The 57,322-nt window shown below is 31.4% G+C and overlaps 10 protein-coding genes across 17 annotated transcripts; 3 read left to right on the forward strand and 7 right to left on the reverse strand.

The window, feature by feature from the left end:
* Positions 1-624: 624 nt before the first annotated feature.
* On the reverse strand, positions 625-1,602 carry LOC133038085 (inositol-tetrakisphosphate 1-kinase 2-like). The gene has a single exon (XM_061116132.1). The coding sequence runs from the start codon at positions 1,600-1,602 to the stop codon at positions 625-627; it is 978 nt and encodes a 325-aa protein (XP_060972115.1).
* Positions 1,603-4,184: 2,582 nt separating this feature from the next.
* On the reverse strand, positions 4,185-7,895 carry LOC133037771 (protein FAR1-RELATED SEQUENCE 4-like). Of its 2 annotated transcripts, XM_061115265.1 has the most exons (5): positions 7,619-7,875; positions 6,671-7,143; positions 4,914-6,163; positions 4,645-4,704; positions 4,185-4,565 (listed from the first exon to the last, which is right to left on the reverse strand). In XM_061115265.1, the coding sequence occupies exons 2-5, from the start codon at positions 7,068-7,070 to the stop codon at positions 4,356-4,358; spliced, it is 1,920 nt and encodes a 639-aa protein (XP_060971248.1). In that variant the 5' UTR covers positions 7,071-7,143; positions 7,619-7,875; the 3' UTR covers positions 4,185-4,355. The 2 variants fall into 2 exon arrangements, with proteins under 2 accessions (XP_060971248.1, XP_060971247.1); XM_061115264.1 differs by having other exon boundaries at positions 4,914-7,143; positions 7,619-7,895.
* A 3,890-nt stretch (positions 7,896-11,785) lies between these two features.
* LOC115716875 (uncharacterized) lies at positions 11,786-17,562 on the forward strand. The gene is made up of 11 exons (XM_061115266.1): positions 11,786-11,805; positions 12,067-12,125; positions 12,222-12,353; positions 12,430-12,524; positions 13,786-13,991; positions 14,075-14,266; positions 14,357-14,557; positions 15,075-15,228; positions 15,341-15,404; positions 16,598-16,669; positions 17,052-17,562. Exons 2-11 carry the CDS (start codon positions 12,068-12,070, stop codon positions 17,132-17,134), a joined length of 1,257 nt encoding a protein of 418 aa, XP_060971249.1. The 5' UTR covers positions 11,786-11,805; position 12,067; the 3' UTR covers positions 17,135-17,562.
* Positions 17,563-19,837: 2,275 nt separating this feature from the next.
* Positions 19,838-22,280, forward strand: LOC115715897 (cinnamoyl-CoA reductase-like SNL6). Its single transcript, XM_030644574.2, has 4 exons — positions 19,838-20,124; positions 20,228-20,379; positions 20,536-20,724; positions 21,556-22,280. The coding sequence occupies exons 1-4, from the start codon at positions 20,010-20,012 to the stop codon at positions 21,979-21,981; spliced, it is 882 nt and encodes a 293-aa protein (XP_030500434.1). The 5' UTR covers positions 19,838-20,009; the 3' UTR covers positions 21,982-22,280.
* A 2,013-nt stretch (positions 22,281-24,293) lies between these two features.
* LOC115714704 (heterogeneous nuclear ribonucleoprotein Q) lies at positions 24,294-28,632 on the reverse strand. Of its 4 annotated transcripts, none has more exons than XM_061115258.1 (9): positions 28,424-28,632; positions 26,471-26,905; positions 26,270-26,386; positions 26,012-26,152; positions 25,665-25,838; positions 25,356-25,563; positions 25,082-25,263; positions 24,910-24,995; positions 24,294-24,746 (listed from the first exon to the last, which is right to left on the reverse strand). In XM_061115258.1, the coding sequence occupies exons 2-9, from the start codon at positions 26,894-26,896 to the stop codon at positions 24,494-24,496; spliced, it is 1,587 nt and encodes a 528-aa protein (XP_060971241.1). In that variant the 5' UTR covers positions 26,897-26,905; positions 28,424-28,632; the 3' UTR covers positions 24,294-24,493. The 4 variants fall into 4 exon arrangements, with proteins under 4 accessions (XP_060971241.1, XP_060971239.1, XP_060971238.1 ...); XM_061115256.1 differs by having other exon boundaries at positions 26,471-26,930; positions 28,424-28,581; XM_061115255.1 differs by having other exon boundaries at positions 26,471-27,274; positions 28,424-28,566.
* Positions 28,633-31,682: 3,050 nt separating this feature from the next.
* On the forward strand, positions 31,683-33,211 carry LOC115717511 (small ribosomal subunit protein eS21y). The gene is made up of 3 exons (XM_061115267.1): positions 31,683-31,832; positions 31,923-32,055; positions 32,981-33,211. Exons 1-3 carry the CDS (start codon positions 31,783-31,785, stop codon positions 33,044-33,046), a joined length of 249 nt encoding a protein of 82 aa, XP_060971250.1. The 5' UTR covers positions 31,683-31,782; the 3' UTR covers positions 33,047-33,211.
* Positions 33,212-34,856: 1,645 nt separating this feature from the next.
* On the reverse strand, positions 34,857-39,323 carry LOC133037767 (uncharacterized). Of its 2 annotated transcripts, none has more exons than XM_061115259.1 (7): positions 38,989-39,323; positions 38,761-38,862; positions 37,952-38,060; positions 37,591-37,706; positions 36,456-36,644; positions 35,329-35,468; positions 34,857-35,233 (listed from the first exon to the last, which is right to left on the reverse strand). In XM_061115259.1, the coding sequence occupies exons 1-7, from the start codon at positions 39,108-39,110 to the stop codon at positions 35,052-35,054; spliced, it is 960 nt and encodes a 319-aa protein (XP_060971242.1). In that variant the 5' UTR covers positions 39,111-39,323; the 3' UTR covers positions 34,857-35,051. The 2 variants fall into 2 exon arrangements, with proteins under 2 accessions (XP_060971242.1, XP_060971243.1); XM_061115260.1 differs by having other exon boundaries at positions 35,344-35,468; positions 38,989-39,312.
* A 2,208-nt stretch (positions 39,324-41,531) lies between these two features.
* Positions 41,532-45,444, reverse strand: LOC133037768 (WEB family protein At3g02930, chloroplastic-like). Of its 2 annotated transcripts, none has more exons than XM_061115262.1 (3): positions 44,962-45,444; positions 44,444-44,642; positions 41,532-44,316 (listed from the first exon to the last, which is right to left on the reverse strand). In XM_061115262.1, exons 1-3 carry the CDS (start codon positions 44,976-44,978, stop codon positions 41,905-41,907), a joined length of 2,628 nt encoding a protein of 875 aa, XP_060971245.1. In that variant the 5' UTR covers positions 44,979-45,444; the 3' UTR covers positions 41,532-41,904. The 2 variants fall into 2 exon arrangements, with proteins under 2 accessions (XP_060971245.1, XP_060971244.1); XM_061115261.1 differs by having other exon boundaries at positions 44,432-44,642; positions 44,962-45,366.
* A 3,172-nt stretch (positions 45,445-48,616) lies between these two features.
* LOC133037769 (uncharacterized) lies at positions 48,617-50,519 on the reverse strand. Its single transcript, XM_061115263.1, has 3 exons — positions 50,329-50,519; positions 49,251-49,418; positions 48,617-49,127 (listed from the first exon to the last, which is right to left on the reverse strand). The coding sequence occupies exons 1-2, from the start codon at positions 50,490-50,492 to the stop codon at positions 49,298-49,300; spliced, it is 285 nt and encodes a 94-aa protein (XP_060971246.1). The 5' UTR covers positions 50,493-50,519; the 3' UTR covers positions 48,617-49,127; positions 49,251-49,297.
* Positions 50,520-51,834: 1,315 nt separating this feature from the next.
* On the reverse strand, positions 51,835-56,099 carry LOC115716212 (V-type proton ATPase subunit H). Of its 2 annotated transcripts, none has more exons than XM_030644954.2 (12): positions 55,965-56,099; positions 55,790-55,850; positions 55,539-55,664; positions 55,356-55,458; positions 55,195-55,267; positions 55,033-55,098; positions 54,807-54,924; positions 54,320-54,481; positions 53,103-53,228; positions 52,820-52,945; positions 52,530-52,709; positions 51,835-52,430 (listed from the first exon to the last, which is right to left on the reverse strand). In XM_030644954.2, the coding sequence occupies exons 2-12, from the start codon at positions 55,823-55,825 to the stop codon at positions 52,182-52,184; spliced, it is 1,365 nt and encodes a 454-aa protein (XP_030500814.2). In that variant the 5' UTR covers positions 55,826-55,850; positions 55,965-56,099; the 3' UTR covers positions 51,835-52,181. The 2 variants fall into 2 exon arrangements, with proteins under 2 accessions (XP_030500814.2, XP_060971251.1); XM_061115268.1 differs by having other exon boundaries at positions 55,790-55,844; positions 55,965-56,047.
* Between the last annotated feature and the right edge of the window lie 1,223 nt (positions 56,100-57,322).

Genomic DNA, 57,322 nt, shown 5'->3' on the forward strand with positions numbered 1-57,322 from the left:
CTACTATTTATGTATGTAATTTATCGAGTAATGTCATTAGAATATTGTTATAAGACATCAATAATACTTTATGATTAATTGACAATATTTTTAAAAATTTATTAAATAAAATTATATAAAACTTAATACTTAGACGAGTAAAAATATGAAATTATGATATTAGTGATATTTTATAATAATAATAATAATAATAATAATAATAATAATAATATGATACCTTAAAAATTTAAATGATAGGCACCACTTTCAAAATTTCTCACTTTAATATGTATTATGTATGATATTGAATAGTACCTTAATACTTAAAAACTATCTAGTTGCATTGTTAGAATAATAATACCTTCATTCCTCATTCCAAGGTGGGACAATAATAATATAGAGAATTCAAATAAAAAGATACAAATATATTTATATATAAATTATTAAACTCATTTTCTTAGAAACACATGACACATTACATTATTACCATGCAAATAAGAAAATTACACAAAATATCCCAACAAATTACAATTTCATTATTATTACAATAAAAACTCCCTTCATTCATAACTCATAACAAGAATGAAAATACTTATTATACATAATCATACTTATATATTATTATTAATTGCAAATGATTTGCAATTAATCAATTGTGGCATTTTTGCAAATACCAAGAATAAAATCTGTAAAGATTTGTTCAAAATGTGGTAATTTTGCAAATCCAGGAAAATAATTGATATCAATCACAGCATAACTATTCTCTTCTCCACTCACTCTGATCACATCAAAATTAAACAATCGAAGCCCTAATTCCCTTCTCAGCTCATTTCCGATCTCCCTCACCAGCTCCGGCGCCGGCATTACAGCTTCATCAACCTTCTCACTCTCATGTTCCACCGTAGCCGAATTCGATATCTGAGAAAACGGCAGAATCGAAACCCCATTCCACTCTCCACCACCATCGCCGCCGTCCTCCTCCGCCGTCACGTGAATATCCGCCAACGACCGGCGTTTCACGCACTCCACGTGTTCTCCGACGACGTAGATTTTGAAAACAACCTCGTTGTGATTCACGTATTCTTGAACCAGTAACGGCGTTTGATCCTTCACGCGCTCAAACCCTTTGCTGTTTAGAACGACCCACATCTCGTGAGACGACGCGCCGCCGTTGGCTAACAAGGGTTTGGCTATCACCGGATATTTTAAACCGATTTCTTCTAAAGTTTCGTCTTTTTCGATTACTTTTTGATTTGGGATTCGGATTTTGATTTCGGGTTGTTGGGTTATTCGGATTCGGGTTACGGATTCGAGCATTGTGACGCGGTTGTGTAAAGGTTGGATTTTTTCAGGTGGGTCGACGATTACTGTGTTTGGGTATTTGGATTTGAAATCTGTGAGTTGTTGTTTCCAATCTTGGCCGTAGATTTTGTGGATTATGCAGTGAAATGGGGCTTGGTCGAGTAAGGGTTTTGTGGGTTCGATTTGTACGAGGTCGATTCCATTTAGGTTTGCTAAGTTGATGAAGGATGGTATGATAAAGGTGTTAACTTTTTTGGGTTCGAATGCGTAGCCGACTCTGTAACGAGGGTGGTGGGTTTGTTCTTCATCTGGTTTTGTCATTACTTTCTCTCTCTACTTTCTCTCTCTAAACTGAAAATATCAATAAAGGAAGGATCTTTTTGAGTTACTTTCTTTCTTGTTGTTTTAGATTTGGGGTTTAGAGGGCTTTTATATGTGTTTTTGGGGAATACTGGCCAAGCCCATTCCCATTGTTTTACAAATTTGGTATCTTTTTTAGTCGGCATATGCTTTTTGGAAAATTGTAGAATGTATCCTTTAAAGGAAAGTGTACCCATGTATTTTTATCAGGTTTTGATATGAAAACTTTTTGTGATGACTTGTGATTTGTAAGAAGAAATATTAAGTAGGTGAGATGCAGTGATTCATTTTTTGGAAATACTAAGAGAAAATACTGAGTAGGTTGTGCAATTATATATCGGAGAAATTGATGATTTTGAGACTGTATAGGTATGAGATTGTACAGTTAAAAAAAATTTTAGGGTGCGTTTAGAATGCCACAAAGTAATTGAATTTGTGTGTAATTGGAAGTAATTACACAATTTGGCATGTTTGTCTGACCATGTAATTACACTCTAATTGTGTAATTAGAAGTAATTGAGGGGTTCCAATTACACTCTCCAATTCTCATGGCCCCATGAGAATTGGATATAATTAGACTGTGTAATTACTAAAAACTTTCCATATTAAACATTAGCTACTAAAAATATTATTTTTCAATGTGTATTTTCCCAAACAAGATATTATGAATTCATATGTAATTATCACCTTATATCCAAACAGACCTTGCATTTTAAAATATAGTGTAATTACTAAACTATGTAATACAATTACTTCCAAACACACCCTTAATGGTGTGCGTCTTGGTAGTCCATTATTTAAGAACTTCAAAGTTATGTTTGCTTTGCACGTTGGAAAATCTCGTGAAGCAGCCATAGTGACCTGTCCGTGTATAAGACTCACAATTTCGTGGAGAAGGCCCAATGAAGACTTGAAGTGGGGTGTTACATTTTTAGTCCAATTTTTTGTATAGTTGTGCATGTTGCAATTATTTAAAATATACAGCAAAATTTTAAATTATTTAGAAAAATTTAACACGCCAAAAATAGTTAAAATAGTATGTTGTATACGTGATTTTTTTTTTTTATTTTATACACGTGTGAAATAGATTGTTTAAACACTTGTTTCTAAATTATAAATTGTTTTAAATTTTTTAAAATTTTGTATGATGTCTTAAATAACTATAACGTGGACGGCTATAAAAAAAATTAGAATAATTTTTTTGGGAAATTTACATAGTATACTAAGTTTTGCTATTTTTTTACAAAAATACTGCCAGGCGGTATTTTTTACTGTGCTTTTTTATAAGTTTCATACTGCAGTATACTGTGTTAAGTTTTCACTGGTGTTCTAATGGTGTTTTACTAGTGTTGTACTGTTGTTTTGAGTTATTCTGCTTTGTGTTTTATAAAAACACAGTATTTTTGAAAAAATTTCCGTGTGACAATATTTTTGTAAAAGTTAACTCAAATTCCAGTATTTTTGTAAGTTTTCCAATTTTTTTTGATGAAAAAATAGATAAAGATAGATCAGTGCAAAGGGTGCATTGTTTTGTGATTGGATTTGGGTATGAAATTTAAGATTTTTGCCAAAAAGAAAAAGTTGATGTAAGTAAAGATGTCAACTTTGAAAAGAATAAAGGTCTTTCGAGATTTAGGTTTGTTGTGTGACAATTCATATGATGGCTAATTGTTATAGAAAGTTGCTTAAAGATGTTAACTTTAAAAAGAATAAAGGTTTATGCGAATTGGGTTTGTGTGATTGGAGGGAGTGAATGAGAGTGTTTATTTTTAATTCATATGACCTAGTGAAAAGAATCCATAATTTGTTGCCTAATTAGAAAATTGCTTAAAGATGCTAACTTTCGTACGAATGAAAATATAAGAATAGAAATGAGAATGAAAATAGGAATAAGAATGGAATAAAATTTACAATGTATAAAAAAAATTAATAAAAAAATCATTAAATTTTTTTTATTGTTACATTGGAATAGCCATTCCACCAAAATAGTGGAAAGAGCATTTCATTGGAATGTCATTCCAATACTTTAAAATGCAACTAAACAAAGAATGGAATAAAAATTGTTTCCTTTCCATTCCATTCCATTTCATTTCATTACCTCCAACCAAACGCCACCTAATTGTTTTTTGCAAAATGGGGTAGTTGGTACGAATCCATGTATGAAATGTACAAAAAGTCGTATAAAGATGTCAAATTTGAAAAGAATAAAGGTTTTTGCAAATTGGGTCAGTCATTCGAATAATTTTAGTTTCATACTACTGTCAATAAAAGAAGGGAATTTTCATTTTTATGATTTTGAGAGTATAAGTTTAGAAAATTTTAGAAAAAAGTAAAAAAAAAAATATAGAAAAATAGCATACGATACCTGATTACCTCTTATTGTAACTGGTTACCCCTCTGGTTACCTGAATGTATCTAGTTACCCTTACTTGATTTTCTCATATTTTTTTCTTCAATTTGAAGAAAGAAAATCATATTTTTATAAAAAAGTATAAAAATTCATAAAATTTATAATTTTTTAATAAAAGATAAAAAGAAACAAATAAATAATAATGAGAATTTTATTACTTTTTCGTTTCATTACCTCAAACCAATGAGAGCCTAAAGGTTTTTGCCAGTTCAGTTAGTGATAAGAGTAAGTGAGTACTCAATCCATGTATGTACCTGTACATATTTCTATAATAAAGTTTCGGTTTTTACAAGAGAATTTCGCATCAACGAGGAAGACTGGGGTTGTTGTGATGGAGATGAGTGGTTGAGGCGGCCGCGGCAGCAGCAGCAGCAGCCATGTTATGGAACTGAGCTACTGAAACAGTTTGAAACATTGCAGTTGGAGGAGGAGGAGGCATCATATTCATGTTATGTAATTGTGTAGGTACTACCACATTTTGTAACTGTTGCATCATGTTTGATCCAGAAAACTCCTGCTTTTCAAACAAAAGGAAAATCAAAACTCACATAATTTCGGTTTTTATTAAATGATTTACGTTCGAATGTTCATACCGTTTGGTGAAAGCTCCCTTGATGAGTGACAACACTTGCAGCTTCTGTTGTCTGATGTAACTGCACACACACACAAACATATTTTAAGAATGTCTTTAGCTCTACTTTCGATAATTTTGTTAGAATATTTATCCAGTCTTGTCGTAACACTTCTAGATCGAGTTATTATTAAGTTTTATTTTAATATTTTAGAAAATTCAATCAATAACTTTTGCAAAAACATAAGTTTCAAAACAGTATTTACTCAAAAGCAAAATCAACTCACTCACCTTTCCTTTTTTACTTGCGGTCTCTTTCCCAGGCTCGGGTCTCTCAGAGACACTATGCGTTGGGGTCACTTTAACGTCGGATACCTCGTAAGTAGAGGCATTGCTGCATTGATTCTCTGCATCGACGGTGCAAACACCACCTACTACGGCTGAGGTATCGGGTCTTGTGTTGTTCTCTAAAGAGTTTGTCAAATTTGCACATTGCTTCAAAGCTTCTTTTATGGCACTTAAAGCTGCATTGTAACTCTGTTCGGACAAAGATCCTTCCTCGCCCAATATTATGGCTCGTCTACATAAATCATTGTAACGACGAACCTTTCGTTGAACATTATCTAGCTTTTCACCAATGGGATGTCTACTCATAGCAGCATTTGTCCATCGCTGCAGCACATACTTAGACGGGATGCTGAACACACCCGACATTTGAAGAACAACAATCGCGTGTCTACAAAGATAACCTTTATACTCAAATGATTGACATAAACAAAAAATATCTGATTTTGATTCGTTCCATTGAACTATGTAATTCTGACTATCCTCGAAATCTTTAACAGCATAAGTTGTGCTTGTCCCGTCTTCATTTTCTTTCTTAAGATGGCAAGCAGCCGCTCCCAAAACTTCAACTTGAAACTTCTTAAAAATTTCGTGAGTATATACAAGAGACATTTGTTTCTCGAACGGTGATGGAGATTTTAACTCGGGTGTTTCATGCCAAGCATCGAAATTCGCTTTAGCTTCTTCTTCATACCTATCTTCAAGAATTTCCCTGTACCGTTCCATGAAATCCCTCAACGATGTTTCCCGTTGAACATATTTGTCAAACAAAGAATTCAAACTTTCTAATCGAGAAGTTGTAGACAAACCTGCAAAAGATATGTCCCTCACGAATGTAGGCACCCAATACATTCGATCTTCATACAAGGACTGAATCCATTCAACTTGTCTAAGATTAAATTTCTCTATCAGTTTCCACCACCTCTTTTCGAATTGTCCTTCTGACCAAGACTTAAAGATACATTTACTAAACTTCTTCATAACACTATCATGCCACATACCCAAAAACTCGAGTTGTCTCGGTACCTTCTCCATTACATGCCACAAACAAAAATAATGTCGGGTGCTCGGGAAAACAGCTGCAACAGCTGTTTTGATGGCATTGTTCTGATCAGTTAGGATAACTCTTGGAGCTTGTTCACCCATTGCTATAAACCATGTTTGCATTAACCAAACAAAAGTATAAAGACTCTCATCTGCAATCAAAGCACATCCAAGTAAAGTAGGCTGAGTATGATGATTCACTCCAATAAAGAGTGCCAAAGGAATTTTATACTTGTTGGAGAAATATGTTGTGTCAAAAGATATAACATCATTAAAGTTAGAATAATCTTCCATTCCTTTAGCATCAACCCAAAAAACATTCCTCAATCGATGCTCTTCGTTCAAATCAACAGCGTAGAAGAATTTCGGGTTATCAACCTGCATTTGCATGAAATGTTCAAGCAACATTTCAGCATCACCTGATTCTAACACCAAGTATCGTCCTTTATCGTGTTGATTCCTTAAATAACTCTCTAAACATTCAACATTTTGATAAGCACTGAATAATTTAGACACATTAGCTAAGTTCTTTCGTCTGCGAATCCTAACATCATTCTTCATTGTATCAGCAGCATTTCTATGGCTTCTAAAAAAATGAGCTTGAGCAGGTAAAAGATCATGATTATGCTCCTTTACAAAACTATAAATATACCACTTACCATCTTGTTTTCTCTTCACATGCATACTTGCTTTACAACCGATTTTCGGGGAAGGTCTTGGATTAATAGCATCATCAGATTGTTGTTTGTTCCCATATCTTATACACGAAAATTTCGCATCAATAAACTCCTTAGAAGCCCTGGATCGACGGCTGCTCAACTTAGCTGTACCGAATCCAACAGACTTAGCATACTCCTTGTAAAATGTATATGCATCCTCATGAGATTCGAATTCGATACCATCATGAGGCTCAACAATGGGGTTTGGTATTATGACATTAGAATTATCCATTGATGATGACATTGTGGGAATATTCAAATCAACTTTGCATCCACCAAGCACTTGATTTTCAACTGAACTAGAAATCAATCTGCACCTTTTCATATGCTCCATAAACATTGTAATGAATCTCTTCCCACAAATAAAGTATAAGCTTTTGTCTAATTGAGCCCATAACGATGGAAACCTTATACTACACAACAAAACCAAACACAAAATTTCTAAGAATCTTTCCAAGAAAACAAACCAATGAAATTATTTCTTTCTTTACTTACCAAAGTTGCAAATACAAAATGGAGAAATTTGCCAAATAAACAATATGAAATACTAAAATTTACTAGTATAAATTTATGGCCATTTAGGGGACCCTACAAGATTATTTTGCTAATAAAAATTTTAAGCTATTTTTACAAAACACTCTACAAAATGTTGATAATTACAAATTACCATTGACTAAAATTTTGCATAATCTCTCATTTGGCTTAAATTAAAAGCCCTAATAATAAAAAAGACAAAGAATTTGATGCATAAAGTGAATTTCTTGATACATATATTTATGTATTAAGTCATATTAACAAAATGGTTAACCAAAAACTAAAGCAAAGATATGAATTTTTACTAATAAGAAAGAATCTTTGGGTTGTCAAGAAATGGAGAAAAGTCTTTACCTTTGAAATAAAAATCAAATTTTGATATGTGGGAGTTGTTGGTGGAAGAGAGTGGAAGACAAAAAGCTAAGCCGATCCGAGAATGTTTCCTTCCTACGGTTTTTTGAGCTTTGTCGGAGATTTTAAGAAATCAGAGAGCTGAGGGAAGAGGCTGAGGCCTGTGAAGTTGGGACTGGTCTGGTTGGGTTTTGGGACTTGGGAGGAGTTTTGATGATGTTGATAAATGATAATCATTAACAATCTTAAAATGTCTTTAAGACCTTTTTTTTTTCTTCTCCTCAAAACTAAGAACTCAGAAAAGGCAGAAACTTTATGGGCTAAAATGAGTACTGGACTGGCCCAATAGATAAAGGCCCATAAACTGTGCTAGAGGTATAAATAGGGGGTAAGTTGAAAAATGCCTCTTTTATTCATCAATTAATCAAATTTACCTCTAATTTTATATTTATTTGAAACATACCTCTTTTTATATGTATTGTACCCAAAATACTCTTACATAAGAGAATCACATGGAGAGTATCTTGAAGTGACAGGGGCAAAATTAGTACAATGTTTAAAAAAATATGTAAAAATGATAGATTTTAAAAAAGAAGGTAAAAATAAAAAAGGACTATATAAAAAGGGTATAAAGTGTAATTTCCTCTATATATAAATAGTCTAGATTGAATCTTTTCTTCTCATGAGTATTGGGTTCTTTGGAAGCTCATTCTTTTGTTCTCTCTCTTTCTCTTCATGTTAAAAATGTCATCTTTTTGTTGTTTGGTGGTCTTTGGTTTTTAATAGGGAAATTTACATAAATACTGCTTTTTGACCAAAAGTTTTCAAATATACTGGGACACGGCTAACATAACTTTTTTACTGTCCAAGCCCGTTTTCTTTTCTTTTATACTGCCCAAGCCCAATAACTTTACTTTTATACTGTAAACAGTAAAAAAACACAAAAAACGGGACCTCCTTCCTGGTTGGAGACGGGCCGGAATCGGAGATAACCAGGAAAAAACCATTAAATCCGGCGAAGAGTAATCCCTACTAAATCTAAGGACAGTCGAAGAACAAACAACAAGATTTACAGATATTTTTTTTTTTTTCAAAAACAGAGGTAAACACAACAAAACCCAAATCAAATTAATTCTTAAAAAACTACAAAAAAAAAAAAAAAAAAAACCAGATTTAGATCTGAAGTTAAAAAAAACGAAAAAAATAATGTGATGTTGTTTAATTTATGATGCAAATTGATAAATCAAGGTTGTTCTAATGTTGATTTGGCGTTTCTAACAGAAAATGATTGCTAACTATACTTGAGAAACTACTACAATTGTTCATTCAAAAAATTAGGGTTGTTCTAATGTTGTTTTGGCGTTACTAATACATAATCATTGCTAATTATATGGATCATAGAAATAATAGATAAAAATACTAATAATAAAAAGTGTACATTATTTTGTATGGTTGTTTTACTGTTGTTTTAATATGAAAAAAAGGCCAAGTAAATGAAATATTGTGAAAAATGACAGGACATGGAATCTATACCAGTTCTCATAAAGAGCAATGGACAATGGGAAAAAGAACATAATTATTTCAAGAAAATGTGGCAATGCTCAAAAACAACACAACAATACTTGAAAACAACACAAAGAACAACAGAATCATACACATTAAAACACCAATCAGAAGAAGGAGGAGAGTCAAAAATAAGAGAATTTGAAAACGACATAGTTGACTATGCTAAGTTGGTTGCTGAAAAAATGGTAGAAAAACTTAAAAACAACAGTAAAAAACAAGATCCATAAATCGACATCAACAATGCGAAGCTAATAACAGACAAACATCACCTAGAAGTAGAACAAATTCAAGCATACAAGGACAATGAAACTCTGAAGAATTTCTTCAGCTACTACGCACAACCAAAGCGGAGGAAAACACCCACTGGAGGAAGGAATATAGCCAATATTACTTCAATCAAAGTTTCTGAACCCATGATATGTATGAAAGTTGTATAATTGTAAACATCTATTTGAGCAATAACAATATAAGAAACTTCAACTATATTTTAAAATAAAATGAGATAGGTGTCCTTTAGATAAGCCTTTCGGTGCCACGTAAGCAGATGATCTTACACGTGTACAACATGATAGTCAACATTCATTTAGATTCTTTATATACATAATATATATTATCAAGGACCACCCTAGAAGTAAAGTAGTCTCTATCTTTATTGCATTTTTGACACGTGTAACCAATTAGGACGTTCCATCAACATTTTATACAACATGACAAACTCTCCAGTGAGAGCCACAATTACATGAAGAAAACACTACTAAAAAAATATTAAAAAAAATAAAAGAAAACACTACTAAAAAAATACTACAATAACACCAAAAAATTTGAACATAGAACTTGAAAATGAAGAGCAGCAAACTCTCCAGTGATATTGGCTATAACCAGAAGTTACTACTCTAGAATGTTAATATTCTGATCGGGTGTACTTAGATTCCAATCTTAAAAAAAATAAAAGAAAACACTACTAAAAAAATACTACAATAACACCAGAAAATTAAAGAATAACAAAAACAAGCATAAAAAAATAGAACAAAAATCAATAAAATCACACACCTCTACACCAGATGCAAAATCAACTATATTTGCAAGTCTATTCGTAGAAAATCATAATAAAAAAACTACTAAAACAACACTGAAACAACACAAAAACAAATGAAGCAAATATAACTACTTAGAAAAATATAAAAGAAACACACACCTCAAAACTCTCTTGTGAGTGAGCTCGTCAAATATATTTATAGGAGAACCAAAAGAAAAAAACCACAAAAATAGCCAAAGAAAACGAAGAAGAAATGTATTTATAGCCTCCATCTTCCACACTCACATACAGAATCATTACAACAACACGAGAACACCCAGAAAATACCTATTAATTCCAGCGAGATGGAGCAAGGGCAGTGAAATCGGCATCAAATAAATAAATCATGAAAAACAACAGTAAAACAATACTAAAACAATACTAAAACAAATAAAACAATAAAAGAAAAAAATGATCAAAAATTAACTATGTTGTGCACATCCTCAATACTAAATGCACTATATTTGCAAGAAAGTTCTAGAAAATTAGAACAAAAAAAAATCACACTAACTCTTATATTTTCAAAAAAAAAAAAACATAACTAAGAACTTCAAAAAATTAAAAAAAAAAATAAAAAGAAAAGAAAAGAAGATGAAGAAGAAGAACTGAACAAATGAATGAAAGGAATGAGTTTTGTAAGTTTTTGAAATAGTGAAGAATGGAGAGAAGAGTTTTATGTAAAGTTCTTGGTTGATGGTCTTTATCTTGACACCAATCTCAAGAATTTTTCTATAAACATCAACCCACAAAAAGAGATAGAGAGAGAAACAAAATACATTTATAAACTTGGGAATGGCAATCACGTGGGTGATGGGTGAGTTGTCTTCAATTTCAAATTTAAGTAATAATAAAGTTGTCAAATCATCCTTTTTTAAAGCACCATTATTTTAAAAAATGAAGAGGTTAAACCTCATAAAGACACCTATAAGCCACATAATATATAAAACCCTATACTAATGTCCATATCTTTGAATCAAGGCAGTATACTGCCAAATTAAAAAAAAAAAAAAAAAACAGTAAAAATGTTATTTTGAGCGTGTCACAGTATAATTGTAAGATTATTGGAAAAGTTAGTAAATGATGTAAATTTCCCTTTTAATATGTTGGATTTATGGGCCAAAACTAAGGACTCAGAAAAAGAAAGGAAGAAATTACACTTTATACTCACTTTTTTATTTTTTATTTTAATTTTTACCTTCATTTTATTATTTTTTTAATTTATATCCAGTTTTATAGGTTATATTCTCATTATGTGCTTTAAAAACTCTAATTTTAATAAGTTATGTGAGGTTATATTTGATACTTTGATTATAAAAGAGGGTATTTAACAATTAAAATTATTTTGGTGTTATATTTGGTTAATGTGTAATAAAAATGGGTAGTTTTCAACTTGTGCCCAGAAAAAGGCAGAAACTTTATGGGCTAATAAGTACTGGACTGGCCCAATATATAAAGGCCCATAAACTGTGCTAGAGGTATAAACAGTCAAAGATTGAGTCTTTTCTTCTCAAGGGTAACTGTGTTATTTGGAAGCTCATTCATTTCTTCAGTCTCTCTCTCTCTCTCCTCTCTCTCTCTCTCTTCATGTTAAAAATGTCATCTTTTTGTTGTTTGGTGGTATTTGGTTATTTATTAATGTTGGGTTTTTGGGGTGCTTGCATAATTGAGATTTTAGTTTAAGGATATTTCTATTGTTGTATAAAATGTAAGTGTAACCACTTCACTTTTTTGTTTCATTACTTTAAGGATCATATGCTTCAAACTAATGGAACTAAACAACACATGATTCATCTTTCTTTGGGTTTTGCAGAATGATGCAGTCCCAGCTGCCTAGGATGAAGCTGAAACAGTTGTCTTTCCCAATCATTGGTAATAATCGTAATAAAAAAAAAAAGCTTACTTACACCTTTTAAAGTTTCTTTCTTTTTGGTGTTTGATTTGCATTTTGGTATTTCCATAGAAAAGGCCGGAGATTGTCTTATGGTATTAACTTGGCATCATTGGCTTCAAAGGGTATAATTCATGTGAAAGACAAAGTCTTTTATAACTTAAACTCTTATGAGCTTCAACAACATGGTGCAAATGCAATCATTACAGGTAAGTAAGTTATAAATTTGAGCTTTAACTTTAAACATTAGTTGTTATTTTCATTAACTAATTTAGTTCTTTTCAGAGTCCTTGTCAGGAGTTCCTCTTGTTATTAGAGGAAATGTCCTTGAAGGGGCTTCAACAATATCAAAGACACAATTTAACAAACTCTTAAAGCAGGCATGTCTTAGCTCTTTGTTTTTGGTTTTAATTTAATGTCTTGTTTTATGCTATAACTTTGGTTGGATTGAATGTATTATAACAGGTTTGTAAGCGGCATAAGTACCCAAAATTTTAGGTTTTTAAGCGGCATAAACCTAATGTTTATTTTTAGCGGCACGAGTCTCAATATTTGTAAAACTGTAATTATCTTTCAGTTTCGTCAGTATAGACTTCATTTTGAATTTATTAAAAAAATATTTGGAAGTAACTGATGTTATATGTTTCTATATAGATCCAATGATCTAGAGTTTAAGCCTTATATGTGCCCTGTTTAAGACAATAATAGAGTCTGTACTAACAAAATTAGAGAAAAATTACACTTTTACAAACATTGGATACTTATGCCGCTAAAAATAAACATTAAATTTATGCCACTTACAAACATAAAAGTTTCAGTACTTATGCTACTATCTACCCAATCATAACAAACTCTTCATTGTACCTTGATATGAGAAGAGAGACTCTATTTTTATTTCTTTAGATAGTTATTTTCTTAAATAGCATTTCTTTGAATAGTTATGCATGATCTGAGTAGAAAACTTAAGAAGGGTAGCTCAAATGATCAAACATGTGGTTGCTCCCACAAGGTCCAAGATTCGAGTCCATTCGTGGTACCAATTGTTATAGTTTCCTGGTCTCCAAATAATGTAGGGTTAAGACAGGAACCCTAGTATTAGAAAATGAAAATACGAAAATGCATGACTTGTGGTAGGTTTTCCCTGTCAAATCAGTGTAATGCAGCATGAATAATGGAATTAGGAGAGTAGAATTCAGGAAAAACCGAGTTGATATTTCTTAACCCGGGAATTCTAGATTAGATGTCTCTTCTCTCCCTCAAAAGTTACAAACCATACCGAAATACTCGACACCCCGCTAGAGACCCTCTACTCAGCTAACTTTCTATTCCCCGGCTGCTGCCTTACCATAACTTCCCTTGTTCTTCCTAACATACACATAGGTCAATGGAGGCCTATCAACTTGTGTATAAGATTTGGAGATGTACTGCCTGTTCAAATATTGGTAGCACATATCACAGTCTAGCAAGGCATTTTTACTCTTCCCTTATATTTAAGTTATTTTTTGGTCTCTGAAAAGCTATCTGAACTGCTTTTGTTGCTGTTGTTATCATCATTTTCTTTGGTAATATTAGCATGTCCAATCTATCCCAACAAAGAGCTTTGCTTACCATTATACTTTCTGTTCTCTGGTTTTTTGCTAGGTCACAACTCACATATCATCCATCTCAAATGTTTTTGTTCATGATGGAACCATTGGTTCATCACCGAAATTTGATGCAAAAGTTCGTGTGATAAGCGAGAGTCCTACTGCTGCGTTATCACTTTCTAATGTTCTTTGGCAGACTTCTTCCCGTGCAGTTTCTCATGACTCTTGTCCTATAACAGTTTATGTTGCTACTTCTATAGGGTATGCTCAATGTTCACTCCCACTCTTTTACTCCAAAGATACCATTTTTAATCATTTCTTTGTTTTCTTTTCGAAACATGCAGTGCAGGTGTTGCAGAAAGTATTGGTCTTGGAACTCAAGGAAGTGAGGATGGATTTATAGTTGGTGATATCGAGCATTCGTTGCTTGTTATGTGCGGTAAAGCTTTCTCGGATAAGGATGGAACTAAAGAAGCATTGGCTGCCTTGTCTGGACCTATCATAAGCGCTCGGGGAGGCCTCCCTTTATCTGCAAGGTAATTCTTTCATGTACTGTTTTTGGATTAGTAATTTGCAATGCATTATCATTCTAGCTGCAATTCATCTGGAAATTTCGATATTTTCAGGCTTCTAAGCCTTGGCAACTCTATGGTTCTCTTGTTTGCACCTGAAAATGTTGTTAAGAGCTGTGCAGATAAGTTAGTGTCTGCAGATGCTGGTGTAGTTCTTTCTTCTCAAGGCATTGCAACGTTGTTTCAAAATGGAAGTTCTTGCGGTTCGAATCTATTTAAACCTCCCGTTGCTAACATTCTTGCATCTTTCGATAGGTAAACAAGAACACACCTAACTAAGATAGTGTCCTTATTCTTTTACTTCTTTGTTTTGAAAGAAAAAGTATCCAATGTATCATTTTAAAACTAAATAAATGACTATAAGATTTACAACGATTTTTTATAGTTCGGGGCAAAACTCTATAACTATAAGATTTATAGTTCGTGGGGACATCCTATTTATTCTTAAAAATTTCGATCTTTTTCAGTCGTCGAGTTATTTTTGTTTGTGTTTTCGTTTTATAAACTATGTCCATATAGTGGCTTTCTGATGATAGTTCTATTTACCACTTGAGGCTAGTTCAATGGCAATAGAGGGTTATTGGGGGGTGCATGTGTAGTGGGGTCCTGGGATCGGATCCCAGCTTGTGTAACTCAAAAATGTATATGTAATACACTTCGATCAAAAAAAAAAAATGATAGTTCTAGCTCGTTGTTTTATCCATTTTACTTCTTATCCAACTTGCCCGAAATGCCTAAACAAATTGCCTTATTCTCTTTTCTGTTGAAGCAGTACCGGTAGTATCCCTTATGTATCGAAGCTTTCTCCTGGCCAGGCGGCATATCACTTCCTGGCTGGTTATCAGAACGGGAAGTTCTTACCAGCATATTGCAAAGGCCCTACATCGCTTGACCCTTTAGACCTCGCCATTGCTCTTCTTTCCAAGGTTTAATTTTAAAACTCTTCGATAATTACAATATGTTAACTTAACGCAGTTTGTTTTAAATCTTTTGTTACTTTTCCTATATTCATTCGAGTTCCTCTTTTTCGTGTTGCAGTTAAAAGAGAACCGAATCCCTTCATATTTAGTTAATGTTGGTATCGAAGAAAAGAGCTTAACTGGTGAGTTTATGTTGAATTACTTGAAAGCTCTCTTTGCAATCCTCAATTACATTTACAATTGTTGGTATCACTATCGATCCAATTCAGTGAATTATGAATTTCCAAACTTTTCGAGACAATTTGGTATCTCCCTAGAGCAATGTTTTTCTCTAAATAATTCACACGAAATTCCATACCCTTATATTAGGCCATGATATTACTGTAGTTTCTTAAATATAATTGATTAGGATTATAGATGCTGAGTTATCAAATTCTTAACGGCGGAGCCAAGATGGAATGTTTTAACTGAGCTATGTTAATAGTCCTAAGGTGTTAGTTAAGAATTCGGTTAGGAATGTGTTAGGCCTTAGGATAAATAAAAAGGGTATATGGGTCATTGTAAGAGGGATATTGAGAGAGTATATATAGGAGAGTATTAGAAGAGTTTTGGGGTGTGAATGATTTTAGTTAAATGAGCTTTTAGCTCTTGGGAGAGAGCTGGGTCTCTCGAATACCCAGCAAACTTGTTCTCTTTGTCACTCTAATATCAATATACTAGCTATTTCCTATTGTTGCTACTGTTTGGTTCTATTTTCTTTTATTTTGCTTCTGTTTGTACCAAAATGATAGGAAATTCCTATCAGAATGTTGAGTAAAATTTACTCGGGGAGATATCCAAGTGTCTCGAAAAGTTTGGAAGAATGGTAATTCTTTCTTTGATATCAATAAGATTCTTATTTACTAATTCTTTCAAATATTGGAATGGAACAATAGTGTATCATCCTCATAAGACTCTCTATCTAAGAATTAGGCACACTTAAACAATCATTTCAGCCACTAAGCACCAAAATCCTAATCAATTATACTATTTGAGATTAATGTCAAGGCTAACAAATTGTTTCAATCTGAGTAATTTACTAAAATCACACATGTTTTAAACAATGGCAGGTTTGTTGAACCTTTCATTTCAAGTACTCATAAGCCACTAGATTAAACTAGACTTTAGTCTTAGTTGTTAACTCTCTTCGTTTTAATTAAAAGATGATGTGTTTAAGTTTTAGGGCACCGAGAGTTGAGAGCCCCAATTCTCTCGAACTCTCCCGAAAGCTTATGATTTGTAATTTTGTCCATCAATTCGATAAAGTTTCTGCAAGAATTTTAACTATCCTATTATCATTAATTTGACACAAAGTTTTGTTTTTTAATATATTTAGGGAAAGATTTCATCAAGTTAGTGGAATCATGTCTATCCAAGAACATCCCAATCCCACCACTACAAACCAAAGGTAAAATGACCTTATTTTTCTAATGACTACTTTCTCTTAGAGCAGGGTCGGTTTTAAGGGTAGGCGGGGTTGGCACACTCCTAAGGCCCCCACCCAACTGAGGCCCCGAAAAAATAAATCATTTAATTTCTTAATATAAAAATTTAATAATACTTGGCCGTTGTTCACCCTGGTTCGAACTATGCTATTTTTTTTAAAAAAATATTCTCTATAAAATTAAAAGAAGTAAACAAGAATCGAACCCCTGAAGGTAAAAAAGTAAATACCTTGCCACTAAGCCAATTTCATGTGATGACATTTTGGGCCTCCATTTTCTTTGAGTTATAATAACAATTTATAATTCAAATCAAGTCATTGTTGAATGTTGGGTACTTCATTTCAGCAAGTGATCTTCTTCAACAAAAGTACAAAAAGTTTCTATCAGACAAATTTCAACAACTACCAGATGAACTATCATCATTCTAAGCACAATGCAGCCTCAAGAAGAAAGAAAGGAAAAATCATTTGTTGTATATTTCTAATAGCTGAAATTGCTTCATATTTTCAGTTCAATGAAAGGACATATTATGATTTTGTTAGTTTGATGTAGAGTTTTGTTTTTACCAATGAAATATGAGAATGGGGACTCGTGCTTAAGGACAAGGTGAAACTCGGGTGGCCGGTAATGTCAGGCCCTAGGATAAATGAGTCTTTGTTCGAGAGGGTAGTTTTGAGTAAGAAAATTATTATATCGAGTAAAACTCTTTGCATCAGAGGAGCCTAAGGGCTCCAATAGCTCGTAATTGGCTTTTCTCGTCTTTAAGTTGACAGTGTCCCATTGGAGTTGCCTTCAAATGCTCCATTACAGCTTTTAAAGAAAAAAGGTTTAAAGGAAGGACCCAACATTGGCATTGTAAGCATTAAGAACAGGTATGAAAATACATAATAATATATGTATGTATTTATATTTATATAGTACTCTAATATAATATTATTTGATAAAGCTGTGATTTTGCTGGCAGAGCCAGGTTGGTTGGACTCTTCTTTAAAATAAAGAATTGCTAAAAGGGTATGCCACCTCGTGCTCGTGGCAGTGTCGGGTATTACTGGTGTCTAATAACAAATAATCCTTTAAAAATTGGAGCAAAGAAAAAGGTTCAATTGATGTCCAAAGGGTCAAGTGAACAAGAAAAATTTGACCTTTCTTTCTAGGACCCCATTAATTATGAACTATGAAGGAGTTGACTTATCTATCTATTAGAATATTATTGTAATTTCCTAATGTACTAATTCAGATGTCACATGAGGATGTGGTCCTTTCCTTTAAGTTTGAACAAAACAGCTGGCAAAACCTCATAGTGTGTGTATAAATATATACATATATAAAGATGAGAAATACTATTTTACTATTTTTTTTTAAATAGAAGTTAATGATATCCTGATATGGAGTTGTTATAATGAAATTGTGTTTTTTATATTTGTTTGTATTAAAAATTATCTTTAAGTTGGTTATATTAAAAAAAAATTATCGGAAATTGAATTTAGAGTCGTATTTGTATTTTAGAAAATATATAATTTATTTTATCAGTTAATGAAAAAGAAAGTCCAATCGTTAAACACAGGATCTGAAAGAGCATTGTTATTAGGTACCAGTATTACTTAATACCTTCTATGGATAGTGTTCCACGATTGGTTAATGACTTTAAAAACTATTTTCTTAAATTATATGAGACCTGATACTTAATTACACTAATAATAGTATGATACTGATAAAAGTGCTTAGATATCAATTTTGTATTTTAGCAATTTTTGATCCAAAATAATATTTACTCTATAATTTATAAATGAAAAATGCTAAAAGGTAGCAGTAGTGTTTAGCACCTTCTTACATGTTAATATTGTGATTAGTCTAATTAAGTATTAAGTCTTTTATAGCGTAATATAATAATTTTTAAAGAGTATTGTTAACTAATTATAAAGCGACATATTTAGAGGTGTTAGGTACAATTACTGCCCAATAATAAAATTCTTTATAAATATATATTTATATATATATATTTATAGAAAAAACAAAACTTTTTGAAGGTTGAAGCATTGATAATAATCATAAATATGACAGGGTTTGCCGTGTTGTACATGAATGTGGTGTGGTGTGTGGCATTAAATGATAACATAGCTGTTTTTGGCTTTGTTTTCTTAAAGCCCCAAACTCAAAAGTTGACCACATTAATGACTATGATGTTGTTATAGGAGCATTGCTATTGGGCACCAGTGGTGCCTAGCACCTTCTAAATGTGTCGACTTGCAATTAGTTAGCGATACTCTATAAAAATTATTATATTAAATTATATGGGACTCGATACTTAATTGCACCAATAGCGATATTGACACGTAGGAGGGTGCTAGGCACCAGTAGTCCCCTTTAGTATTTCTCTTGTTATAGTTGTTGTTTACAATATTATGGACTCTTCTCAACTCTCAACCTCCCATCACTCACTCTTAAATGATCACATTTATTTATATGACTATATCTATACATAGTTAAAAAAAAAGGTCAAAACTTTAAGTACTGGCTGACTCATGAAAACAATATAATATACGAATAATATAACTATATGTATTTATTTAGAAGGGACACACTTATTTTATTCAATATAGTTAATTTCTATTTTAATTTTTTTTGTATACATTAAAAAAATGAATAGAAAAAAATGAGCATAGGCAAAAATCCTCCTTTGTCCTTCATTGGGTCTGTCACTATCTTTGAGTCAAAATTAGAGAGTAAGACTATCTCCAATGCAAGATGTAAAATTGTGTTAAATTTGACACAAAAACATAAATTTGTGTTATATTTAATCTACTATTTGACTCACAATAAATATTATTTTTTTATTTACTACAATGTTACTAATTATTATGATTTATTAATTTTTACAAAACTTTATCTTTTTTATTTACCATATTATTATTTGACACAACTTTTAGCATGTGTCAAATTTAACATATTTTTTTAGTATACAATGAAATTTTATTAATAACGATCAACTAACCTGTAAACTAATCAGAACACACTTTTTACAATATTATTAGAGTAATAATTTTTTAAAAAAATATACTAAAATATGGTAATATACAACTTTTTTAGCACTACCCTATTAGAGATGCTCTAAGTAAGTAAGTAGGTACTAAGAAGTATCTATCTGTCCCTACCATAACTTCTCACCTTCCAAAACACATACATATAACCATATTCTTTCAATGCTCTCTTTCTCTCTTTCTCTCCAAAAACATCAAACTATAAAGTCTCTTCCTTTCCTCCTTTTCCCATCACTTTTCACTTCAAATAACCAACCAACTTCTTATGATGTCTTCTAAGACAGTGTGTGTTATGGATGCCTCGGGGCGCCTCGGCTCGAATCTGGTAAATCGTCTAATCCAAAGAGGCTACACTGTCCATGCAGCAATACAAAGCCATGGTATGTATTTGCTCGGTTTCTGTTTGTCTGTTTGTTTGTTCAATTCAATCGAGAAAAGAAAGTAAAAAAGAATTGATTTTTATTGTTTGTTGTGTTGAAATAGGTGATCCATTGTTGATGCAATCATTTAAATCCAATAAAGTTAGAATCTTTGATTGTGATTTGTTGGATTATCACAGCATAATGAATGCATTAAAGGGTTGTTATGCTTTGTTTTATTGCTTTGAGCCTCCTTATGATCACACCTCTTATGATGTAAGTTTTCAATCCCAATTGGGTTTTTGTTTTTGTTTGATTAATAATAATAATTAATGTTGATGAGATAAGATCAGAGATGGCCTCTCTGTCCTTCCCATTATTGTATTAATAGAGAATGAAATTGGGTTTTGATTGTGTGGTGGTGTGGTGCAGGAATTTATGGGTGAGGTTGAGGTGAGAGCAGCTCATAATGTGTTGGAAGCTTGTGCTCAAACTCATACAATTCATAAAGTGATTTTCACTTCTTCAGTTACTGCTGTTATTTGGAGGGATCAACTTACCAATACTATTGATTTTGATGAAAGAAATTGGAGTGATATCAACTTATGCAAAAAATTGAAGGTAAAATATTATATTGAGTAATTCCTAGCGAAATTCTTTTTAATTTTTATACACTTAATCGTTTTATTCTTAAATTTATTTTTCTTTATAAATTTGAAGCGTCAGTTAAATATTACCTTTTAATACTAACTGGATGATCACTGTAAACACTTGTGTATACGTGAAAGTAAAATTTCGAAATCAATACAGTAATAATCCAGTTGATATTTAACGGTGATATCAACTTATCTAAAAAATTGAAAAATTGAAGGTAATATATATACTTTGATATATAATATTATATAGAATAATTGGTTGCGAAATTCCCTTATGTTTTAGTTTTTATACATTTAATTTCTTTATTTTTTTTTTGTGGTAAAATCTCCTTAAGTTTACTTTTATTATAAATTTGAGGCGTCAGTTAAATAAAACCGCTAAATACCAACTAAATGACCATTGTGTAGACTTGTGTATACGTGAAAGTAAAATTTTAAAGTCAATACAGTAATTATCCAATTGGTATTTAACGGTGATATTCACCTGACACTTCAAATTTGAAAAAAAAAAATAAATATAAAAGAATTTTATTATTCCATCTTATTTTGTTTTACAATTATTTAAAGATATTATATTATTATAGTGTTTTCAATATATAATATTTTAATCATATAATAAAAATATTGTAAAAATTTGATATTAAATAGAAAGAAAGAAAAAATTATTTATCTTTTGAAAAGGACAGAATTAAAAATTATGTTGTTAAGTACTATTAGTTACTACTAATCTAATTCATTTATTTTTGTTATTCTTTACTTATTCAATACTCACCATTTTTCACCTTCAAATGATCAGTTGTGGCACGCCTTATCGAAAACCCTAGCCGAGAAGACAGCGTGGGCGCTAGCCATGGACCGAGGATTGAACATGGTCTCGATTAATGGAGGGTTGTTGATGACCTCACACCTTACAATTACAAACCCTTATTTGAAAGGAGCTGCTGAGATGTATGAAAATGGAGTATTGGTAACTGTTGATCTCAAATTTGTGGTGGATGCTCACATTTGTGTTTTCGAAGACAACAATGCCTATGGACGCTATCTTTGCTTTGACCGTGTCATCAACTGCAACCAAGACACGGTTGAGCTTGCTCGCATTCTATCACCACCATCCTCAACTAATGTGACCACATTAGAAGAGGATGTGTCGGTCTACCAACAAAGAATAACTAACAAGAAATTAAACAAACTCATGGTTGATTTTGATAATAATCTTCTTTAGCTTCACTAAACTAATTATGTAGATTATCTTCTTATATGTTTTAGGAATTATGCAAGTTTAGATTAAAAAAGGGTAATTAAGCATTGTACAAGTGTTATAATACTCGAATGAACAAGTACTATTAAAGTTTTAGGTCCCCTAATCCTAACTCTTGTCTCAAATATGTCCCATGGGGCCAAATTACTGCACTACCCTTTTCGGGATCCACTTCTTTATTGAGATATTATTAATCTCACTAATAATTCTTTATTGGTTATTGATTAATCATCATTATCAATTCTCAACTTCTGATTATTAAATTTTAAATAGAATCTTTTATATTACTTATCGAAATTCTAATAAGCACAAATTCCTATAACTTTACAACACATAAATTTAGAGCTCGATTTTGACCCTAAATACTACAATTTATGAAAAGATTGTTTTATAGGTCTTATTTCACCCAATTTTGTATAGACTTTTTAATAAATTGAGAATATTTGTTTTACAAAAGCATTTATCCAAAATTAAAAATCGTAAATCCTAATGTAACGTTTAACATTTTACAATACATTGATTTTAATTAATTATTTCTGATTGGATCATTGGCTAAAATGAAATTTTGTAATTTAATAGGATAGCCTCTTAATAAGTTGAGTTGAACTGATTTATCAGATTTTGATATTATTGATCGAGTTGTATACAGAATTCTTTTTCATTATCTGACAAAGTTGTTAGAATTAATCATTCATAACAAAAACCATCAAAAGACAAGGAATAATCAAACACAACTAGTTATCAATTATTCTCTTATGAGTATTTCTTTTGAAGGCCTTGATCCTCTTGTTCACTTTAGAAGTCAATACAATCCCACATTTAAAATTAAATTTTTTATCCTAATTCATACCATTATAAAAAATAAATTATTAAGAGATTTAATTTTGTAGGAAGATAAAAAATAAATTTATATTTTTTGAAATTTAAAATTTGAATTTATAGTTTAAAAAATAAACATGATATTTGGAAATGTTATTACTAAAGAAATCAGATTGGGAAAATATTGGAAGATGTTCTTGGGAAAATTAGATATTAATGATTCAATTAAAATTAATCATAATAATAGAGAATTTGAGGGTTAAATTTGTGATAATTAGATTTTATTTTATAAACATAATTAGTATTTTTGTTTCTTTAACTTTCGACACCACCTGATCATGTCTCTTAAAATATATGATGTTTTAAAAAATTTCCCTAAAATATAACAGATATATAATTATGTCTTTTTTGTTAAGTTTCATTTCTTTTACCATTAAAAATTAATATTTTTACTCTCTAAATTTTGACTGATATAAAATTTTGCTCCCTTTTATTAAAAAAAATAAAATAAAAATTATAACATTCTATTAATTATGAAAAAAAATCAATAGAAATTATTACAAAATCTGATAAAAATATTAAATTAATTAAAAAACTTAAATTATTCTTAAAAAAATATTTTCAAATTTTATTTTATTTATAAACACGTATCTTAAAAAATAAAACGTAAATTATTAAAAATCCAATCAATAATTTAAACAAACTAAGATTTTTTTAAGAAAAAATCAAATTTATTTATATTTATAAATTCGTATCTTAAAAAAAAATAATTAAGAATTCAATAAAATATAAATTATTTTGAAATAAAAAATTATAAATTAAATTAAAAAAATTATGTTTACTTATATAAACCTAGATTTTTTGAGAAAAAAAAATAGACTCAAATTTGTTCTCGTAAATTTTAATTTTTACAAAAATTGAATTTTTAATATATATTTTTATATTTAAATAAATTTTTAATAAAAAATAAATAACTTTTTAAATAGCTAATTGTAGTTTTAAAATTTTCATTTCTTAATCATTCAAAATATCTAAATTAATTTTTTAAAATTAAATAAAAAATGTTAATTTTTTCTCCTTTTTATTTTGATAAGGTACAATTTGATAGTTGTCAAAATTTAAAAGATAAAGTTACTAATTTACAAAAACACACTTTTAAACGAAATAATAAAACAAAACCTAACATGACCAAATTAGTGTATATATAAAAGTTAAAGAAGAATTTTTAAAGTGTATATATAAAAGTTAAAGAAGAAGTTTTAAAGTGTATATATAAAAGTTAAAGAAGAATTTTTAAATTGTATATTTTAAAGAACAAAATCAATATCTCAAAATTTGAAGCAAATTATTCTAATAATAAACCAACAAAGAATACTAAAATGAACAATAGTGCAAGATTTTTAAAACAGAATTATAAGAAAATGTCTATGTTAATTGTTAAGAGAAACCATAAAAAATAGCAAAACCTTAAAAAGCACATTTGATTGAATAATACATTATCAATTTTAACTAGGACAAGATTGATTTTCATGAACAAGCATGTTTTTTTAGTTCTACTAAATAATATCATCCTACTACAATAAATCAAATGAAACTGTTAATTAATAGTTAGTTACAATTAAAAACTTGAGACAACTCTCTCTAAGAAAATCATTAATTAATATGGCCGATATCGGCGTCCACTCCCACCACCACCACCACCGCTACCACCACTGTCGTTATTACTATGCCTTCCCTTCGAACCACTGCTTCTTCCTCCACTGCCACTGCTTCTTCCGCCACTTCCACTTCCACCGCCACCCCTGCCGCCACTCCCTCTATGGTGCGATGATGGAGGCGTGTGAGCGTGAGCGTGAGCGTGCGCGTGTGCGTGCGTGTGAGCGAGTTGAGGCTGTTGACCTGGTTGTTGCCTAAGGAGAACAAGAGTGAAATAACATCACTACCAATAGCACTGAATTTCAAAAACACTAGGCGGCCGAGCAGGCGACTAACAAAGTTTTATTCTTTTTCTTGGAAATTTCGGTTCTTTTCTGGTGATCATATACTGTATAATAAAATGAAAATTCTACTTACAAAACATATCCTATCCGTCCATCGGGAAGAAGCATCGGCATCATTGCCATCCCAGAAGGCGTCGGTCCCCGTCCATAAATCATAGGCTGCAAAAGATAACAAAAATTCAAGATTGCATAATCATTGTCACTAGTTAGAACCAAAACAAAACAAATATTCACAAATGTCTGACCTGTGCAAAACCAGGAGTGGTGCCATACCCTGCACCTAAAGCACCATAGTGACTCCCTATCATACCATAACCGGCACCAGCACGAGGTGGATAAGCCGGAAGTAGCCCCGACTTTTGAACATTTGGTCCGGATGACTTTTGATCGGCCTGCGGCTTTGCAAGAGAACATTCCAATACTTGACCTGATTGATAATCAATGAAATAAAAACTTTGAAGGTTACTAATAATGACAACAGAATGCACACTTAAATATAGGACCCGAATCAGTAATTACCATCAAGCTCATATTTTTCTGTGTTCTTTAGTGCTTTCATAGCACTAGACCTCTCTGCAAAATGAATAAAACCGATCCTACTCTTTTCTTGTCCGGCCTTTGCAGGTGGAAGCACCACTTTGGTAATTTTCCCATGGTGATCAAATAGCTTTTTTAGCTGGTCTTGTGTTACATTTTTCGGTAGATTCTTGACGTATACAGCTTTTACCTGAACGAAAAATTGGTGAATTGAGTGTAAATGAAAATGACAATTAGCTAACAGCATCATATAGCTAACTTCTTGGGTCCAACTATAGAGTTAAAAAGAACCTGAGAAGCTGCAGATGATTCAGCATTTTTCGGGTCAGCCCAGCTCACAGTTGGAGCATTATCACCTAGCTTAAATTGTGGATTCATCATTTTTTGTCTTGAATACTCAGCACATGCATGGTTATAGTAGTCGATAAAAGCAAAGCCTCGGTTATTGCTTGTGTTCTTCATATCCTGTGATAGAATATAGAAAGAAATCGAGAAGGAAAAAACAAATCTTTAGCCAAAACAAAGGAAGCAAGCACATTAAGTGAAAATTTAAAAGATATTTAGAAGCAAATGTAAGATAAGTAATAGATTACTTCAACGTTTTAAGAACAGACAGCACATAACCGAAGTGCACTAACCTTGACCAGTTCTACACCAGTAACTCCAGGCCCTATACTTTTCACAACCTTTCTCAAATCCTCCTCTCCCCAGCTCCTTGGAACATTACCGATGAACAAACGGTGCTTTGCTTGAGATGTTGAGCACTTTACTTTTTTACCCTGAGAAAGAAAGGAGTGGCAAACATAAGATAATTAAATTTACATAAATAATTTAAATTCTAGAAATAAATAAAATACATAGTCAGTCAGTGAACATAATTAAACAATTTATCCAACCTTAAATTCGGTATTGTTCAAGTCATTGATGGCTTTAGAAGCCACTTCAACGTTTCTAAACGTGACAAATGCAAAGCCTTTGTTCTCGCTTGAATCTTTGCCTTTCATAATTCGAACCTGTTGTCAATAAACAATACATAATTATTACGAATGTTTAATGAAGAAATTAAGAGATTCGGTGTAAATAACAATACAACGTACCTCTACAACTTCTCCTACAGACTCACAAAAATGTTTTAAATCCTCTTCAGAAGCATCATGAGGAATGCCACCGACATAAACTTCAGAACCGTGTGGAGGAAGGGAGAGAAGTTCAGCGTGTTTTTTCTTTTCATCCTCATCTTCAACTTTGTCACCATCATCAGCATTACCGATATCTTCATCCTCCTCTTCTTCTTCAACCTCCTCTTCTTCCTCCTCCTCCTCCTCAGGATCCTCTTCTTCTACTTCTTCTTCATCTTCTTCCACTTCTATTTCTTCTACCTCTTCCTCTTCTTCTTCTACTTCTTCATACTCAATCTCTTCTTCCATAGCCTCTTCAGGGTCGTTGTCTCCATCAAGGTCAACCCTCTCATCCGATTCAGCTGGCTTAGCAACCGATGACGCGTGTGCATTTTCCCTTGGCATGATATGTACCTAATAGTAAATGCTTGCAAGGCAACTGTGAAGAAGGCACAGAGGCCAGAAGAATTCAAGGGACGAAGTATACACATATCGAAAGGAGGAAACAAAAAAGAAAGGCCAAACGGAGTTGCAGAATATGAATATCAATTGAACCCGTTTTTTTTATGAGATAAGACTCAGGGGTTGCAATTTGAAAAGGGTTCTAATTAAGGACCATTGATAATTATAAGTAGCAGTCAATAGAGATAGGTGAATGAATTATTATTATGAAGATTATCAAGGCGGTTGTGAAAAAAAAAAAGAAAGAAATCAATCAATTTGTTGAATACGACTGCTGTCCAGAAAAAAATAACATAATGGAAAGTTTAAGCCTTTAAATATCTTCATTCGAGCGGGTGCATTTAATCCCCCATTAGAAAGTAAGAAAAACAAAAAATCAGCATATAAGAATTATGTTAACAAACTAAATATATCATTAAAAAAAACTATAGAGACATAGAACAATGCGTCCTTCCAAGTACTGAAACACACCGATAAAAAAGAAAACTCTACGCAGATTCAAGCATACATAAAACAAGAATCAAACCACGAAATTTGCCAAACCAACAATGTGAACCACACTCAATTTACTCTATGCGACCATACACAAAATGACCATAATGGTCATTTTATGGTCGCACAATGTAATTCTTAAGCGACTATACATGGCTATTTTGCTAATAAATTTCTGTGTGAAGTCATTTTAATAATAAAAAATTTCACAAACACTATTTTTACAAAACAACTCTTACTTTAATGTATCCAAAAGGAAATATCCAATGTAAACATACCAGCTACACAGGTTGGGAGTTTAGGTACAATTTTTCTTTGTTTTTTTAGGGGGTGTAACATGAAAACTTCCCAAGAGGTCACACTATTACTCTCGCCCAAGCACGATTAATGGGATCCGGTGCATTAGTGCTGGTATGATTTTACCGATTTTAGAGTACAATTTTAAAAACACTATACTGAACTCACTAGCTTTACCAAGACATACACACACTGCATTAACAGCTCCACACAATCAAAGTGTCCAAATATATTTACAAACCCAGAAAAAAAGGTTCATAATAACCCATTAAAGACCCTAAAAGACCACATAAAACCTATTCCACCACTCAATACAAATGTACATGAACAGTACAATGCTCAACCTAGATTTTTAATCTGCACAAAAGCACATATTCAAAAAAAACATACCAATTAGACAAGTAGGGATTCAATAGTACAATGCACACACTGTCAAAGATTTCTAATTAGTTTTACCAAAAACAGAAACTTTAACAAAGACAACAAATTTAGAAACCCATTTGAGAATCTAACAAACCATTCACATTAAACCCAACAAAACTCCCCATAGTTTTCAATACATAAAACCCAATTTACAGTAATAAAATTTTAGCAAATATAACGATAAATACATGAATATATGTATAATGAGAATATAGAGTAAAAGGAAGAGAGATCGAGAGAAAGTAGCAAAGATGGTACCTTTGTTGGTGTGAAAAAGGTTTGAGAGGAAAGGAATTTCAGAAAAGTTGTCAAATTTTGTTTGGTCAGCGAAAGCCCTAATAACAGAACCAATTTGGGAATTTTTGGCGAATATGGGTTTTGGGGAAGAAGAAAACTATGAGAGAGAAGAGATTCATTCAATCTGAAAGTACCAAAATACCCTTCACTTCTTTGTGATTTGTACACCTTTATTTACTAATAATGACAAGGGTATTTAGGGAAGAATTGGAATTGGTAATTTTATGCACTTTAATTAGGAAAGTTATCAAGGGTCGTTCTCAATGATATTTTTGGGGTAAAGACAAATAAAATTGGAAGTAAATATGTGCAAGAAAATAACATATCCCAAAAGATTTATTTTTTATTTTTTTAAATAAATCTTTCATTTGTTAAACACCTCATAGCCATTACAAAATAAATTTATAATTATAAAAGAAACATCTAAACAACCATATCGATCGTAAGTAAACATTCACTTTACCACATTATAAGCTAAAAAATTATGTATTTTGACTAGAGTTAATCCTAAGTAATTTCAGGTCATGTGTAAAAAATAAAGAGGTTGGGATTTGAACTCAAGTTCCAAATTGTTACTTCAAGCACATACCAATAAGCTGTAACATACTTTTAGTGATAGGTGTATTATTATTTATTTTATAACTAACTCTATTTTATTTTATTTTTTGAGATGGGATCCTGAGTTGTGGAAGCCTAAGGCAGCTGCTTCACTCGTCTTATCTCAAGACCGTTCCTAGCCTTGACAGTAACCAACAAAATATGAATAAGTTCTTTTACAATGACTAGACCAATTCTCAAAGTTTATTTTAGAGTAATTTACGGTATAAATACCTAAGTTTAACTCCTAGTTGCAAAGAAATATCCAAATTTAATTTTTGCGGCTTAAGTTATATTTCTGAAATTCTGTAGGTACACGAACATTAAATGTCAAATCATTATCCACGTGTAATTTTCTTATTAGTACATATAAATTATTTTTTTAAAAAAAAAAAATCATGACTTGGACCAATTAGGGATTGTCACGTGGCAATTTACTTAATATGTAACAATTATGTACCTACAAAAATCTAGAAATATAACTTAAGTATTATTGCCGCCAAAAATTAAACTTATATATTTATTTACAATTAGGAGTTAAACTTAAATATTTATGCCGCAAATCACTCTTTATTTTATTTCGATATTCAGCCAATTTTTTTATGTACAACTATTTATAATTTTTTTTTTAAATTCTAAATAATTTATTATATTGAAAATAAGATTTAAATACTTGTTATTTGTATAACAGTTTTGTTTATATTCTATTTAAAACCTTAATTTTAATATTATTTTGATTTTTTTAAAAATTAATAATAATAATAATAATAATAATAATAATAATAATAATAATAATAATAATAATAATAATAAAATAAAACACCATTTCAAAATATTAAAATAAGTAAGATGTCTACTATAACAACTCTTTTTGGGTGCACATGAGACTTACCCAATAAAACTTTGTTTTATGAATTAAAACACTACAAATAGTATTATAATTTATGACCATTTTTTAATTATTGTTGTTTGTCCTTGATTTTGTCCAAAATACGTGGACCAACCGGATTGAGATACGTAAACTGAAGAGGTTAAACTCTGGGATAATTCAACTAAGTCTCTTTAATCAAATGGATCAACATTTAACATGCCTCCCGGAGAAGGCATGTGAGTTTCACATACTCCTGGAGAGCAAAGCTACAACAAAGCATCTCCGGGAGGTGTCAAATCCTATATGAACAGTCACCTCGCATTTAATGTCGCATGGGAGAAGGCGTATTCCATATGTCTTAAAGTCTAACGGCGCACCCCCCCTCCTGCAGCTACTACGCTATGATTAATAAGTCTATTGACGGCTACTTTATGAGAAATCACATCAGTCAAGAAAGGATAAAGGACTGCGTCCTTTAAACCCCTAAAAAGCCTAGGGATTAGACCATGTATTTCCTATGATGTATCCATTGGGAATGTGTGCCTTTACTGAAAATTACAAAAAGACATGTACCTCAATTCTAGGGATCACTCCACAAAAATATTATAAATACCCCCCAAACTCATTAAGGCAGGGGTCGAGAATTTTGGGTTTCATAAGAACTAGAGAGGAAAACCACCAAGAACATTCTCTGTAATAAATACTCTCATAAATACACAGACTCGTGGACTAAGGCTCATTAATGCCCCAACCACGTAAAAATCTCTCTCATTAATTCCTTATAGCTTTCTTAAATACTATTATCATATTGGTTGTCGAAAATCTCGGTCAACACTTGTCATCTGTGAATATTTGTAAAAATGAATCATTTGTTCCGTAAATACATAAATTTAATTTTCAGTTGCAGATAAATAACTAAATTTAATTTTGACGGTACTTAAGTTATATTTTTGAAAATTTTGTTTAATTTTCAAGTTATTATCCTCTTGTTATTTTCTTATGGTTAATTAGGATTTTTGCTCCCTCATATTTTGATGTATACCAAATCATGTTCCCTGAACTTTTAAAGTCATTAAAAATTATACATGAGTTATTGAGATTGTTAAATTTAAAAATTTTTATCTAATTTTAGTAAGGAAAGTCTAACACGAATCAAAGTTCATTGGGCAAAATTTGGTACATGTCAAAATTTGAGAGGCATGATTTGGTATATATCAAAGTCTGAGGAGCATAATTTATTACATGGACAATCACTAAATTAGTAAAAATGAATAAAATTAGACAAAAGTCCTTTAATCCAACAATCATAATAGTGCATGGGGAATTTTAACGGCCAAAAAAATTCAGAGAGCATGATTAAGTACATGTCAAAGTTCATGGAACAAAAATGATAATTATTCTTTAAAGGTTATATTTAAATGAATTCTTAATAAAAAAGTAAAAACTTGATGTCAGGAACCAATCAGTGACTGCCAGATGGCTATTGACTTCACACTTAATAGTCAAGTACTTACGGAAGTTTTAAAAATATAACTTAGTTATTATTATTCTACAATTAGAAGTTCAATTTACATATTTATGCCACAAATTACTTATATTATGAATTGAAAACATTACAAACAGTAATATGATAATTTTTTAATTCTTGTCATTTGTGGGTATTTATGAAAAATATCCATTGCTATTATTGGGCCTAGCTTATTGGGCTTAGCTTATTGGGCTTTAATCCAAACAAAACCCACTAACCAAGCATATAAAAACCCTAATCTCCCTGAACCGAAACCCTAGCAACCTCCTCTTCTTCTTCACACAATCATCATCGTTATCTCTCTCTCTCTCTAGCCAAATCAAGATGCAGAACGACGAAGGAGTGATCACAGAGCTTTACATTCCACGTAAATGGTAAATTCCATTACTTCTTCTTCGATATATATATGTGATTTGTAAGATTAGGGTTTTAATCGAATTGTTATTAATATTTTGGTTCTACAGCTCGGCCACAAACAGGCTCATCACCTCCAAGGACCATGCGTCCGTACAGGTCAACATTGGACACCTTGATGAGAATGGTGTCTACACTGGCCAGTTCACTACTTATGCTCTCTGTGGCTTCGTCCGTGCTCAGGTTCAACTCTTTTTCTTTTATATACTAATGATTTATCATAGTGAAATTATCTATCTTTGCAAATACAGTGAATTGGGTATTTTTTTAGGGGAGATGGGATTAGTTTGTTTGAAAGTTTGGACCTTTATATCTTAGAAAACTTAAAAGGTGTGTATTTGTTTAAGTTGAATTCATGGAGGGTCATTATAATTTTGTGAATTCATATATATATAAATATATATATATATCATATCAGGATTGTTAAATACCATACACACTCTGTTCAATGAGTTAGCTTCTGAATGATCTGAATTCAATGTATTTGCAATGAATTATATGTTTGCTAGTGGCCATGAATTTATTCAATTGAAAATTTGCAATATTGGGTTTTTTAAGGTTGTTTGAGTATATATCATATCAGGATTGTTAAGTACCGTAAAAATCATATATTGATGTATGGTTGGATTTGTCTGCTTGAAATTCTGGACCTTTACGCGCTAGAAAAACTTGAAAGAATTCAATGTATTTGCAGTGAATTATATACATCTATATATGTTTTCTAGTGGCCACAACTTTATTCAATTGCAAATTTGCAATATATGGTTTTTTATGGTTGTTTGAGTATATATATTGTATTTATGTATACTTGTATAACATGTATGATTTGATTTATTTGTTCAAAAAGTTTTGACCTTTAAATCTATTGAATTGCAAATTTGCAAAGTTGGGTTTTTTAAACTCATATAATAATGATACATGATGTGATTTGTGTTCTTTGATCATAAGTTAAATTTCAGAGTGTCATTATTATTTGGTGAATTCAACTCATATATTAATACAATATAATAATTTTGGATTTTCCCAGGTTAGAAAACACACTTAAAAGACATTTGTGTTTGTTTTGTTTAAGTTAAAATTTATGATTGATTGTATTTGATTGTTGCAGGGTGATGCTGACAGTGCAATTGATAGGCTTTGGCAAAAAAAGAAGAGTGAAGTGAAACAACAGTAATAATAATAATAATAGAATGTAGGAAGAGGATTCAATTGTCTTTGTGATGAGTCTTTTTTGTTTAGTCATATGAAAATCTTTCTATGTTTGTTTTTGGATTTATGGTTGGTATTATTTAGAAACACCATTGAGTTATTGAAAGCTTACTAAGTTTTGATTTTATTTGATTTCTCTTCTTCATTTTCTACCACTTTTATTATATTATTTTATCAGAAAAAGAAAAGGAAATCATACTTATATGTTATTGCTTGTTTACATATTTATATATCTATGATAGTGCTGTATAATTTTCCAAGCAAAAAAACCTAGTAATAACAACAAAATTTCATCAAAAAACATTTTTTTTACAAGACTTCTTTGTCACTTGTATAGAAATACTCTATTCACATATAAATAATCTTTAATTTGTTATAAAAGAAAATCAAGTTCCAATTTAAGTTTCTAATAAATAAATAAAACTTGTAAATTATAATTAGTTATATGTTTTTTAAATCCTATATTAGTTATAATAAAATACGTACATATAGGTGGCATTTGGTAACATTTTTTTAATCAGTTTTTTGTTTTTAAAAGTGAAAAAGTGAATATTTTTCAAAAACATGTTCTATAAAACTGTTTTTACTTTTTAATTTTATAATTAGAAATCAAAATTTTAAAAATAAAAAAAAAATCACTTTCAATATTTTTTTAAACAATTTTTTTTCTTAATCAATCTTTTAGATTACGACCAGACCCAAATCCCCCCAGCTTTTGACTTGAATCTGATCCCGAACATAGACCCAACTTAAAATAAAATCAAAAAATAAAAATAAAAAAGAACTTTACGGAACACACTTTTGTTTTTTATTTTTAAAATTAAAAATAAAAATAGTTATAGAACGTATTTTTGTTTTTCAAAAATAAATTTTTTAAAGCAAAATTTTACTTTCATTTTGTGATTAAAAAATTGAAAAACAAAAGTGTTACCAAACGGCACCATAATTTTAAATAAATTATTTATGTAAAATTAATAATAAGTATAATATTAAGGATTGTATATTGTTATTGTTATATTTTTTGGTATTTTGATATTTTTTTAGTGTAACTCTTGCAAAAAAAATATGATTAAAAGTAAATTAAAATTTTAGAATGATATTACATGTTCCATAACAATTTATTTTTTATTTTTGGAAAATTTACTAGATATTGTAAATATGAAATTATTTGTTAAAGATAATGTCTCAAAAATATGATTTTGTTTTTCTTTTTTCTATTTTCTTTGGTCTTTTTCCTTTCAAATTTTAGTTTTTTTTTCCTTGTAATGGTAAGTTACCATTTTAAACAAGGACAAATATTGAAAATATGCATATATAACAATAATAAACTTAATTTTGAATAGCATATTAAATCTCATTTTGGCTAATTGCAATTATGCCTATGACCTTATGACTTATGAGTAATAAAGGAGAATTTTTAAAAATACTTTTATTTACATAAATAGACTTGTAAAGTTACAATATTACAAAAGTATATTTTTCTCAGCAATATAACTAAAAAATAAAGAAAAATAACTTCACAACAATTATTAATCAACTATAAAATAACAAAAAATAAACCAATACATAAACTTATGACAACTATAATATAATTATAAAATAATTAAAATAATAACTTATTATTTTTACTGAAAATATATTTTGTAAATAAAAAAATTCAGTGTAAAAATAAAAAAAATTCCAACTTAATTTTATAATTTTTTTTTTCAATTTTTTGATCTGTTACATAAATTTTCAATTATAAAAAGATGAACAAAATGCATAAGAGGCAAAACTACTACAAAAGAAATAGTTTTAAGGGGAAAAAAAGGTTACAAATTGATTCTAATCCCATAAAATAAAAGACATAAAAGTCTATTATGGAACTAGTTTCTCATATATATCCATAATAATATATACAAATAACCTTAACATAAACAACAATTCTAGATATAGTTTTATGCCATTTTGGCTTTAGATGAGTTAAGATTTTAGGCACTGAGTGTCATAGAGATCACTGAAGATAACTTGAATTTTCGGACTTTGGTTGAATTCTGAGGCTGGAAGACAACCTCTGTACTCGACCTTACGCATACCTCTTCCCACTCGGAAGCTGAAGCTCCTTCACTTCGATAATCCCTTGGCGAGTACAAAACTTGGAGCGTCGAATGTGCTGGGCAATTTCAAAAAAGAATAATGCACATGAGTTATAGAAACCGAAGACTAGAACGTTGAAAGAACAGTTGAGCAATCGAAATAAAAATTTACCGAATCCAAGCATACTTGTCTTCTGAGTAACGAGACGACTAACTTTCGATCTTTTGATATTTCTCAAGGCATGAAGGTCTTCTTGCTTTCCCTTGAACTCTAGAAATTCTCCAAGTACATATTTACCTTTTAGCTCAACCCTGTAAATATGTTATTTTGTCATAATAGGAAAGTAGAAATAGTCCTAATTTTTCTGTCTTTGCTCTTTGATTTATTTCCCTTTATAGGGACCCTTCTAAGTGTATATAATGAACAAGAGAAAAATACACCAGAGAAAGTAGAGGTGTGCATAAATCGATTCAATCCAATGACAACCGACAACCAATTATTGGATATCCAATTGTGATCGGATTGGATGGATTGGATATTATTTTTGAATATCTAATTGGATTGGATCAGATGTTTGATGGGGTGTCTAAAAATCTAATACATACAATATCCATCCAATCGAACTAATTAATATTTTCATTTAGTTTGAATAAGTAATTAGACTTTATATTGTTATACGTAAAATATATAAAAATATATGAAATACATCCAACAGATAGAGCCAATCTAATCCAACATCCAATGGATGGATCGATTGGATGACTGAAATTAATTGGATCAGATCGAATGGCAAAATTTAACATTCAATATATAATTAGATCGGATCTTGATAGACCTAAAAACATTGAATGTGGTCTAATGAACACCGCTAACAGAAAGTTCACTTTTCAAATAAAGAAACAGTTCAATTTGTACGAAAAGGTCTTTATTGAAAAGGAAAGGCGACCTTAATTCTTATTGCTAATTAGTTTCCCACTATTTTTGTATAGTTTCACCCCCGGCCTATCATGTAAATAAGGAAGAGCGCATATAAACCCAACTGATAAGATTATTAACCAACAAGCATTGGACGAAATCGCGAGTCTACTTGAGCATTTAACAAACCGATAATAATGACCGATTGATTTAAACAAGGCTAAGAAAATTGATCAAATCATAAAATAGATTAGGAGATTCTATATCTAAATTTATATAAGGACTTCATACTTCATTAAGGTTTAGACAACTAAAGCAACAATCTCTTTGTACCTAATATTATATGAAAGAATATAAGTATATTTACAGTAGAGATGACAAACCTATCCCAAATTGGAGCTGTATTGAGAGTAAAATGGAGGTTTTGTTGTATCGATTCTTGCATCTCTTTCTTCCCACCTCCAAATGCACCCTTTAGCCAACCCGAAAACATAGTTTTCGTCTCTGGTTTCTGTTGTGTCCATTGGTCATAGGTAATGACTTCTGGTGGAAAAGAGCCTGCCTGAATTGTACTGCAAGAAAATAATTTCTATGAAAATTAAAGGGAAGACAATTAAATGTCACCAATGTAACTATCTACAACAGCTACAAGATAATTCCCAATTTTCATTGTTGGAATTTTGTGACCCCAACAATTTATACTTTCTAAAGCCAAAACTCTAAGTAGAATGATAGAATAATCTTAGAGTAGAATAATTCCTCAAGTGATCTTTATTCTAAAAACAGTGACAATGTTACAATATCGAGCTTACGAGAGGCTCGTCTTTCCAAATTCCCAATCTTTCGAGAGGATTGGTCTCTCCACAAAGAGTCTACTCTTTTCTAATTCCAAGCTAGTTGAAATGAATTCCTCAACCCCAATATTTATCGGGTTCAGTCATAGTACATAAAGACAATTCAGGCCCTTAACTTAATACAGTTTGTAATGACTTCTACGAAATCCCCTTAGATTAAGAGGTTCATTGAGAAGCCCGTGCTATTTCTCGAATTCACTCTAAGTTTGTCTATTGGAGGTGGGAAGTTCGTTTAGAGTTAGGTTTTGAGGGGGTTGAGTTGAGAGTTAAAGTAGACGGTGGAAAGGTATGGCCGATGACTCGTCGAATTGACAACTTATTGTCTTGTTTTTAAGCCTTCTTAGAAATCGCTATACTATCTTGATCCCCAAATATTGTAGAGTTAGGCGGGAATGGATGCCTAGTTTCAAAAACGAATAGTAAAAAACTCTCTTCTGGGTTTAAATTATAATTTCAGCATCGCATTATGATTTAATATATGGCTTTGAGAAGGGAATGTAGATCACTATAAGGAACTATCCGAGACGGGTGTTGTAAACTGCATGCTGAGGACAAAGATCACTTAAAGGAACTACCATGTCTGTTTCTGAAATTTAAACACCATAACAAAAGCTATAGATTCATATGTGAAATAAATATACTAAAAGGAAAAAGCATCACATACCAACATTTCGGATTGGGAAGTATAACTTTGCAAGACAAGTATCCTTCGGGCAAAGAAATTCCTCTTTGTTCAAGATATGCTTCAAGAATTGAAGCTTGTTTTCTAGTCTCTTCCACCTAAAAATATGAAAGAAATAAGTTGAAAACCGAAATCCAGACAAAAACAATCAGAATCCGCAAGTTTGTTTAAGCATATCTATCCATGACATTACATAATCATGCTCCAAAAACATGGGAAGAGACATGAGATAAATAAGTTCAAAAACACATCCATTTCTTTCCCTATTTGAATCATTATAACTTAGAAGTATTGCAATCAAGAAGCTCTATTCATAAAGCATTGATTTTTAAAGCTACTTAACTGGGTTAGGAAGATGTTCTGTTTTGTTTTTGGTCTCACAAGACCAGCTCCCATCTGCATTGATCAAAACAAATCCAGCAAGATTCTTGACAGATACAACCACTGCCCCTCTGAACCAAAAACAATAAAAGAAACAAACAAACCAAATTGAGTTTTCCAACTAGAAAGTTTTCTACCATTCTTCTACTAAATTGAGCTAGTGAACTCTTTGTCAGAAATATCAAATATGAAAGAATGTTATATCATGAAAGAGTATCTTAGTTACTAAGAATGTTTGTGAGTTGAATTAGCTGAAAACTGATACGTAACGAATCATCTTTGACACAAGGACAAGCCTCCTAAAATGCACTCTTTGAGACTGCTAATCTCTCAAATGAACCAAATTCTATTTTTTCATAACGTAAAAATATCCTAAAATGCACCATTCAAGACAATTCAAATCTCCCAAATGAACCAAAGTTCTATTTTTTCATAACAGGTCCTCTTCGAGACCAGAAAAGTCTCCCAAAATGCACTCTTCGAGACAATGTCAGTCTCCCAAATGAATTAAAATTCTATTTTTTCATAACAGATCCTCTCCGAGACAAGAAAAATCTCTGAAAATGCACTCTTCGAGACAGTATCAATTTTCGAAATGAACCAAAAACTTCTAATTTGTCATCCCCTTTCCATTAATCACAACACAATGCCCTACACACCACTTAATAAGTAAATTACTAATAAGCCCCACACTATTTTCATAATGTAACAAAAACATAAAGATAAGATTTTTATTTGTAATCTATAATTTTAGGGAAGAAATTTGCATACCCTTTGGTGAGAAGAACCAGATCGATATTCTGTCGAGTGCCGGTGTCAGCATCAGGAATCCGAAGTCCAACATAGGCTTTCCCACCATAAAGCTTTTCAAGTCTGTAAACAACAGAAAAACCCAGATTGAAAAGCAAGTGAATTGGTGCTTCAATTGTCCTGTGTATACATATATACATATATATATATATATAGAGAGAGAGAGAGAGAGAGAGAGAGAAAGAGTACCGATCGGAGACGGAGAAGAGGGCATTGGAATCGGAGGATTCGACCTCTAAAATATCATCATCGTAGAAGAAGCGTTTGATTACTTTGTAAAGGATTAGACCACACAGTATCTCTACCCACATGATGCCGTACAATCGAAGAAGAAAATGAAAAAGATTGAATTTTTATTATTTTTTTTTTGATGAAATTAAAGATTGAATTTTTGTTTTGGGGGAAAATGGGAAATGAAAATGATTTGAGAGATTGGATTTTTCAGTATTTGATTATGAACAGTGACCACATTTACTTACCACCTAAGCTTCAAACCTTCAATTTCAAAATCAAACTCTATTTTCTATTTGCTTTAAATTATTATTATTATTATTATTATTATTATTATTATTATTATTATTATTATTATTATGTCAATTATGATCTTTACCGAATTTAAAGTCGTTAAAAATTGTTCTTACTCTAAGTATGATTTGGTATATGTAAAAGTTTAAGATCATAATTTAGTAGATATTAAAGTCTAGGGAGTATAATTTAGTATATGGACAAGGACAATTAAATGAAATTGAACAAAATTCAAAAAGCATAATTTAGTACATCTCAAAATTCATGGACAAAAATCCTACTTGGCCTCATTATTATTTTCCTCTTTCATTGTTGAACTTGAGAATACCCACTATTTTTCCTTTTATTAATTTGACAAAGTTTTTTAAAAAAAAAGTAAAAAGGAATTACATAGGAATATTTTTTGGTGAGAGGATTAACTACCGTCAATCTCCTATTATAATTTTATTCAATTTCTATGCCTGAAAATACATATTAATTTTATTTTTAAAACTTTTTCATAGCAGTATTCGTTATAGTTATCTTCATCTCTATAAATTTTTCGAATAGTTTATTTGAAGTTTTTTGAATACGCGTGATAAATTAGAATATCAAGAACTTTATTTTTGGTACTGTAAGCTATTCAAAAAAATTTAAAAATTTACAAAGATGATATTGTAACTATAATGAATATAGATATGTAAAAAAAAAATGAAAAGAAAAAAAAACATTTTAGCATGTGATTTCGAACATAAAAGTTGACTAAAAAATTGTAATTATCACTCATTTTTTTTTTGTACATAGAGAAATTGTAATATCATTACATTATAGTCATACATGCACAAAATTTTTTAAATAATTTATGATATCAAAAAATAAAATTTATATTTTCAACTACATGCATGTGATTGACTATTTTAAAATTTATTTTTGACATCGTATGAAAAAAAATTAAAACTAACAAGATGTTATTACAAGAAATAAGAAGCGATCCTGTAGTAGGAGCAAAAGTGATACCCAAGCTCCCATATATGTAATTTTTTTTTATTTGATTAATTAAGTGGTGTGGTGAAATTGTTTTGTTGCTACTAGTAAAACTTGTCAAAGTAGCTTAAGCTCTATGAAAAATAAGTATGAAAGGTAAAGATTACAACTTTATTTTACATTATCATACATTCACATATAATTTAGATTAGACACACATAAATTATACACTATAATTTCCCATATAAAAACAATAAATGAATAAGATTGATAACACATTATAGTGTATGATTAAAAAAGTATTTTAAGTATGCCTCTAACATTACTCATAAAACAACTTTGTTTTGTAAAAGAAAAAAAACCCTAGGAAGTTGTTAACAATGTCTATCAAAGGATAGATTGGACATTGGTGTAATTTCCTTGCTCACTTACCACCACAAGAATTTTGAAAAAAAAAATAAAGAAATAAAAGAAAGAAGACAAAAAGGTAAAAAAGCAAAAGCAAAAGATAAAGATGTTTGCTTTTAGGTCTACCAAATGGGGGTTCATGCTTTTCTTTTCCTTCTCACTTTATTTATTGTGTAGATGTCTTCCAAATTCAAAAAAAAAATAGTTAAGCTCACTCACCCACCAATTCATCATCATAAATTATGATTTAGTCAAGTTTGGTTTATGGCCCCATGTAGAAAATTCATTTGCCTAAAAAGAAAAACTCAAACTTTGGTTATATAGTGAATAGCTCCCATTGTAAAAGTGTTAATATTTGACCAAAATATTATAATAATGAATGAACATTTTTTTCTTCTTTAGATACATAAATGAATGATGATGACATAAGCCAATTCAATGGTAGATTTTTGACATTTGAACAACATACATATTTGGCCTCATTATGTTTGGATTTTCTACTTTCAAGCTCTACAAAAAAAGCCTACTAATAATACTATTTGATAAAATATACACTTTCATCCAATCAAACACTTAAAAAGATACCATTTTTATAGGGTGTCACCTCTCTCAAACCAAGCTTCAAAGTCTCTTGATTTTAGGCATTGTTGTTGGAATAGGAACATATAGAGGACATTGATGAAAGACTATAATGAAACAATTTCAAGTTACAAAAAAGCCTACTAATAGCACTATTTGACATAATAAAGATACCATTTTTATAGGGTGTCTCATTTCTCAAACCAAGCTTCAAAGTCTCTTGATTTTAGGCATTGTTGTTGGAACAAGAACACATCTTTCTTTGCCACAAAATATAGTTGTGCTTTACTTACTACTAAAGGAAATTGATGAAAGACTATAATGAAACAATTTCAAGTTACAAAAAAAGTCTTCTCACAAAATCTATATAAGAAGAAGAAGAAGAAAAGGAGAGTGAAAATGGAAGGGGTGGAAAAAATATCCTCACATACAACATTGGAACATTTAGAAAGAAAAAATATAATAAAAATAAGAAACCTAGAGAATGATACAACCCTCTTCATTTTTTAAACCCTATTCTGGAAATCAGAAGGAAATTGAAAAAGAAAAATAAAAAAAAAGCAAACACATTTAGATGCCAAATAAAAATCAGTAGTATACCTTGCCTTCATAGCTGAGAGCAATTCAGGCCTATTTCGGGTTGTTGTTGCTGTTGCTGCTACCCTTCTTCTTTAGTAGGCTTCCAAACTTTTTGAGCAGAGGCTTTTTCTTCTTCTGTTGTTGTTGTTTTGATGGAGAGACACTTCCTTCTTCAATGGTTTCGGTGGAAGACACACCGTTGATCTTATCAAAGCCGGCCTCGCTGCTATCCACCTTTGACTCCACTTCTTCTTCTAATGATTCATGTTCTGGTGTTTCTCTTTCTGGTAAAAATTCCTTCTTTTCGATCTTGCAACTCTCCCACATCTTGAATTCTACCTCTACTGTCTCATCATCTTTGTCTTTGCTCTCATTATTATTAATATCTTCCTTGGATTTTCCATTCAAAGCTTCGAATTTGAATGAATCGAAATGCACAACTTCCTCTTTCAATTCCTTGTTTTCTTGCTCGAAATTTTCAATCTTAGGTTGTTGTTGTTGTTGTTGTTGTTCTTCACTCACATGTCCATTCTCTTCGGAAAACTCAACTACCTTAGGAAGCAAGTCATAATCTTTTTCGATATCTGTCACCTCACCATTTTCCTCAGCTTGCTTCTTAACCAAAGCTTCTTCAAGTAACTTGGACAATTCGTCGACTCTCTTTAAAGCTTCTTCTTCCTTTGCTCGAAGCTCCTCATTCTCTTGAATAGCACAATGCAACTCATTATCTTTGTACAACACACTCTTCAAAGCAGCATCTTCCTTAGCTCGAAGCTCCTCGTTCTCTTGAATAACACTCTGCAATTCATTCTCTTTGTCCAATACACTCTCCTTTAGTTTCAAGCTCTCGGCTTTTGCTTTCGAAAGAGATTCCTGCAAGTATATCACCTCGGATTCAACTTCCTTTAGGCCATCCTTCAACTGGGCTTCTTCCTCCTTCATTGCATCAGCTTCTTCTTCGGCTTGTTTGAGCAAATTCACAAGCCTATTTACCTCTTTTTCCATGGAAGAATTTTCCTGTTCCGATTTTTTTAAACAAGTCACCATATGATGCTCTCTTTCTTCCCACTCAACCTTGGAATTTTCAAGTTCATTTTTGGAGTGTTCTAAGGTACTGGTGAGATGATCTATTTCGTGTTTAGCCTCATCGAGCAAAGTTTCGTACTTTTCATTAGTTCCTTTCAACACCAATCTTAGATCTTCTATCTGAGACTCATAACTATCATGCTCAGCTTGATTGGCCAACAACTTCTCTTTGTTTTCTCTTGCTTCTGCAGAGACTTCATGTAAAGCCGAGGCTAAACTTTCCATAGCCTTTTTGCTCTTCTCTTCTTCGTTTCTCGAGTTCTCCAAATCGTTTATGAGTTTGTTTTTCTCTTCTAACAAGTTTTGAACACTAGAAGCTGCAAGTTTCTCATTACTCAATGCCTGAATTTTCTCCTCCTTCACAGATTCCAGCTCACACTTAAGTGACTCAACAGTTTTCGCCATTTCAGTATTTTCTTCCTTGGCAACACCGAGACAACGTTCTGATTCTTCGATATCCCCTTTCTGTCTTCCAATTGTAATCTCCAAAAGACCCATCTTTTCTTTAAGAGCAGAGATTTCAGTCTCGGCCTCGTGTAACATATCATTGCTTCCCTCGAGTTGTTTCATGACCGAATCCAAAGACTCCGATGCAGATCTTTCCATCTTATGCGCTTTCTCAACCTCCATCTCTAACTCCTCAACCTTGATTTTCCACTCCTCTACCAAACTCCTCGCATACGATTCAGCCATTCTCGCAGCTTCAAGCTCCACATTAAGCTGTTCAATAGAAGCCTCTTTCTCAATCAGCATTTCCTTGTATCCCATCGCCTTCTCGAGCTCTTGTCTCAAGCTATCCATCTCAGCATTGAGCTTCGAAACCATCTGACTTTCGCTAGTCTCAGCCTCAAGCTTCGAATCGAGCAAAGTCTTCAACCTAGCCAATTCAGCAGACAAAACCTCAGCCTTCTCGGCTTGAATCTCAGCGATCTTAGTAGCATCATCAGCGTGACTCAAAGCCTGATTCTTCGCATCACAAGTCATCGCCAACTCATGCTTCAACCTCTGAAGCTCCTCAGTAGTAGACAACAATGCAGCCACATCAACAGCATGTTGACTCCTCACAGACTCAATCTCCTTAACCCACTCATCTTCCTTCTTCTGATTCGCCTCAATTCCCGCTTGTTCCAACTCAACAGCTCTAAACTTTTCAATCTCCGAATTCTCCTCAGCTCGCTTCTGCGCAACCAAAGCCTCTCTAAGCTTCTCATTAGCCTCCTCAGCCAATTTCTGAGCTTCTTTCAATTCATCAATAGCCTTAATCTTCTCTTTCTCAACCAAAACAATCTGTTCTTTAGCTTTCTTAAGATCTTCCTGAGCAGCATTCAAATTATTCTGCAATTCTAATGATCCCTTGGCAAGTCTAGTGGGTTGTTTCTATAAACATAAAACAAAACACCAAAGTAACCATTTTTAACATCATTACACCAAAAAAGGGCAATTGAGTTTGGTTCCAAAGATCAAATCTTTAACAAAAAAAAAAGGTACTAACTTTAGTACTTACTTCAGGTGGGGTTGTGAGCTTTGGTGAGCGGCGATCAACGGCGGGTTTGGCGGCCACTGCGGGGCGCGGTGACCGGTCCAAAGAAAGGCGTGAATTTTGCAGTGGTGAAGGTGAATCAGATTCTGATTTAGCTATTCCTCTTGGTCTCCCAACTCTTGGGGTTGCTGGTGAGACTTTTGTAGAAGGGGGAGTCTCTGATCTGTTACAAAGTCAAAAAATTCAAAAAAAACAGTAACAGACAATAGGGTAAATAAACCTATACATACACCTATACATACAAAAAAGTGAGATGGATCTATCTATAGACAAAATAGCAAATTGTTATAAGTCAAAGTCAGAATTTTAGCAAAAACCCAAGTCTAGAATGGAATCTTAAAAACTGATTAAGATAATTAGAAGGAATAAAGATTAGATTTTTAATCAAAAAGTAGATCCATTTTTTTTTTCAGCTAATTTCATCAAACCAAAAATGAAAATGAGAAAAAGAGAGGAAAACCCCAACTCAGATCTTAACTTACTTAGGCTTTGAAGCCATGTCGGTGGCGGTTACGGCGGCGGTTACGGCGATGGAAAGAGGAGGAGTTTGAGGAAGTTAAGAAAAACAATAAAGAAGTGATTTTTATGAGTGGGTTTTGTCTAAAATGGTGACATTTTTTTAGGAAAGAATGATCAGATCAGAAGGGTCAGGTCAGATAGAGAGAGATATGTATATATATATATATATATATATTAATGATATTTTGAAGAAGGGGGGGAGTGAGAAAGTGTGTTCTCATTCATATGAAATTATTTGGGTTTGTTATCCTGTCTCTCCTCTTCCCCACAACTCCACAACTCACTCACTCTCTCTCTCTCTTTGAGTTTCTCTCTCTATAAGTTGTTGTATTGAAAATGAGTATTTGTACTCTTTTTTTGCTTTTATCTTTTGTCTTTGGAGGGAGTGAAAATTTTCAGAGGATGAAGGAGGAAGAGAAGAAGTGTGATATGAAATTACAAAAATGTCCTTGAGATTTGGGAGGAAAAAAGTGAGATGAAATAAGGGTAAAGGTAGTAACTTTGTCAGATAAAAGAGACAAAGAATGGAAGAAAGAAAGAAAGAACCTGTTTTTGAGGATATTTTTTTTTTACTATTTTCTTGGAAAATATGATTGATTTTAGATAAATGCTAAAATGGATTAGTGGGCATTCAATTATTAAATATTGAATCTTATATAATTTAAAATATTACTGTAGTGGTGTTCAATATTTTCTACAAGTGACATCTTACAATTAATTAGCGATATTTTATTAAAATTATTTTTTTAAATTATATAGGACTCATACTTAATTACACCAGTAGTAGTATGAGATCGAGAAAAATATTAAACATAAGTAGTATTTTTTAGCAATTCTCTATAATTTAATATAATAACTCTTAAGAATATCGTTGACTAATTATAAGGCATAATCTAAGTTGTTTGATACTATTAATAATCAATAGTAATACAGTTGTTTTTTTTTTAATTTTGTTTGGTGAAGTAACAAGTGACTTTTTTTTAATCTTGAAACTGAAATTAATCATAGGATAATATGAAATTATGGAGTTATAATATTTCTTAAGTACAATTAGTAGTTTTGTTCTTTTCTTATTGATAATTATTTTATTTATAAAAAAAGTCAAATAAATAGTTAGTTAAGAGAATGTACTCAATTCATGATTCCTTTTTAAAAACAGTAAAATAAAAATGTTACAATAATTATGTGTTATATATATATATATATAATTAGTATAAATAATGAGATTTAAATGAGGAGGGTGACTTATAATATTGTGAGATAATAAAGAGAATTGAGTGAAGTTAAGATTTGAAAGTGACCTTAACTCACATACATTATCATCTCACCCAACAAATTCATTGCTAATTATTCAATGGGGTAATGGCAATGGATAGAATAGTGAACCAAATTAAACATCAATAGTTATTTAGTTAATTTTTCTTTTTCAAACAATAGTTAGTTAGATAGATAAATAATCATTTTTTTTCAACAAAATAGAAAATTAAACATATTAACCTCAATATCATATACATGTTAATTTTTCGAGCATAAAAAGATGGCCTTTCTTTTCAAGTTTTAATATGCATTTTGTTCACTCAATAATCGCTGGATTGATAGTAAATTTAAACGAATGATTCTTAATCATTAGACGCTAGAGTACATCAAATTAACTTTGATCATGAGTATTGCAATACAAATGACACTTCTTCATGTTTTAATCTGCATTTTGTTCACTCAATAATCGTTGAATTGATAGTTTAAATGAACGATTTTAAATCATTAGAAGTTAAAGTACATTAAATTAACTTTCATCATAAATATTGCAATACAAATGGCACTTTTTCAAGTTTTAATATGCATTTTGTTCACCCAAGTTGGATCGATTCTAAACCAAGCTAGAGTTCATGAAATTAACTGTATTCAAATGCATTCCGTTCTTTAACATTTAGGAAAAAATCCATTGTCAATATTGTAATATCAATGGACTTGATTTGAGGTTAGCTTAGCTAATAATACTTATTGTTGAATCAATCAATGAAATGAAATGAATGCATGAATGGATGGTAAACAAAACAATCTTTTCACTTTTTGTGTAAGGTAAGAAGATGACTACCAACCAATCTTTTCTCTCAACCTTTTACTTCAACTTCAAGCTCTCTTAACTCTAATTTACATTACATTATATAAATATAAGTATTAGGTGAGACTTAGCCATTCGAAGAGGTTGCAAAAACAAAATGAATGCATTATTTCATCTCCCATAAGACTTAGTACTTAACCCTAAAGAATATGAGAGAAAATGACTTCTAAACTCTTGTGTACTAATGCTTACTCAATCCATTCCTTTAACTATATATGTAATCATCATAATGGGAAACTTATATTGTATATTTATATACATATTAATGTTGGTAAGTTAAGCTATAGGCCTAGGCTAAGTACACATATATATGAAGGGAGGAAATGAGATGAATAATTGAAGAGAGTAAAGTAAAACGTGACATGCATGGATTGGTACACATGAATAATAACAACAATAATAATAGAAAGCCATGTGCATATGGATACTCTCATAGTGAATTGGTCTAATTGGTTTAATGGGGTTTTTGGGGACCACATTACACACATTCTTCTAACTATTCCATAAAAATAAAAATCCATATCAATAGTAGAAGTATTATTGTTATTATTAGTAGTAGTAGTGATGTTGTCACTTCTAATTAATATACAACTACAATTAAGTTTAAATTTGTACCATGCTAACTAAAATGGAAAAGCACAAGAGCATCTATTATAATGGTTCTATTCTATGTTCTTTCTCTCTCTCAAGGGCATAGATGTAATTTTACCCAAAAACATTTCTCTCTATAGTACGAGGATGAGATGAGATGAGATAGGACCAATAGCAAGCAAAGAATCACTACAACACAACTCATATCCTTTCCATACATTATAATTCATTATTATATGTATTTATGTATGTATATATGTATGCATGCAAAGTGTAGAAGTAGTCCTTAATTTGATGAGAAATATTGTTATTAATGTATTTCAATATCAGATTCTATATATTTTAATTTAATAACTAATATAATAAATTACTAACAAATTATAAAACGCTACATCAATATAGTGCTGGGTACCAATAACAATCCTCTAATTTGATTCCTAACCAAACCCAGTTGTCATTTTGTCAAAGTGTCAACTGTCAAAGCATTTCAAACAAAAAACAAAACAAAACAAGTGGAGAAAGAAAAAACCATGAAAAAGGGTTTCTTAATAATAGTAATAGTTAGTATTTATGTATAAATAATTAACAAATTAAAACACACATTTTTGCAATAATGGAGAAAAGAAGAGAAGGGTATTGTTATTTACTACTAATAAGTAATGTAATGTAATGTTAATAAGCAAATGAGTTAGATGTGATGAGTCACTCATTTATGATTTATCACATGCAAACAAAGCCACACATGTTCCCCTCACATGTTATGTTTTTATTCATTATTATAATTATTATGATATTGGTATTGCTTTATTTTCTTTCTTTACCATATACCATGAATCAATTAATAACCACATAAAGATGATAAAAATATCTTCTTATGCAACACAGTAAAAAAGAAAAAAAGATTAAAACTTTCAAAGGTATATAATTAAGAGAGAATAAAGAATAAGAATCCTCTTTCAAATCTTTTAACTTATAAAAAAACATTCATAATTAAATAACTAATAATAATAAGATTAAGAACAAAGCCAGCCAAATCCACTTATAATAACCACTTTTAGAATAACAGTATATATTATATAAATAATTGGAGAGAAAAACAACTGTCAACCACATGGGATTGGCAGAAAATGCAACCACAAATATAAAAGAAAAAGAAAAAAAAAAGTATCATTGGCAGCAATGCAAAGACAAAACAAACCTCATTGATTCATTCCATGAGTAACTGATTTGAGATTTGATTATTCCTTTCCTCTCTTCAAAACCTTTAGCTTTAATAGTAGTGAATGTACTACTACAACTACTACAACACACTTAGCTTCTGCTACTGATATACTCTGCACCTTCCTGCCCACCTTCATCAAAACTTAGCCATTTTTCTCAGTAAATGTTGGGCCAACCTTGTTGCTTTGCTGCTACCTTCCAACAACAACAAAAACAAAAATGAAACTTCCTCAAGTAAAGACAGTTAGTTAGTCCTTCTCTTTCATTACAAAACAATATGGTCTTCATTTCAGTTAAGATGAATGTACTGAAATTTGCCTATATTTTGAGATTGAGTTTTTCACAACAGCAAATGGGGAGGAGTTTTAATCATCATAGGATAGATGAGAACTTGTGGTGCAACCAGGTGCTTTGGGATCTTCAGCCCCACAACAATCATAGAATTTGGCTGCATATGGAGGGTCATTAGGGCCCAATTCATAGTACCTTCAAAAAAACCAAACAAAGAGTAGAAAGAAAATATTCATCAGCAAAAGAAAAAAATTGGATTTTTAATCAACTAGTTAATGTTTTGCACACAAATCGAGTTAGTCAAAAGTTAGATACTTTAGTATTGTACATACAACTATTCATTCTCATTCTCACCACAACACAGTTATGGTTCATTTGGTAAGCTGTATTATACTTAAATATTGAATTATATTTCATGCAATATTTTTATATAAAATTATATGTGGCAATAACTTTTATAAGCACCTAAATATATAAATAGTGTTACTACAAAAATATAATATATATATAACCTAATTCAATATAATACTACCTAAAACGTAGTATCAAACAAGCCCTTAATCTACTATCTTTATCTTTTTATACATTTCATAACCTAATTTAATACAATACAACCTAATACGACCTAATACACTGTACCAAATGAGTCTTTAATCTATTATCTTTATCTTTCTATACATTTACACAAGTTAAGTTACTGTAAAGTTTTAAACTTTGGTGATAGTTTTATTAGTAAATTGAGATGAAAAACTAAAATTATGAACATTTCTTATCCTTTCAAATTAAAAAATGCGATTTCGGGTCGCACTCTTCGAGTCAGTATCAAACTCCGATCGTTCCTAATTTTCTTTCATTTCATTGATTGAAATAACATAATTATACAAGCTAATCAATACTAACAATTTACTAATCAGTCAAATCATAAAATTGGCTCTCTTATGATCAATCAAATCATCTGAAATGCTGTAATATGATGTATTGAATTGAATGAATTACAGTAAAGTTTAAACATTTGTGATTGTATTTGTATGGAAATGAAATTGTAAAGTCCTAAAGAAGAATGTAAGCAATGAATTTGGGGATTGAAATTAGGGTTTTGAGTTACCTTTTCTGATCATCGTGACGGCGACAAACGAAGAAAGAAGGATGAAATCGGCAAGATGAAGTTGAGTTTGAGTGTGGATTGAATGTTGATTTGCATCTCTTGCATAGCTTCTCCTCAATCTGAATCTCCATCTCCATCTTCTTCTGGTTCTGATTCTTCTCCATTAATCAAAAATCTAATCTTTTGCTTCATTTCATATATTTTCATATTCATACTTCTATCCCAAAACGACAATCAATTTCAACATACGACAATATACTTTTTCTTTTTTCTTTCTTTCTTTTGTTGAAAACGACATTACACTTTCACTTCAATTCTATTAAGATGTGAAGCTATCATACTAAGATGGGATATTATTATTGGTGCAATTTAATATTATGTTCTCGTACATTTTGATTTAATAGATAACATGTGAAACTGTTAACTACTCACAACGTGCTACATCTGTATAGTGTTGGGTACCTTAAGGTGTGACAATTTATATCAGTTGTTGTCATGTATATAATTTGGTTAATCGTAACTATAGAATATGACCCTAATCAAAATGCATACATTTGTCTTATATACTATAAGTGTAGTAAAAAAAGATACATTTTACATTCCACCGAATTTTAATTTGAGATAATATTATGTTTGATACATAAGTTCTTGTAAAAATAGAAAATGTCTTACCTTTGAATGTGGTTTGAACTATTGACGAAATGTTAAAAACAATTACTCATCCAATTTAAGTACCTATCTACTCTCCATGATAGACTTTAAGAAAAAATCAAAGAGTAACGACAGCACGTGATTGAGTTCAATAGTTCTTCATATAAAATTATTGACTTTTGAGATATAAATATATATATAAAAAAAAAAAAAAAAAAAAACAAAAACAAAACTAATCAGAAGCACCCCTTATTTAAAAGAGGAATAATTAGCGGTCAAATTCCTTTAATTTTAGAGTTTGACACGATCAACCCCCAAGACTGAATCTTTGGGGGTAGAACTCCTCAAACTCCACTTCTGTTTTGATCTTCACTATTCCGTCTACTTTCATCTTTTAAATGTCAAAGTAGACTGCCACGGTGTACACAAGTATACACGTGGTAAATTTTAATTAATACACATAATATTAATAATTTAAATATTAAAAAATAATTTTAAATATTTAAAAAAAAATACCCCAATTGAGTTATTGACATTTCATTTGATGATAAAAAATAAATAAATTTAAAGATACTTTCAACACAAAATAGACACAATGAAGATTTCTTTCTTTTGTAACTGTAGTTGATATAGTTGTTGAAATAATCTTCAAACCACCCAATATATTATTTTACAATTGCAACTTTTCGCCTTTTTTGTTGGGTTTGGTTTGAATTGGCGGGAAGGACTTATTATTCATAAACAGAAATAAATATAGTAGACATATGTAAATATAGAAGATTAAGAAGATAATAAACATGTCTTTTGTGTTCTAGTCTCATGATTTATTTATTATTATTATTATTGGGATTAAACTCAAATCAAACAAATAGTTACTCCCGGGAGATTTATTTTTATTTCCATAGCTACAAATCCCATCAAATTTCAATATTTCCTTCCAAAGCTTAAAAAATAGAAAAGAACAAATGAAATACTTCACAACTAGGAAGAAGAACTGGTCTCTCTACTCCACAAAACAAAACACAAGAGGTTCTCTCCTCTCCTTTCCCCTTTGGATAATCTCAACTCTTTCTTCAATAAATATAATATAATGTATATATATATAAGATATATAGGCCAGACCCCTTAAGATTCAGTCATCTAACAGAAGAGCAGAGTTTCCTTCTCATTCATTCACCACCATTTCGCCATTAAAAATAGTCTCAAACCTGTAAGAAACTGGCGTACTTGGCACCCAAGAAAAGCCTCTGAATGCATAGTAATGCGTTTTTGGTAACCTCTGCATTCTCGTGATTCATCAGTTTCATTACTCGTTCCTTCGCCTTCAGGTCTGTCACTATGATTCGGCCAGCGGCATGGTGTTGGATGAACTGTGACAGATCAAAGCAAGCAACAGCTAGAGCTCTCGGGTCACTTGATGTGTCCAATATAGTCATCAACACCCTCAGAATCTGCAAGATATTGGAAATTGTTTGTTGTCCAATAATCATATCCATTTTTCGGTTTTCACAAAGTAAAGAGAAAAAGAAGTACAAATCTTAAATTCATACCTGAAAATCATTCTCTTCAAAATTTGAAATATTTTCTCGCCAGAATACAACATCTTTGTGCATAGGAGACCAGTCGAGATGGCCAAGGAGGACTTCTTGCTTATATTTATCGAAAGAGCTCAATGTTTTTATCTTATCCTTCAGACCCACATCTAGTTGATTCAAGGCCTCCAATAAGTCCTGACAAAATCAGGTACATTACCCGTATTGGAGAGTTAGAAGCGTACGAAAAGTCAACCTTTTCTATGCAAAAACAAAGCCAAAACAGGTTGACATTCTAATTCTCTAACCTCGTCACTCCATGCTTGCGCTTTCAAACTCAGAACAATTTGCGGTAGGCCAAGATCAACCATTTGTGCACCAAAAGTCCCTTTGGAGAGCAAGTTCTTGAAGGTCAAGACAACAACCCTAACAACCTGCCACACAATATTCACACCGTTAATAAATAACGAACATGGTTCCTGATTACTATGCTTAACAACGAATTCTAAAAGTAACTGAATTCCAAAACTACTCTAAAGTCAATTAGGCTGTTAAAGAAATAATATACAAACCGAAACACAAGATCCTCACCTTTTCCTTTGTAGAGCTCTTTACCACATCTATGAGTCGTGGAAGAGTTCTAGAAGTAGCCAAGTACTCAATGGCAGGTTCATAGTAGGATAAAAGCCACACACAAAGGCATGTTTCGTAAAGAAGCTGGTTCAAAAATAACATACAGTTAGCTCCAAGTTCCCTATATGGTATATATAAAAAAAACTCTTACACAGAAGCTTGAATTATTGTTACAAAACACAATTAAAAATAAACTAAATTGCTTTATTACTACAAAAGTAATTGCACCAAAACTTGGACAATTCAATTGACCCCACCACATGCTTCATTCTTTAGCAATCACACATTTATAACAGTTCACTTCTCTCACACAATCTTTTTGATACACTTGTATATTATACACACTCTTAATTTGCATCAAACTCACACACTTAGCTCACACTTTTTTAGACTTAGGACCCAAGGTCCAATGAGCTTGGCCCTACGGGATCCAATAATCTACAATGAGCTTGGCTTTGAAGCTAGAATTTTTAAACTTGATAACTCTAGAAAATTCTACATTTTAGCAGAAAATCTATTTTTCATGCTCGAATAAAGCATGCGGGTACATTACAATTTTTTGAGAGAAAAAAGAGCGCAGAGCAAGTAGTAGACCTGTTCACTAGAGGAATCAACACTCAAGGTTCTAGAAGCTAAGAGAACAACTAAGCAAGAGACAAAGGATGAATGGGTTGGTGACAAGGGGGAGTATTGAAGAGTCGTCACCGACAATGTGACGACTCTAATACTCTAGAATTTTTTACTGTTTATATTTATAAAAATTGCTAGACTTTTCTAGCTCTTAGGCCAAGCCAATGTAAGACTATTGCTAGAATTTTCTAGCAAACACAAAATCAATCGGTTCCTTATGTGGTGTGTCTAGAAAATGTGACCAAAAGTGTGTACGTTGAGTGCAAATTAGAGTATAATATCTGTTGCCAAAAAGAGAAATATTTATGGCCAAAAAATAATGTGAGAAAAGTGAAGAGTTTTAAGTGTGTGAGAGTCCAAAAATAAAGAGTGTGTAAGTGCTTGTTGTGTCATGTGGTCAAGTAAAGTGTACATGTCTTGGTGTAATTACTTCTGTAATATAAAGTGATTGCGTTCATTTTTACGTGTTTTGTTGTTCTACAAATCCAAAGCATTGTGTTGAACATAAATGGAAGCAGAAGTAATACATATCAAATAAAAGTTACCTGAATAGACTGCTGAGTGGATGCTGGGGTAATCAAGGGCACAAGCAACTTGACTCCGTCAGCTTGGACAAAGGACGATCTAACCACAGGTTCCTTGAGTAGGGTTGAAAGGCAGTTAATAGCAGTTGGGATGCCACGGCTAGGATGGGAAGGCCTCTTCAGCTGTAGATGACATTTGGCCATATGATTAAAACTAATATCTAGAAACTAATAAATTGTACTTGAACAAGTTTTAAAGCTTGCTAATAGCAAAATGGCTATCAATTGTTGGTTGCAAAACAAATAATAACAAGTTCTACACTGCATAGTGCTTGTTAACCAAAAACATAAATCACAGAAAGTTGGCAGCATAAAATGAAAGAAACCAAAGAACCCAGAATTATAACAAAATATGTTAACCGCTATCCCACAATTACAGAAACACTCTATATCACATATAAGCTATAACCACCATATGAGTTGAAACATCCAAAAGCTGAAAGCATACCTGTACACATAGCCAGTCCACCAAGCCTTTCAGCACATCATCAATAGTAGCTGATGTTCTCTTCGAATTTGAGGCTCCCCCATTTGCCATAACTCCATCATGGGATTTTGGCCTTGCACTGCATTATAAGAGGGAAAAGAAAAATTATTACGCATACAAGAAAATGATCCTCACTAGCTCGAAGTGATAAATACAGTGTTGAGAAAAACTATCATGTTTAAATTACCTCACTATAGAAGCAAGTATCTTACAGCTTTTCTCTTGTGCAAACCAATTACCATCACAAAGCAATCTGAAAATTTCAATAATTTAAAGGTTTCGCATTCCAAAATACTAAAGTGATATCAAATTAATTAAAGACTCTAAATTTGTAAGTCTTTAAATTTACCTTAAGAAAGGATTGTAAGTATCCTCACCAGACAGTGAATTGTCATGGAATAATCTAGCTCTTTTCGGGTTTGCTACAAAAAGAGAATCTCGGAGGTTTAAATCACAAAAGATAATTCATTTTCATTACAAAGAGAAAGAAATTGAAAAAAAAAAAAGTACCTGCAAGCATTTCATCAATCAATGCCAGTACATATTCAACAGTTTCTTCTTTATGAATGTCCCTCAAAATGCTAACAAACACCCGAACATAAGCCGGTCCATCCTGCGAAAAATCGAAAGCAACTAATGTAAAAAGCTACAAGAATGTAGTTTGAAGTAAAAAAGAAAGAAAGAAAAGATTACATCATCAAGCAATTGGGCTCTGTAACTCTCTGATCTGTTATCATAACGCCTCAAGAGTTGAAGACAAGTTCCAGTAATGAGCTTGGTGGTCATGTAGGTCTCCCATGGGATATCCCTTTTCAAAACCTTGAAGAAAAAAAATCAAGTTATTATTTTTCTCGGTTAAAGTTTCAAGATTTGGGATTTAGGTCAAATTAGAATCGATTAATTGAATGATCTGCAATTGAAGTTGATAGAAGTAAGAGAAGAACCTGTTCAGTGGAGAGTTCAGCATGGTCGATCGTCATTGGATTGAAATTGAATCAACTGTTACTGTTAAAGATAGGTTAGATCGAGAAATCAGATGAGAATCGAGATAGAAATGGGAATCGGGAATAAAGAAATTGAAACCTAAAGAGAATTGGGATTGGATTTGAATTGAATTACCTTGGATTGGGATTGGGATTGGGATCGATTGAGAGCTTCGGAGGAAGGAGACGACGATGAATAATGGGACTTCACTCACTACAAAAGTACAAAACAAACGAAACTGTAATTATGTCGTGTTTTACATTTGTACACGTGTCATTTTTGTAATTTACTTAATAATTAATTAAAACAAAATTACACAGGTAAGTAAATTATTCATTTATATATTATATCTTTTTTAACCGAAAATTTTATTTAACTACATCAACTCGGCATCAACAATGACATAAACATTATAAGAGAACTTAGACTCTGAAAAAAATACAATTAGCATGTAACCGAGACGCTCTAATCACAAGGTGAGCAACCCGATTAGTAGAGCATGTGACAAAAAAAAAATATATTACTAAAAGAAGATAGAACTTGTTTACAATCCAGGATTGTAATACATTCAAATTTTGAACAACTTTTACTAACAACAGACAGTCAAATTTAATAATACTAACACTCGGGAATCACGCTTCAACCATGAAAGAAGTTCTTTTAGAACCACGACTTCAACCATTTCTAGCAGAACTCGCCCATATCACAACCCATAAATTATAGTCACTACATGTCCACGATGATTTCGAATAACCCCGCCAAAACCATACCTTCCTTTCTCGTCAAAAATAGCAGCTTCAATATTCACCTTGAGTTTTCTGAAACCTAGTTTAGACGGCAGCTCAGCCCCATCGAAAGGTACCATGTATTAACTGAAGAAAACAAACTTCTTTCTTAAACTTTTTTTCACTTATCAAGAGTGATATGAGCCATATTGACAACAAACTCCATCCGACTTTTCCTACCTTCCACAAAAGTTTATTATGCATGAACTAAATTGTCCACGCCAATATCACTGCCTGAGCATTTTGTTCCTTACCCAGCCGAGAAAACAAGTGAAAGAACCAGTTCCCAAACGACCTTGCATCAACCGAAATCATAGCCAAACTAACCACCTGCCAATAAATCTGAGCAAAATAATAAGAAACTAAACAATGCAAAACTGATTCACTTGCTCCATGACAAACCGGACATAACAATAAAAATATCCACATGTTTAGTTTTCAAATGAACTCTTGTTGGAATACACCCATTAACTGTCATCCACACAAAACTTTTTACTATTGGAGGAAGTCTTAAACACCAAAATTTCTTCCAAAATGCCACAACATTTCCATCTACACTACCAACTCGGTCTACTTAGATAGAATAATACTAAGAATACTTGCCGCTGTTAGACTTTTATTTGGGCTTACATTAAATTTTATTGGTTTTATTAAAACTTGGGTTGATTGGATAGTTCTTTGCTGTGTTAGCCCATGTTGTTGGTGATC

This window comes from Cannabis sativa, chromosome 5 (genome assembly GCF_029168945.1).
Source record: "Cannabis sativa cultivar Pink pepper isolate KNU-18-1 chromosome 5, ASM2916894v1, whole genome shotgun sequence".
Classification (NCBI taxonomy): Eukaryota; Viridiplantae; Streptophyta; class Magnoliopsida; order Rosales; family Cannabaceae; genus Cannabis; species Cannabis sativa.

Excerpts from the sequence above, each read along its gene's own strand:
- LOC133038085 (XM_061116132.1), bottom strand. The coding sequence starts at position 1,602 with ATGACAAAACCAGATGAAGAACAAACCCACCACCCTCGTTACAGAGTC.
- LOC133037771 (XM_061115264.1), bottom strand. The coding sequence starts at position 7,070 with ATGTTTATGGAGCATATGAAAAGGTGCAGATTGATTTCTAGTTCAGTT. Across the intron at positions 4,705-4,913 it reads CCGCAAGTAAAAAAGGAAAG|TTACATCAGACAACAGAAGC; the intron begins GTGAGTGAGTTG and ends GTGTGTGTGCAG. Across the intron at positions 4,566-4,644 it reads AAGGGAGCTTTCACCAAACG|GAGTTTTCTGGATCAAACAT; the intron begins GTATGAACATTC and ends TTTGAAAAGCAG.
- LOC115716875 (XM_061115266.1), top strand. The coding sequence starts at position 12,068 with ATGATGCAGTCCCAGCTGCCTAGGATGAAGCTGAAACAGTTGTCTTTC. Across the intron at positions 13,992-14,074 it reads TATGTTGCTACTTCTATAGG|TGCAGGTGTTGCAGAAAGTA; the intron begins GTATGCTCAATG and ends CGAAACATGCAG. Across the intron at positions 15,405-16,597 it reads CGAAGAAAAGAGCTTAACTG|GGAAAGATTTCATCAAGTTA; the intron begins GTGAGTTTATGT and ends TAATATATTTAG.
- LOC115715897 (XM_030644574.2), top strand. The coding sequence starts at position 20,010 with ATGATGTCTTCTAAGACAGTGTGTGTTATGGATGCCTCGGGGCGCCTC. Across the intron at positions 20,125-20,227 it reads TGCAGCAATACAAAGCCATG|GTGATCCATTGTTGATGCAA; the intron begins GTATGTATTTGC and ends GTGTTGAAATAG. Across the intron at positions 20,725-21,555 it reads ACTTATGCAAAAAATTGAAG|TTGTGGCACGCCTTATCGAA; the intron begins GTAAAATATTAT and ends TCAAATGATCAG.
- LOC115714704 (XM_061115258.1), bottom strand. The coding sequence starts at position 26,896 with ATGCCAAGGGAAAATGCACACGCGTCATCGGTTGCTAAGCCAGCTGAA. Across the intron at positions 26,387-26,470 it reads CTGTAGGAGAAGTTGTAGAG|GTTCGAATTATGAAAGGCAA; the intron begins GTACGTTGTATT and ends TATTGACAACAG. Across the intron at positions 26,153-26,269 it reads TGAACAATACCGAATTTAAG|GGTAAAAAAGTAAAGTGCTC; the intron begins GTTGGATAAATT and ends TTTCTTTCTCAG.
- LOC115717511 (XM_061115267.1), top strand. The coding sequence starts at position 31,783 with ATGCAGAACGACGAAGGAGTGATCACAGAGCTTTACATTCCACGTAAA. Across the intron at positions 31,833-31,922 it reads CTTTACATTCCACGTAAATG|CTCGGCCACAAACAGGCTCA; the intron begins GTAAATTCCATT and ends TTGGTTCTACAG. Across the intron at positions 32,056-32,980 it reads GTGGCTTCGTCCGTGCTCAG|GGTGATGCTGACAGTGCAAT; the intron begins GTTCAACTCTTT and ends TGATTGTTGCAG.
- LOC133037767 (XM_061115259.1), bottom strand. The coding sequence starts at position 39,110 with ATGTGGGTAGAGATACTGTGTGGTCTAATCCTTTACAAAGTAATCAAA. Across the intron at positions 38,061-38,760 it reads CTGGTTCTTCTCACCAAAGG|AGGGGCAGTGGTTGTATCTG; the intron begins GTATGCAAATTT and ends TTTTTGGTTCAG. Across the intron at positions 35,469-36,455 it reads ACAGCTCCAATTTGGGATAG|GGTTGAGCTAAAAGGTAAAT; the intron begins GTTTGTCATCTC and ends ACATATTTACAG.
- LOC133037768 (XM_061115261.1), bottom strand. Across the intron at positions 44,317-44,431 it reads CACCTGAAGTAAGTACTAAA|AAACAACCCACTAGACTTGC; the intron begins GTTAGTACCTTT and ends TTATGTTTATAG.
- LOC133037769 (XM_061115263.1), bottom strand. The coding sequence starts at position 50,492 with ATGGAGAAGAATCAGAACCAGAAGAAGATGGAGATGGAGATTCAGATT. Across the intron at positions 49,419-50,328 it reads CGTCACGATGATCAGAAAAG|GTACTATGAATTGGGCCCTA; the intron begins GTAACTCAAAAC and ends GTTTTTTTGAAG.
- LOC115716212 (XM_030644954.2), bottom strand. The coding sequence starts at position 55,825 with ATGACGATCGACCATGCTGAACTCTCCACTGAACAG. Across the intron at positions 55,099-55,194 it reads ACTTACAATCCTTTCTTAAG|ATTGCTTTGTGATGGTAATT; the intron begins GTAAATTTAAAG and ends TGAAATTTTCAG. Across the intron at positions 54,925-55,032 it reads ATACTTGCTTCTATAGTGAG|TGCAAGGCCAAAATCCCATG; the intron begins GTAATTTAAACA and ends CTTATAATGCAG.